Source organism: Cervus canadensis, chromosome 5 (genome assembly GCF_019320065.1).
Source record: "Cervus canadensis isolate Bull #8, Minnesota chromosome 5, ASM1932006v1, whole genome shotgun sequence".
NCBI lineage: Eukaryota > Metazoa > Chordata > Mammalia > Artiodactyla > Cervidae > Cervus > Cervus canadensis.
In genome coordinates, this window is record NC_057390.1 from 15959775 (window position 1) to 16031863 (window position 72089).

At 38.2% G+C, this 72089-nt stretch overlaps 2 protein-coding genes and 1 pseudogene across 2 annotated transcripts in view; all 3 read right to left on the minus strand.

The window, feature by feature from the left end:
* Window positions 1–8235: 8235 nt before the first annotated feature.
* On the minus strand, window positions 8236–9165 carry LOC122442579 (olfactory receptor 4C6-like). The gene has a single exon (XM_043470441.1). It carries the CDS (start codon window positions 9163–9165, stop codon window positions 8236–8238), a length of 930 nt encoding a protein of 309 aa, XP_043326376.1.
* Window positions 9166–42585: 33420 nt separating this feature from the next.
* On the minus strand, window positions 42586–43512 carry LOC122442580 (annotated as a pseudogene).
* Window positions 43513–71708: 28196 nt separating this feature from the next.
* LOC122441275 (olfactory receptor 140-like) overlaps window positions 71709–72089 on the minus strand; it is a 927-nt gene continuing 546 nt past the window's right edge. Inside the window, exon 1 of the mRNA XM_043467677.1 lies at window positions 71709–72089. This exon is cut by the window's right edge and continues 546 nt beyond it. Within this exon, the coding sequence (XP_043323612.1) occupies window positions 71709–72089 (381 nt within the window).

Sequence of the window (72089 nt, forward strand, 5' to 3'; positions counted from 1 at the left end):
TTTGGAAAACTCAACAGTGGTCGTAGGACTGGAAAAGGTCAGTTTTCATTCCAATCCCTAAGAAAGGCAATCCCAAAGAATGCTCAAACTATCGCACAACTGCACTCATCTCACACGCTAGTAAAGTAATGCTCAAAATTCTCCAAGCCAGGCTTCAGCAATACGTGAACCGAGAACTTCCAGATGTTCAAGCTGGTTTTAGACAAGGCAGAGGAACCAGAGATCAAATTGCCAACATCCGCTGGATCATCAAAAGAGCAAGAGAGCAGAAAAACACTATTCTTCTTATTGACTATCCAAAGCCTTTGACTGGTGGATCACACAAACGTGAAAATTCTGAAAGAGATGGACTACCAGACCACCTACCTGCCTCTTGAAAACTATGCAGATCAGGAAGCACAACAGTTTAGAACTGACATGGACAACAGACTGGTTCCAAATAGGAAAAGGAGTACGTCAAGGCTGTATATTGTCACCCTGCTTATTTAACTTATATGCAGAGTACATCATGAGAAACGCTGGCTGGAAGAAGCACAAGCTGGAATCAAGATTGCCAGGAGAAATATCAATAACCTCAGATATGCAGATGACACCACCCTTATGGCAGAAAGTGAAGAAGAACTAAAGAGTCTCTTGATGAAAGTGAAAGAGCAGAGTGAAAAAGCTGGCTTAAAACTCAACATTCAGAAAACTAAATCATGGCATCCGGTCCCATCACTTCATGGCAAATAGATGGGGAAACAGTGTAGACTTATTTGGCTCAAACACTGAGATGTGAACTGCAGCCTAAGAAATTAAAGATGCTACTCCTCGACGAAATATGCCAGCCTATACACCATAATAAAAACAGAGACATACTTCCAACAAAGCCATCTGTCAAGCTATGGTTTCCAGTGGCATGTATGATTGAGAGTTGGACTGTGAAGAAAGCTGAGTGCCGAAAAATTGATGCTTTTGAACTATGGTGTTGGAGAAGACTCTTGAGAGTCCCTTGGACAGCAAGGAGATCCAACCAGTCCATCCTCAAGGAGATCAGTCCTGGGTGTTCATTGGAAGGACTGATGCTGAAGCTGAAACTCCAATACTTTGACCACCTCATGCGAAGAGTTGATTCATTGGAAAAGACCCTGATGCTGGGAGGGATTGGGGGCAGGAGGAGAAGGGCATGCCAGAGGATGAGATGGCTGGATGGCGTCACCGACTCAATGCGCATGTGTTTGAGTAGACTCCGAGAGTTGGTGATGGACAGGCAGACCTGGGGTGCTGCGATTCATGGGGTCGCAAACTGTCCGGCACGACTGATCGACTGAACTGAACTGAATTGAGATTTCATTTGCACATGGTATTAAGGGACAAGTGCTATTATATTTCCGTGAAATTTTAGATGCTTTCCTGACATGGGATAGCCATCTGACATGCACCACTCTCCTAGAGGTGATATTTTAAAATTATGACTCAACAGCAGAATTCCAGCAATTAATCCTGGAACCCTGGTTCTTACTTCAAAACACATGTAGCATCTTCTACTTTATTCCAAGTCCTGATTTACTTAATCCTTTATTATTTGCTTCAGCTAGAGGAAGTGAGTGGGATAAGAAATAATATTCTGATGATGGGGTGGGGCAGATAATGTAACAGGTACGTTATGGAAACAGGGTAAATTCAGAAAGATCTTACAAGTCAGAAAAGGAAGAAGGACACAAGGAGCAAAAAGCACAAAGAGTGTGTGAAATGAGAGGATGCTGTGGAGGGGAGTTAAGTGACCACATGGCTCTTTCAGAATTTATCCAGTAGTCCATGCTTCCTGACAGATTAAAATTCCATCCTTATCAATAATTAATTGCATTATAGCATTTATATTAAATCTACAAATATGGGGGGCTCAAGGCTGGGCCATTTCCTCTGTTATTTAGGATTCTTTATTCATGGGAATATAGCAAAAAATTAAAAACTAAAGCTTTGTGATATCTTCTTACAATTAGTAAATCTAGTTTCCTATCTAGTTTCCTATTCTTCTCTTCTGTCAGCAAACTTATTTAAAGACAGGCACACATGCGTATAATTTTAGAATTGTTATATCAATTTCCATGAAAATATGCTTTGTCACTGGGACCCGTGTAAGAAATCTACTAGTCATTTAGGTGGAAATACCATGTCGGGATTTGGATTTCCAGGTCTCAACCTCAAAGAATCACTGCTTAAAGAAGGTGTGCCAAGAAAGATGGGATGAAACACTGCTGGTGGATTCTGTAAGATGAGAAGTGAGTGATGACAGTTATGTTGAATAACATAGAGGTCACTGGTGACCCAGAAAAGAGAAATTTAACTCAAGTGTGGCTGAAAGGGTTTAAACAGAGCAGAAGGAGAGAAATGGGAGAAAGTGTTAGAGAATCTCTTGGGTTCTGTAAGAAAGAGGAGAGAATGAAATGAAAGAGTAACTGATGAAGGAAAAGGAATCAATGGAAGATTTTACTTGAAAGATGAAGGGTATAACAGATTTGCTTCTTTGCTGATGTAAAATTGTCAAATAAAATGTGAAATGTAGATAAAAATAGATATAGAAGCTATTTTTAGACCAATGTTCTCATGCAAACAAGAGGAAATAAGGTCTAGTGTACAATAAAGAGGTTGTTGACTTTGCATAGGAACATAGATAATGAATGCATTTTTAAGAGTAGGTAAGAAGGTAGCAAATATCTGAATGGGTGCTGGAAATCGGTAGATGTAGTTGTAATAGTCTAAGGAAGTTCCCTTCAGATAGCTTACATTTTCAGAGTGAAATAGGAAGTAAGCTTATTTAATGTCTCTAAATAAGTTGCATGTTTGCCATAGATTTTTTTTTAGACCAAAACTCTCCTTCAAATTAAAATGCTATCTTATTCCTACTTTGTAATGTCTTTGTATCATAAATAGTATTGAATTCTGATACACAAATTAGATTATTTGCAATCAATTATCCACAGTGAATTTCTTTAAAAAGGCAGCAAGACCAAGATTTGTTTCAAAATAAAAGTATTAAAGAACCAAACAAAAAAGGTGAGCAGTGAGCTGAAAATTAATATGTTTAATGAATAAAGCTATTTCATGTGAAGAAATTAGGGAAACCTACAGAAGAGCAAAGAGATTTGTGGAATACAATTGCAAGTAATAACTTCAGCATGAATGGTCAGAATGGCCTTAACTTTGTAATACAAAATGTAAATTCTGGACCTATGCTGATGCTGGAGAATTACCAAAAATATTATTTACCTTTAGGGATCTCATTATGAACCTTCCAATTCTCATAATTAAAATAGTAAAAATGATCTTCAGAAAGTTCTCACAGAGATCAACATTTCAAACTGTCAGCAGCTTTTTCTTCTTCTCTCACATGAGGCAAGAAAAATAATTATTAGGTGAATCCAGATGTTCAATTTTAATATATTGTAGGCAGCCAGTAAACATTATGCTCTGTTATGATGTAGGAAAAATCAAATAGATGCTCTGTGCAAAGATGTGTGCATATGTACCAAGTTGCTTCAGTCATGTCCTACTATTTACAACCCTATGGAGCCCACCAGGCTCCACTATTCATGGGATTTTCCAGGCAAGAATACTGGAGTAGGTTGCCACGTCTTCCACCAGGGAATCTTCCCAACCCAGGGATTGAACTAGTGTCTCTTATGTCTTCTGCATTGTCAGGCATGTTCTTCACCACTCGCACCATCTGGGAAGCCCATTTGCAAAGATGTTTGATGTCAAATTGTTGAGTTATTCATAAACACATGAAGGATTTGATTTTTAATTATTCTTTTAATCAAAATTATTCTGATGCCGATAATTCATTTTGACCTTAAAAGTCAAAAAATAACAGTTTTCTTGATCAGAAGAAATCTGTTAAATTTTCACATCTCACCTTGCATCAGAAGAAACCTGTGCAATTTTCACATCTCACCTTCCATCACATTCCCTCCTGTCCACTGATTATCTTCAGTTCAGTTCAGTCACTAGGTTGTGTCCAACTCTTTGCAACCCCATGAACAGCAGCATGCCAGGCCTCCCTGTCCATCACCAACTCCTGGAGTTCACCCAATTTCTGTCCATTGAGTTGGTGATGCCATTCAACCATCTCATCCTCTGCCGTCCCCTTCTCCTCCTGCCCTCAATCTGTCCCAGCATCAGACTCTTTTGAAAAATGAGTCAGCTCTTCGTATCAGGTGGCCAAAGTGTTGGAGTTTCAGTTTCAACATCAGTTCTCCCAATGAACACCCAGGACTGATCTCCTTTAGGATGGACTGATTGGATCTCCTTGTAGTCCAAGAGACTCTCAAGAGTCTTCTGTCTAACACCACAGTTCAAAATCATCTATTCTTTGATGTTCAGCTTTCTTTATAGTCCAACTCTCACATCCATACATGACCACTGGAAAAGCCATAGCTTTGACTAGATAGACCATTGTTGGCAACGTAATATCACTACTTTTTAATATGCTGTCTAGGTTGGCCATAACTTTTCTTCCAAGGAGTAAGCATCTTTTAATTTCATGGATGCAGTCACCGTCTGCAGTGATTTTGGAGTACCACCCCGCCCAAAAAAAAAACAAAAAAAAACAAAAACAAAAAAAAAAACGTCAGCCACTGTTTCCACTCTTTCCCCATCTATTTGCCATGAAGTGATGGGACCAGATGCCATGATCTTAGTTTTCTGAATGTTAATCTTTAAGCCAACTTTTTCACTCTTCTCTTTCACTTTCATCCAGAGGCTCTTTAGTTTTTCTTCACTTTCTGCCATAAGGGTGGTGACATCTGCATAACTGAGATTATTGATATTTCTCCTGACAATCTTGATTCCAGCTTGTGCTTCTTCTAGCCCAGCATTTCTCATGATATACTCTGCACATAAGTTAAATAAGCAGGGTGACAATATACAGCCATGACGTACTCCTTTTCCTATTTGGAACCAGTCTGCTGTTCCATGTCCAGTTCTAACTGTTGCTTCCTGACCTGCATACAGGTTTCTCAAGAGGCAGATCAGGGGGTCTGGTATTCCCATCTCTTTCAGAATTTTCCACAGTTTATTGTGATCCACACAGTTGAAGGTTTTGGCGTAGTCAATAAGGCAGAAATAGATGTTTCTCTGGAACTCTCTTGCTCTTTTGATGATCCAGCGGATGTTGGCAATTTGATCTCTGGTTCCTCTGCCTTGTCTAAAACCAGCTTGAACATCTGGAAGTTCTCGGTTCACGTATTGCTGAAGCCTGGCTTGGAGAATTTTGAGCATTACTTTACTAGCGTGTGAGATGAGTGCAATTGTGCGGTAGTTTGAGCATTCTTTGGGATTGCCTTTCTTAGGGATTGGAATGAGAACTGACCTTTTCCAGTCCTATGACCACTGCTGAGTTTTCCAAGTTTGCTGACATATTGAGTGCAGCACTTTCACAGCATCATCTTTCAGGATTTGAAATAGTTCAACTGGAATTCTATCACCTCCACTAGCTTTGTTTGTAGTGATGCTTTCTAAGGCCCACTTGACTTCATATTCCAGGATGTCTGGCTCTAGGTGAGTGATCACACCGTGGTGATTATCTAGGTCATGTAGATATTTTTTTTACAGTTTTTCTGTGTATTCTTGTCAGCTCTTCTTAATATCTTCTGCTTCTGTTAGGTCCATACCATTTCTGTCCTTTATTGAGCCCATCTTTGCATGAAGTGTTCCCTTGGTATCTCTAATTTTCTTGAATATATCTCTATTCTTTCCCATTCTATTATTTTCCTATATTTCTTTGCATTGATCACTGAAGAAGGCTTTCTTATCTCTCCTTGGTATTCTTTGGAACTCTGCATTCAAATGGGTCTATCTTTCCTTTTCTCCTTTGCTTTTCACTTCTCTTCTTTTCACAGCTCTTTGTAAGGCCTCCTCAGAGAGCCATTTTGCATTTTTACATTTCTTCTTCTTCTTTTTTTAAGCCTTTGCAGCCATATTCTTGCACAGATCTGTGCTTCTTATAATATTTATTATACACAGCTTTTTTTTTCTTAAGTATGGAATTAATCCCCATCCACACTTTCAATCAATGATAACAGAACTAAAGGAGTCCAGAGTAAAGAGATTTTAGGCCAGCTTGTCATTAGGTGCAGGCTCTCCACCTTCATCAGTTTGCTGAGTTTTATACTTGGCTGTAGGAGTGGTGATTAACTGTGAGGTGGTGATCATTGAGGTCAGGCAGAGAAGCAGAGAAGTAACCCATCAGAGCAGATACTGGATTGCAGGGGACCTGAGTATGTGCTTGGAAATTCAAGGCAGAGAATGGCCAGTATGGTGGGAAAGGGTAGGCAAGGACTCAGCTAGGGACAGTTCACCTAAATAACAGAAGGTGAAGAGATGATTGATTGCTAGAAAATCAGAGACCAAATTTTGAAATTGTCAGGAGTAACTGCAGGAGGGGCAACATGCACTTCTTTTTCTTGGCCAGAAATGATTAAATAATCATTTCTGATTATCTTGACCTTCTTCTATTCAGGCTGGCTTCTAACTTAAAAGTTTTTCACAAGCTTTTCAGGAGTCCCTTGAAATGCTCTTCTCACTGATGTGTTTAAGGATCATTCTGTCTCATCATTTAGGTCTCAGTTTAGAAGTAACCTTTCAGAAAAGCTTCCTTTCCACCTAACTAAAGTTGTCTGGTCACATAGGCACCATTCCACTACAGTTTCTGACAATCAGTTAACATTTCATGAATTTATTTTCATTTCTATGTATTGTCTCCTGCACTAGAATGTGAACCCCAAGGTAAAAGAGAAGCATCACCTTATTCATGACTGCGTACCCTGATCTTAAAGAGTATCTGACACTTCATACAAAGTAAGCAAATATTCTTCAGTAAATAAATGAACCCCATAGTTTTCAAAAATAACTGACAATAATTAACATGAAATACCTATTGTATACACATATTTTTGTGTATACAAGTAAATACTGGCTTAAATATTGCCCTTGCTTGAAATACTATGACTGATATTGTAATTATTTCTATTATATATGCTAAGTATTTTTTAAAATTAAGAAAACTATAACAGAATGCTAATTTAGTCTAAGACATTAGATTTCCCATATGCTAGGTTAGGGAGGCAGTTTAAAAGGGATCAGCATCTCTCTAGTGACAGGCAAAGCAAAATCTGGAGGAAAAGAAATGTCATTTGGATCTTCAAATCCAACTCTATGATGTAATAGCAAGAAAATTTTTCCTACAGTTAAAGAAAAATTTAGGTCTTTATAGAGTTACTTTTTTCTCATAAAGGGCATAGCTACAGACACTAGATTCTGAAGTATGTTGACTCCCAGTGTGAGTGATTCTTATTCTGCCTCTTTAAAGGAGAAATAACAGCAGCAGAGAATTTTGGCAGTGCTGTGGCCCTTATTAAATAGTAAAGTACTAAGTAAAGTACTAATCTGAAGTTGCATTTGCTTCCAAATGTTTCCAGAAGAGACATTTGGAAACATGAAATCAGATAATTCTAATTCCTATATTTTATATATATATATATATATATATATATATATATATATATACACACATATATATATACACACACACACATATATATATATACACACACACACACACCCCTAGTTTTTTGGCATTAGTTTGTATTAAGAAAAAACAACTTACTTTTTGACTTATATTCATTCAACAATATTTATTAAGCACAGCATGAAATAATAAATGCAATCTATGACCTTGCAGGGATTACAAATTTGTTGGAGGGAAAAGAGAAAATAAAAGCCAAGAAATAATTGCTAAAGTTTAGTTTCTGACATTGATACTAAGACTATAATCAGATGAAGAGTTAAAGAGTTACCTAGAAGAAAGTCATCAGGGAAAATGTCTAAGGAGATGACAATTCACCTGAAAGAAGAAAAAAAATAAAAATAAAAATAGAGCCAGAGAAGAAGAACTCTGGGAAAGAGAATTTCAGGAGTGGGCAGGGTAAGGAACGCAAAAGCCATAAACTAGAAAAGGCTTGAAGTATTCAGAAGGCAGGAGAAAAATGTAGAGAGAGAGAGTGGGCAAAGCCTTGTGAGAAAAGGGATGGGGCACCGCATGCACTGGAGAGGTGGGGAGTAACAGGATTATAGAATCTTAGCCTGATTTGCATGATTAAATGACGCCAGTGACTACTGTATCCTCAATAGATGGGAATGAATGGGAGGGTAAAAGCACACTGTCCTTGTAAGGAAGAATTGCTCTTGGCATGTAAGCTAATGACCACACAAGGCCCCTTGTTGCATCCACAGTTTCCTCATGGCGTTTTTCACCTCCACATTCCTCAAGGTGTAGATCAGGGGATTTAACATGGGTGCAATGATGGTAAAGAACACAGCCATTGCCTTGTCTATGGGGTAAGTGACCACAGGCCTCACATACAAGAAAATACAAGGCACAAAGAACATGATGACCACAGTGAGGTGGGAGCCACAGGTGGAGAGGGCTTTACGCCGCCCTTTGAAGCTGCAGGACTTCAGGGAGCAGAGGATGACCACATAGGAAGCGATGAGGATGAAGAAGATGGTGACACACATCACCCCACTGTTGAGGATGACTAAGAGACCCAGGATGCAGGTGTCCATGCAGGCCAGTTTCAGCAATGGAAACAAATCACACATAAAATGGTCAATTATGTTAGGTCCACAGAAGGGAATTTGATACATGAAGAGAAGCTGTACTGTTGCATGGGTAAATGCCCCCACCCATGACCCTCCCAGTAGTAGGCAGCACACACGAGGCCTCATAATGGTCATGTAGTGAAGGGGCTTACAGATAGCCACATAGCGGTCATAGGCCATCACGATGAGAAGGATGATGCCCACTCCACCAAAGAAGTGGTCAATGAAGAGCTGGGCCATGCAGGCTTTGAGGGAGATGACAGTGCTCTCAGAGAGGGAGTCCACAATCATCTTGGGGGCAATGACGGAAGAGTAGGTAACATCCGTGAGGGAGAAGGACGTAAGGAAAAAATACATGGGTGATCTCAGACTCTGACTTGTGACCACAGTTATCACAATGAGGAGGTTTCCCAAAACGGTGGACACATACATGATTAGAAACACGGCAGAGAGTATTCTCCGCAGCTCTGGATTCTTTGCAATGCCCAGAAGAATGAATTCCGTCACATTGTTGGGATTCCCCATTTACTGCGGGCTGATGTAAGCTTCTCTCTCTGAGCTGGAAAATCTACAAAAGAATATTATTCTAAATTAGTAATTATTACTAATTTGGGACTTTTATTTTTTGGACTCTCTCTCACACCTTCTTGGTTTACCTTTTCCTTCAGCCATCAGTACAGCAATTTGCTGCAAACAATCATATCCTGATAACACCTGGATCCTTGTCATTCCTCATACAACACCTCTCACCAGTGTATCTCTTGCTTTTCTGACACTTGCTGCTTGAGACACTTAGAAGACCCTGCTTCATCACCCTGGGGCGTCAACCATGTGGCAATATGGAGAACTAACATATCTTTAGGAAATCCTAGATCACCAGTTGGATAGGAGCCAGTAGATAAATGGTAACCAGACTAGCACAATCTAAGATTCAGATTTGCTCCTCTGTTTCACTCTCCCCCATTCACTGCCTTCATTTTACTTTCCAAAACGAGCTACCTACACACAAGTCCTCTCAGCTGCTGCCTTTTAGGAACCTCAAGCTAGGAAGCTGACCTTAATGTATCACTGGACATACCTAGTAACCTGAGAACATTTTATTTCAGCTCATTTGCTTCATATTCTTATTGATTACTAGAATGTTCTAGTTGAAGAGCCTGTAAAGCAGGTAGGTCATATCCCAAGGCCTCTCCACTTATTAAGAAATATACTCTTTTCATCTGTATTTCTTCCTATCAGATTGGATTATTATTGCATACTGTGACTATTCAATAAATCTCTCTTGTGTATCAGGCACTAGACTATCCTATGAGGCATTTTCTTCATTTTAGAGATAACATACTGAGGCAAAAATGGGTGAAAAAAATGACAGTAAGTTCCCAAAGATAATAAACACTGAAGGCAAGTTCAAGTCCAGGTTTTCCTGCCTCAAAATCAGTACCAACAACAACCTATATTGCTCCTTTTAGTATAATGTTGAGTACTCAACATGAAAGATATACTGAAAATCCAATAATTTCTATATCGTAACAATATAGAGAGGCAAATTTATGCTTCCTGTGTTATCTTATTCAATGATTCTACAATAAAATTCAATGATTAATTCAATGATGAGACTACAATGAAGAATATGTTTTTATTATAAATATAATCCTGAAACCCTGATTTATAACCTTTAACTAACCTCCTGAGATTTTAATTATTTTCCAAAAATGCTGGTTAAAGAAAACAAAGGCTCGAATTTCTTTCTTTGCTCCAGGAAGACCCAGATTTAACTTGGCCAGCCTCATCCCAGCAGCCGAGCCTGAGTCAACATAAAACCTTTCTTCCATTTTTTTTCTTGTGAAGGGGTGCATGCAGATAAAGCCAAAGATTCTAAAGTATGATAAAAATATTAACAAAGCAACTAATCTACTTTTCACTCACTATGTGATAGCAAGGTGTTTTGTCTGCTATCTGCATTATTACATTTATTTTCATATCACTTGGGACAGGGTACTGTCACAGATCTCATCTTGAGGATGAGGAAATGAAGGTTTAGACACATTGAGCATCTCAGTTAAAAAGAGTGAAAATTACAAATCCATGTCATCACATTTTAAAATACAAATTATTAGTCTTTGCCTCATACCACTAAAGAAGTGAATAGTGGCCTCCATTGACTAAATGCAATTGTTACCACAGTTAGATGATGAGATGGTAAGACAAGTGCTTCATAGCCAAGGTCTCTTTGCGAGGGATACTTGAGCAGAGGTTGTCTTGGTGGACCTCTGTTAGAGATGATTGCTTTAAATGCAGATGCAAACTACACAGTCTCTGAAACTCCTGTAAACACCTAAGACCCATTCTTAGGATTATCCCTCTTACTAAACAAAATTATATAACTTTCAGGACACTCTTTGCAAATATACAATGTAGATTAGCTTCAATCACTCTCATCACCAGTCTAAGAACTTCAAAAAATTTTAATAGCACAAATGAAGTAGAAAGGACATGTTCTTGGAAATCAGGAAAACTGGGTTTTATTCCAGGTTGTCCCTCTCACTGTTAGGTTATGTTGTTCCATTGTTCACTATTCTGGGCCTCAGTTTTCTCATCTAGAGAATGAGGTAGCTATGGCGCATTATTAGAGAGCTGCGGTTTGAAGAAGCCAGCATAGAGATTCTGTTCCTTTCAAAACAGCAGCTCAGCTCTTATCTACATTAAATGTTTATACTTCCAAGTAATATTTCCTCTGAACTATCTCATGGCTTCAAATATTTTAAAACAAAATACACTATACTAAGATAACAATATCCCTCTATTTTAATATATATTGACTACTAGTTCACATCTCAGCTTCCTATTTTGAAATTCAAGACCCCCAACCAAAGTAGTCAACCTCAACTTTTTTCTACAATTCCCTCTCACTGCCATAAAGCCCATGTCTAACTGTCAGAACATGTTTGACTGCGTTTTGAACAGTGGGAAAATCCATGGGGTCAAGAATGAACAACATAATTCTCCTTTGCAGTCAGGTCACTTACTGACTACACAACCTATAAATCCTATAAAATAAAACAATGCAACAACAGTTCAAGTCATTAAGTGACAAGGAGTTATTATTTGAGAGTACTGTGCTAAAATCTTTATGGTTTTCTTTTTTAGTTCCCACAAAAACATATGAAATAGGATCTAGCATTATCCTGATTTTCTAATGCAGTGAATAAGGTTTCAGTTCAGTTCAGTTGCTCAGTCATGTCTGACTCTTTGTGACCCCATCGACTACAGCATCCCAGGCCTCCCTGTCCATCACCAACTCCCAGAGTTTACCCAAACTCATGGCCATTGAGTTGGTGATGCCATCCAACCATCTCATCCTCTGTTATCCCCATCTCCTCCCACCCCCAATCTTTCCCAGTATCAGGGTCTTTTCAAATGAGTCAGTTCTTCCCATCAGGTGGCCAAAGCATTGGAGTGTCAGCTTCAGCATCAGTCCTTCCAATGATATTCAGGACTGAGCTCCTTGAGGATGAACTGGTTGGCCCTCCTTGCTGTTCAAGTGACTCTCAACAGTCTTCTTCAACACCACAGTTCAAGAGCAACAGTTCTTCAGTGCTCAGATTTCTTCATAATCCAACTCTCACATTCATACATGACCACTGGAAAAACCATAGCTTTGACTAGATGGACCTTTGTTGGCAAAGTAATGTCTCTGCTTTTTAATAAGCTGTCTAAGTTGGTCATAGCTTTTCTTCCAAGGAGCAAGCATCTTTTAATTTCATGGCTGCAATCACTCTTTGCAGTGATTTTGGAGCTCCCCAAAATGAAGTCTGTCAGTTTCTACTGTTTCCCCATCTATTTGCCATGAAGTGATGGGACTGGATGCCATGATCTTAGTTTAAGAATGTTGAGCTTTAAGCCAACTTTTTCACTCTCCTCTTTGACTTTCATCAAGAGGCTCTTTAGTTCTTCATCTCTTTCTGCCATAAGGGTGGTGTCATCTGCATATCTGAGGTTATTGCTACTTCTCCCAGCAAACTTGATTCCAGCTTGTGCTTCATCTAGTCCAGCATTTCTCATTATGTACTTTGCATATAAGTTAAATTAGCAGGGTGACAGTATACAGCATTGACATACTCTTTTCCCTATTTGGAACCAGTCTGTTGTTCCATGTCCAGTTGTAACTGTTGTTTCCTGACCTGTATATAGACTTCTCAGGAGGCAGGTCAGGTGATCTGGTATTCCCATCTCTTTCAGAATTTTCCACAGTTTGTTGTGATCCACACTGTCAAAGTCTTTGGCATAGTCACAAGCATACATAGATGGTTTTTCTGGAGCTCTCTTGCTTTTTTGATGATCCAGCAGATGTTGGCAATTTGATTTTTGGTTCCTCTGCCTTTTCTAAAACCAGCTTGAACATCTGGAAGTTCACAGGTCATGTGTTATTGAAGCCTGGCTTGGAGAATTTTGAGCATTACTTTACTAATGTGTGAGATGAGAGCAATTGTGGAGTAATTTGAGCATTCTTTGGGACTGCCTTTCTTAGGGATTGGAATGAAAACTGACCTTTTCCAGTCTTGTGACCACTGCTGAAATTTCACAATTTCCTGGCATATTAAGTACAGCGCTTTCACAGCATCAACTTTTAGGATTTGAAGTAGCTCAACTAGAATTAGACAGTGTACATAACTTGCTCAAAGCCTCTTGATGCCTATGTGATTAATTTGATACTTCAGCTCACTGACCACAGCCCCTCCACAAATTTTACACCCTGTCTCACAAAACTGTCATGAAAATCAAAGGAAGTAAGAGACATGAGAATGTTTGGAGAGAGCTATCCAAATATTCATTATGATTATCTTCCATTCCTATAAGCTCCTAGCCTCCCTTTCCCATGTTCATGTTGTTTGTTAAACTAATCCATTACACTCATCTTTCTGCCTCACCTCATCTCCCAAATCTCTTTCACCTGTTACTCTGGATATTTGCTACATGTATCTGTTAGGTTGCATATCAGAAGTAATTCATTTATCTCCTTACTTAGCTAAATTTTTTTAAGAAAGATTAATGCTTATGAAATCAATTTAATAAATGATGCAGCAAAAAATTGGAGGTCTTTCTTAATAAACATTTAACCACTACACCAGATTTTTAAAAAGATAAATTTTTAAGAAATATCAAATTTTCCAAATCAATTTATTTATAATAAAGGAAAATATACTATATAATCCATGGAATTATATAGGCCAGGATACTGGCTTAGGTAGCCATTCCCTTCTCCAGGAGATCTTCCCAACCCAGGGATTGATGCTGCATCTCTTAGGTCTCCTTCACTGGCAGGATGATTCTTTACAACTAACATCACCTGTGTCTATTAAATACTAAATTGACTAAAAGGGTATCAGCTTAATTACTCCTGAACACTTAGTAAGATGTAAGTTTCTGAACTGACTTTAAAAGAAACCTTCAAGAGCAACTTGTTTCCTAAAACACTCTTCTAGCCAAAAGTAGAATATTTATAATTAAATAATTTATTTTCATAAATTGTAGAAGCAAGACATGCCCCATGAGGAATATCTTAGATAGATAGATAGAAAGGTTAAAGTCAAAAACCCTCTCCCAACCATAAGCACTCACTCATTTGATCCTCTATTAACAGTTTAGTAAATGTTCCTAAGATATGCATTTATATTTGGTAAATATATCATTATTGATGTGTTTTACTCTATATGAACATATACCAAACATAATAATTCACTTGAAATCCTAATTACAGCTTGTGTGAACATTATCTGTCAATACTGATGAATTTTCCTTGATTTTAATTGTTACATATTATTCCATTTCATTGTTAGAATATAATTTTTTTAGTCCGTTTTTGCTTGAAATTTATTTTAGTTTTAATATTTTGCCTTACACACAGATACACAATGAACGCCACTTACAGACATCTTCACTTATTTCTGTTGGAGAAATCTATGTCATCATCAAAAGAAAAAATACACATACGTTTACATTTGATACATCTGGCAGCATTGTTCTCAAAATCCTGGGGTATCTTTTATTCCCCAAAATAGTGTATTAAAAACTAATTTTCCCCACAGCTTTGTCATCACTAAATATTAGGAACCTTGAATATATTAAAAATAATGATGCAGAAAATCATCTTACTTTAAATTGAATTTGCTTAATCATTCATTCTTAGAATCTCATTGGTGATACAAACAACAAATGTTAGTCTGCAGAGTTAAAGCTGTGCTGCATGCCTGTGAACTCATTCATTCAGTCGTGTTCAACTCTTTTGCCACCCCAAGGACTGTAGCCCACCAGGATCCTCTATCCGTAGAATTTGCCAGGGAAGAAAACTGTAGTGGGTTGCCATTTCCTCCTACAAGGGATCTTCCCAACCCAGGGATCAAAACCATGTCTCCTGCATTGTCAAGCAAACTCTACCCTTGAGCCACCAGGGAAGCCCAAATTAAAGTGATATAATATCTGTATAGAGATATATGATTTATGCATGCTAAGTCATTTCAATCATGTCAACTCTTTGTGACCCCATGGTCACATGCCATGCCATGCCATGGGGTCACATGACCCCATACCAACTCCTCTGTCCATGGGATTCTCCAGGCAAGAATACTGGAGTGGGTTGCCATGCCCTCCTCCAGGGGATCTCCCCGACACAGCAATAGAAGCTGTGTCTCTTGCGGCTCCTGGTTTACAGGCAGATTCTTTACCACTGAGCCACCATCTATACTATATCCTAATCAAACTAATAATAAATTATTTAGCATATTCTGTGTATCAGATATTTTGTTATTACTTAATGTATGTTTTCTCACTTAGTCCTCACATCTAAGTATGAGACACGTTGTATGACTGAGATAAAGCCAAATGATTAATTTGCTTTGGAGAAGGAAATGGCAACCCACTCCAGTACTCTTGCCTGGAAAATCCCATGGACAGAGGAGCCTGGTAGACTACAGCCCATGGGGGTCACAAAGAGTCAGACATGACTGAGAGACTTCACATACAGTTAGTAATTAACAAAGTCTGGATATGAACCCAAGAAGCCAACTCTAAGTTGATATGTGTTTCTTGTGTCTGAATTTCTCATGGAGCTTAATTATTTATTCAATAAAATCTTGGATAACAGGAAGTGATAGAAAGGCATTTAGGGAGAGCCTCTGGGTCATCATTTTTAAGGAGCAACAGTGTCCTGTGTTTCTTAGAAGACTCATGCCCGAGCACAGGCTTCATCAACAGACTGTCTCTAATGAAGGACTTTAAAAGGATTATTTCTGTCCCTAAGTTTTCCTTCCTTCACTTGCTTTCCTTGCAAGAGGAATAGACATGCAATTATATGCAGCAGCATAACTTTGGATAGAAATTAGTATATCATTGTAGATGCAAAAACTAATGCTTTCTAGAAATGACTCCAGAGGCAAGGGGCTTCAACACTGAACAACCGTTTGCTTCACCCTCAGGACCAATGCAGACACCACCCTTATAGGCAGAGCTCCTCAGAAATAAATGTCTGTGTTTTAACATATATATATATATGCAAATTTAATATGTATTATTTACATATATAAATTTAATATATGTATTAAATAACTAGAATCAATAATTTATCAAAACAGAAAGAAAAAATACTAAATAAGGTCTTTGTCAAAAGGTGACTAATAGAAAAAGAAAGGCAGTTGGTACATACAGAAATATATCTATGTATATACACATATATATTGCTTATATAATACATATACACACAGAATGTTGCTTTAAAGAAGGGAAACACACTTTGTCTAAAACTATCCTATATGTACCAGCTACTCCCATTCCTTCATTTTCTAAGACAAACCACTGTCATGTAAACACACAATTTATTTGCTAATCTCATGAAGTGGATAGAGACCAAAAGGTAGATACTTAAGTTCTGGTGATTTGTCCAAAGAGTTTAAAGAAAATTAAGCTAAAAATTGTTGATAACTCAAGACTTTTCAAACTGAGGCTAAAATTGTTTTATACAGACAAAATAGGTTAGCAACTGACATCTTAAATAAAATTGTGTATGTATATGATTCAGTAATTTCAGTGACCTCAAAACAGTAATTCAAATTAATAAGACCATGTTTAATACTCAAAAAAGTTGTTAAAATCATCTCCAAAACTCAGTTTCATGTCATCTCTCTAATTACTTGATGATCTCTGTAACTAGAAGGCAGAGAGTTTGTGAGTAATTTTCTAAGATCATGTCAGAGTAATCAAATGTCTGGCTCCATCCAGGCTATACTTACATGAAGTTTTCTCTACAAAGGTCTAGAAATCATGATGCATTATAGTTGCAACTTAAAAAATTCAAATATGGAATGAAGTAAGTCAGGATCACACTGTTGGCAAATCATCCAGTCAGTCAATGGGAGGTAATTTTGATAGGATCAGAGTTTCTGATGATTTTGAAAAACACATTTAAAACATATCTAAATGTCCAAGAATTTATATAGGAGACAACCTCTGTGGATAGGAGCAGAATTTAGATATGAAAGTTTTCTAAAAAAGGCAGCCAGATATAAACAGTTTGCAAAATCATTCATGGAACTGCCTGCCATTTAGCTATATTTGAGTTTAATTTGTAAACAGTTTCCAATATATATCTTAGAAAAAAACATCATTACTGAGACATTTTCCTTTAGGTAATAGACTCAGGTTAAAGAGAATGAAGTGTTATTTTCAAATGACACAGGATTTCAAAAAGTGTAGACTTGCATCAATTCAACTGCACCCCTTTGAGGCTGTGTCTCCACGGACTGAGGGCACTAATCACCATGCCAATGAATTCCCATCCCCCCTTGCAATGATCCATATTTCCCAGGAGTGGAGCCTCACTGGAGCTAGGCCAAACTGATGCTCCACAAACACACAACCAGATCATGGTGGGTGATAACTACTGAATTATTTGTTGAACTAAGTTCTCTTCTTCAGTAGAATAACCACACAATGATTCATCTGCCTGATAATAGAGATGAAGAAAAGTCAGTAGGACTTATTCTTGATCACCTTGCTAGCCCCAGGGCTCAATTTTTCCGTCACCTGATCTGGAGTTCTCTGTATATTTCAAGACTGTTATTAAAATAGTATCACATCTAACTGCCATTATAAAGCATTTACAAATGTTCCTCAGTAAGAATAAAGAAAGGCTAAATTCTTTCACACTCCTTAAAAATTGGTATTCTCAAATAGCATGTTTAAAATTTAGAAATATTTGAGGTTAGGGCCATTATTCTTTTTCTACTATTAATAATAAAAAAAAATCAGTATCCTACATTTGCAACACACCTCACAGACTATAACTGGTCCAATAAACATAGTTGACCACACTCTCAGAAATCTTCAGAGAAGCAAGAGTCTCTCAGTTTTACTGAAGGTCAGGTGATGGGCCAACCTCTGCTTGGATTAACTTTCCTAACATTCTAAAGTTACTCCATGCTCTCATCTAACAATATAGACATAAGTTATGGCAACTTGGACTTCCCAGATGGCTCAGATGGTAATCTTCATGCAATGCAGGAGACCCATGTTCTATCCCTGGGTTGGGAAGATCTCCTGGAGGAGGGCATGGCAACCCACTCCAGTATTCCTGCCTGGAGAATCCCAAGGACAGAGGAGCCTGGCGGGCAACAGTCCCTGGGATTGCAAAGAGTTGGTCATGACTGAGCGATTAAGCACAGCATGCAGCACAGGGCATCTTTACACAATTTTTTTTTCACTATTACCCCCCCCCCAAAAAAAAGGTATTTTGTTGGATGTTTTGTTTCCTTAATCACTTTCTCTTCTGAAATAGGAATGCCACAAATTTGCTATCTTTTTATGTGATTTATGTAAGTCTGTGCATTATATACAAAAACTGTAAAAAAATGTTCATCGCCTAAGAAATGATTTTTACTTCCTTGGGAAATATATTACCCTCGTTTCAAATGCATATTTTAAAATAACTTGCTTATTTTTGAAAATGGAAGGAGGATAGTATGGTCATTTAAACTCTGAGTAAACTGAAATTTTAGCTGTGCTTCAAACAACTGCACAAATCTGTATGCATTTTATTCTCTGCTACATCACCCTTTCATAAAACATTCTTCATATTACCCATTACTAACAGAATTTTACTTTCCATTTCTTTACTTGCTTATTATTTACTTATTCACCACTGGAATTAGTTCCACACAAATATAACTCTATTTGTATTATTCAAAGCCATATACCCAAATCCTACAGTTTTTTTTTCCACTGTAGACACTGAACAGTATTTTTGAATGAATTTAATGTCTAATTTTCCTAAACTGAATTGACCATGAAACCATTTTTTCCAGTAATAAATGTTAACATTGTGGGACAACAATGGCAAAAGTCCTATAGAAATAACACCTGTTTAGCTCCTCAAGGTGCTACCCTCATGCCCAAACTCAGTATCAATTTCCTCAAAAGTTAAGCTATTTTTTTTCCTCCAAACAACTTTCACCCAAGTGCCACTTTCTTTGAAATTCAACCATTTGAATTTCATTTCTTGAGCCGATTCTATTTCACTTTTCATGATGCCCGTGAAGGGTAATGTATCTTCAAAGATGAAACCATCAGGTGGCTTCTCTCTAACAAAAGTGGAATCAAGAAAGTGCACGTCACCTGAGGAATGAAGGTCAAGGGAGAGCTGAGAGAGGACCGTGTCCCTGCCCCACCAAAAGGGAAAGACGTCTCAGTGGCAGTATCCACAATGTGCCAAATGATCATACCTGTGTTTTGATATTTTCACATCATGACAACAAGGACTACTGTTGTCAGGTGAGAAGAGAGGAAGCAAACAAAGTCTAAAAGACTTGATGTGTGGCTTACCTTCACTGAGTCATATATTTTTCTATTAAATGCAGTAAAATCCTCCTTAATTACACTTGTGGCTTAAATTATATAAAGAACCTATGAAAATGTATGCCTTAAAGTTGTGTTAGTTGTTCAGTCATGTCCAGCTCTTTGTGAGCCCACAGACTATAGCCCACCAGCCTCCTATGTCCATGGAATTTCCCAGACAAGAATATTGGAATGTGTTGACATTCCCTTCTCCAGGGGATATTCCTGACCTAGTGATCAAACCTGCATCTCTTGTGTAAGTGGTGCTAGTCTTCATGCATATAAATTTTATTAATATTAATTTAATTTATTAATTTTACTAAAAAATAGTCTTATTATGAAGATAAACCTTGAATTAGCTGTCAATTTATGTTTAAATATAAATTAAAATTGTTACTGCTAATTAATTCAAATTTTAAAAGCTCAGCCATGACTTCAGATTCAACAGAGCAAGTACTTCAGTGTTACCACATTGCAGAGGGAGAGTCTGTTTCAGTTACTGGTTATTAAATATATATATATATATATATTTGCTTAAATATTCACTTTTCTATTCTAGCATGTAGGTATGAAAGCTTCAAACTCTAACTCAAACCTTTTCACTAGACTGTATATAGATAGTTTCACTATATTTGATTGGTTTCATCAGGAAAACAAGAAGGGGAAGGGAGAGAAAAGCCTTATAGTTGGCCTTCAACAATAGAGAACTCACTTTCCTCACTTAATGCCTAATAATTTCACTAAAGTCCAGATTAAAATAATGTATCCTTATATAAAGATCCACACATTTATCTCATTAATTTTAAAGAAACATACTCGCATGCTTATATGTTTTATTTATTTATTTTTAAATTGGAAATAATTAGGTGACTGTTAGTCTTCAAGAGACATTCTTGATGATGAGTATGAAGGGATGCCTTAATATACCTTAAACTTACTCACAAGCCAGCAAGTCTCCAGATGAGAATGGCAGATTGACTTATATTTCCATCTTCAGCTCTGAAACCTTCTAAGTCTTCTGTTGACAATTTATAATATACACTTCATTAAACTTCTCACCCCCTCCCCCAGCAAGCCCTTCATATAGCCCCAAATGGCCTTAGTTTTCTTCTTCAGATCCTCCCTTTAGTCTTAGAGTATAAGCAACATTTATTCAAGAGTTTCCCCATTCTTATCCCTGGATTATGCTCACCTAATTTCTAACAGTCACAAGACAAAATGAACCACATATTATTTAAGTCTAGACTCTTGAAATGCTTAATTATCATTATCAATTGTAAACTCGATCATTTTAACAGCTTAAGGGGCTTCCCAGTGGACCAGTTAGATCCCTGTGTTGAGAAGATCCCCTGGAGTAAGGCAAGGCAACCCAGTCCAGTATTCTTCTCTGATGAATCCAAGGAACAGAGGAACTTGGTGAAGAATCTGCCTGCAATGCAGGAGACCTCCATTCAATGTCTGGATCAGGAAGATCCCCTGGAGAAGGGATAGGCTAACAACCCCAGTATTCTTGGGCTTCCCTTGTGGCTCAGCTGGTAAAGAATCTGCCTGCAATTCAGGAGACCTGGGTTTGATCCCTGAGTTGGGAAGATCCCCTGGAGATGGGAAAGGCTACCCACTCCAGTATTCTGGTCTGGAGAATTCCATGGACAGTCCATGGGGTCGCAAAAAGTCAGATATGAATGAGCAACAAAGCAAATCATTAAGACCGCAGATATTAGCCTCGTCTGTAGACCCAAACATACTACAGACAACAATGTTTTGTTTGAAAGAAAGTAAGACTGAGTTTGAAAGACCTGAATTGGAAATTCATCGCTGAAACTTTTGAAAGGAAGCTGGATTGCAGTGAAATAGTTCCTGACACACTAATGAGGGAAACACATGTGATGTGAGGCAAGTGAACCTCTCTTGGCTTCAATTTGTTCTCTGTAAAATGGGGATAATAATAATGAAACTACCAGCTTAGGACGTGGATGAATCAACTGATGTCTGATGGATAATAAAATGATCATGTGATGTAAATACATTTATCAGACCTACAGAGCAATAGCTTTAGAACCTAAACATATACCTCTTGTTGAAATTTAATAAAAGGTGTTTACCCACCTCCCCACAAAAAGAAAAAATCTTCAAAGACCCAGATAATCACGATGTTGAGAAAACTCACCTAGAGCCAGACATCCTGGAATGTGAAGTCAAGTGGGCCTTAGGAAGCATCACTATGAACAAAGCAATTGGAAGTGATGGAATTCCAGTTGAGCTATTTCAAATCCTAAAAGATGATGCCGTGAAAGTGCTGCACTCAATATGCCAGCAAATTTGGAAAACTCAGCAGTGGCCACAAGACTGGAAAAGGTCAGTTTTCATTCCAATCCTAAAGAAAGGCAATCCCAAAGAATGCTCAAACTACTTCACAGTTGCACTCATCTCACATACTAGTAAAGTAATGCTCAAAATTCTCCAAGCCAGGCTTCAGCGGTACGTGAACCGTGAACTTCCAGATGTTCAAGCCAGTTTTAGACAAGGCAGAGGAACCAGAGATCAAATTGCCAACATCTGTTGGATCATCAAAAGAGGAAGAGAGTTCCAGAGAAACATCTATTTCTGCTTTATTGCCTATGTCAAAGCCTTTGACTGTGTGAATCACAATAAACTGTGGAAAATTCTGAAAGAGATGGGAATACCAGACCACCTGGCCTGCCTCCTGAAAAATCAGTAAGCAGGTCAGGAAGCAACGGTTAGAACTGGACAAGGAACAACAGACTGGTTCCAAATGGGAAAAGGAGCACATCAAGGCTGTATATTGTCACCCTGCTTATTTAACTTATATACAGAGTATGTAATGAGAAGTGCTGGGCTTGATGAAGCACAAGCTGGAATCAAGATTGTTGGGAGAAATATCAATAACCTCAGATATGCAGATGACACCACCCTTATGGCAGAAAGTTATGAAGAACTAAAGAGCCTCTTGATGAAAGTGAAAGAGGAGAGTGAAAAAGTTGGCTTAAAGCTCAACATTCAGAAAACTAAGATCATGGCATCCAGTCCCATCATTTCATGACAAATAGATGGAAAAACAGTGGAAACAATGGCAGATTTTATTTTTTTGGGGGGAGGGGGGAGTCCAAAATCACTGCAGATAGTGACTGCAGCCATGAAATTAAAAGACACTAACTCCTTGGGAGAAAAGTTATGACCAACACAGACATCATATTAAAAAGCAGAGACGTTACTTTGCCAACAAAGGTCCACCTAGTCAAGACTATGGTTTTTCCAGTAGTCATATATAGATGTGAAAGTTGAACTATAAAGAAAGTTGAGTGCTGAAGAATTAATGCTTTTGAACTGTGGTATTGGAGAAGACTCTTGAGAGTCCCTTGGACTGCAAGGAGATCCAACCAGTCTATCCTAAAGGTAATCAGTCCTGAATATTCATTGGAAGGACTGATTCTGAAGCTGAAACTCCAATACTTTGGCCACCTGATGCGAAGAGCTGACTCATTTGAAAAGGTCCTGATGCTGAGAAAGATCGAAGGCGGGAGGAGAAGGGGATGACAGAGGATGAGATGGTTGGATGCCATCACTGATTCAATGAACATAGTTTGGGTACTCTGGGAGTTGGTGATGGACAGAGAGACCTGGTGTGCTGCAGTCCTTGGAGTCGCAAAGAGTTGGGCGGGACTGAGCGACTGTACTGAACTGAACTGAACCCCCAACTCCAGTTTCTAATAGCTCAAGAAAAAGAAAACTTTTCCTTCAGATTCAGAAAAACTGTGAGCCATAAAGATATTTAAAGATATTTAAGAGCAAATGAAGAGTAATTTCAAAATTCTGGCTTAGTTTTTGTGCTAATAAAATAATTAAATCGTGAATTATTATTTCGTCCTTTTGTGTGTGTTTCTCTTGTTGAATTTCATAAATTAACCAAAAAAAATAGCGTTGAGTTTTTCACTCACCATCTGTCCCTTTCCCGTGTATTTATCAAAAATTTTCTTTTATTGGATTTATGATACTGCTGCTAAGTCACATCAGTCATGTCCAACTCTGTGCGACCCCATAGACGGCAGCCCACCAGGCTCCCCCGTCCCTGGGATTCTCCAGGCAAGAATACTGGAGTGGGTTGCCATTTCCTTCTCCAAAGCATGAAAGTGAAAATTGAAAGTGAAGTCGCTCAGTCATGTCTGACTCTTAGCGACCCCATGGACTGTAGCCTACCAGGCTCCTCCGTCCATGGGATTCTCCAGGCAAGAGTACTGGAGTGGGTTGCCTTTGCCTTCTCCGTGGATTTATGATAGCCTAAGAAAAAACAAGTATTCTAACATGAACGTCCTATGGAAAAATCAATTTTATACATGTAACATATGTGAGAATTTGGAAAAGCAGCAATAAAACACTGGAGACTAATATACTCTACAATTATTGAACTAGGAGTTTATTGTTGTTCTTTTAATTAAGTATTCTGAAACTATGCATGTGAATATTGAAGCCTCGACAAAGCAATTTAAAAGTTATCAAAATGCTATATAAGTACCAATCTGTTAATAAATATTAAACAAATATTATTTTATAGGCCTTTCTTTTTCATCAATGAGCTGCAAAATTTATTAACTTTTTTCTCACAATCTAAAGCAGATATAATCCTTCCTATGTATATAAATAATCACTTTCTTGGCATCCTGAATATCCTAAGTGACCCTCTGCTTCAACAGATTCCTCATAGCTTTTTTCACTTCTGTGTTTCTCACTGTGTAAATGATAGGATTTAACATGGGACAGAGGATTGCAAAGAACATAGTCACCCACTTGTCCTCAAGGTAAATGGCCACAGGACATGTGTAGGTGAACATACAAGGACCAAAAAAGAGAGCCACTACTATAAAGTGGGACACATGTAGAGAGGGCTTTTTGCCATCCTTCAGAGCCATGGAATTTCAAGGAGCTCAGGATAGCTATGTAGGAGGTGACTAGGATGACAAAAAGAAGCAAACACATGCCCCCACTGTTGGCTGCCACCACTATTCCCAGCCTATAGCAGTCGCTGCAGGCAAGTTTCAACAGGGAGAAGAAATCACACAAAATGGTCAATGACATTGGGACCACAGAATGTAAAGTCCATTGAGAAAAGGATCTGGACTGTACCATGCAGGATCCCTCCAATCCAGGCCGCCACCACCAGGAACTAGCAGAACTCCTGTCTCGTGATGGTTGCATGATGGTCGTGTGGTGCAAAGGCTTACAGATGGCCGCATAGTGGTCATAGGCCATGCCAGTGAGGACAGAGATCTCTGATCCTCCTATGAAGTGCTCCAAAAAGAGCTGAGTTTGGCAGCCACCCCAGGAGATGGTTTTCCTCTGGTACAATAGATCAATCATCATTTTGGGCATGCTCACAGAGGTGAAGGAAGTATCTAATAAGGCCAAGTAAGTGAGAAAGAAGTACATGGGAACAGAAAGTGTGGGACTGAGGGAGATGGTGATGACAATGAGCAGATTGGCCAACACAGTAAACAGGAAGATGAACAAAAAGACAACAAAGAGTATTTTCTGCAGGTGTGGATTCTGCGGGAGTCCCAGGAAGATAAATTCAGTCACTTTGTTGGGAGGCCCGAGGACATCCATCCAGCAAGTAATACCTTCCTGAGCCTGTATTACCTACAAAGAATAAAGAATGATACTTGTTAATCTTGAAAGCATTATGATCTGACTGTCTCAGAATAAAAAGAGCACAGTCATGGTGACTGTGGAGCATATCCTTGGTAATTTGCCCCAGTTCTCCTTTCAAGTCTTTCTTATTTTTTCCCATGATGCTTTCCATTTCTTCAAACACTCAGATCTTGTCACCTGTAAAACACCTCTAGGACAATGTTTGAGGTTATAATTTACTGATAAAGCACTGGGCTGTCTCCATGAGATCTGAATTCTCCTAGTGGTTTCAACTCTACATGACTCTACAGTCATCTAAGTGCTCCAAACTTCCATAAATTCCTCTGTGTCTGTGAGGCTACTAATTGTAATTTTCAAATGTGTCTTATAAGCTGAGAAGTGCTACAGAGAAGTAAGAGTTATTTCCTCTTGCATGAAAATTTAGATTTGAAGTCTCACATCTGTGGAAAGAAAAAGCATGATCAACAAGTGTCTGTCATAAGCAGGGAGTTTAGGGAAGTGTACATAAGTCCTTGGTGACAAAAACTCACTGGTACCTACCAGAACACGTTAGCTATTCAGGTGTGTTTCATCACTGTCCCTACCATAGTGGCTGGCATAATATCTACAGTGGATGAGTGTTTGACACTGAATTGTCATCTTTCAAGGATCAGCATATGCCTCCTTCTCCAAACCATAATCTCAGATGAAATTCAAATGTTCTTGTCCTTCGGCTCTGTTCACCTATAATCTCTCTACTTTATGAGAAAATTAGACATTTGAAAGGAAGCTACATTCTAGTGTAATAGCTTCTGAGTGAAAAAGTTGGTTTAAAACTCAACATTCAGAAAGTTAAGATTAGGCATCTGGTCCCAACACTTCATGCCAAATAGTTGGGGAAACAGTGGAAACAGTGACAGACTTTATTTTGGGGGACTCCAAAATCACTGCGGATGGTGACTACAGCCATAAAATTAAAAGAGGCTTACTCCTTGGAAGGAAAGTTATGACCAAGCTAGACAGCATACTAAAAAGCAGAGACATTACTTTGACAACAAAGGTGTGTCTAGTCAAAGCTGTGGTTTTTCCAGTAGTCATGTATAGATGTGAGAGTTGGATTATAAACAAAGCTGAGCACTGATGAATTGATGCTTTTGAACTGTGGTGTTGGAGAAGAGTCTTGAGAATCCCTTGGACTGCAAGAGGATCCAATCAGTCCATCCTAAAGGAAATCAGTCCTGAATATTCATTGGAAGGACTGATGCTGAAGTTGAAGTTCCAATACTCTGGCCACCTGATGCGAAGAGCTGACTCATTTGAAAAGACACTGATGCTGGGAAAGACTGAAGATGGGAGAAAGGGACGGCAGAGGATGAGATGGTTGGATGACATCAGCAACTCAATGGACATGAGTTTGGGTAAACTCTGGGAGTTGGTGATGGACAGGGCAGCCTGACGTGCTGCAGTCCATGGGGTCACAAAGAGTCGGACACAACTGAGCAACTAAACTGAATTGAACTGACACACTCTCTAGAGTAAATATGGAAATATTTAATTGCCTCTTGGAAAGTTCATTTTATGAGTCATTTTACTTTCAAGATAATTAGTTTGCAAACTGATAATTTATATTCTTCAATATTATGTTCTGTGTCTGTGTGTGTGTGCTCATGCATGCTCAGTACTGTCCAACTCTATACAATGCTATGGACTGTAGCCCACCAGGCTCCTCCATCCATGGAATTTTCCAAGCAAGAATAATGGAATGGGCTACCATTTCCTGTTCTACATACAATTTAACATAGTCATATTCTGTGAATTTACAGTTTCAGTAGACTTGATAAAAAAATATTCTTGCATAGGTGTTCAATACACAAGGATCTATCAAGTAAAGAAAATTACTACTTTTCAAAGTTCTAAAAATAAGAAAAAAAATTAATGGGGAGAACAGAAATAGTTGGCTAGAAAATTTAGTCAATGCACTATACATATATATACCAATGACAACAAATAGTATTTAGTTAATTCAGTTGCTCAGTAATGTCTGACTCTTTGTGACCCCATGGACTGCAGGATGCCAGGCCTCCCTGTCCATCAGCAACTCCCAGAGTTTCCTCAAACTCATGTCCATCGCATAGGTGATGCCATCCAACCATCTCATCCTTTGTAGTCCCCTTCTTGTCCCGCCTTCAATCTTTCCAAACATCGGGGTCTTTTCAAATGAGTCAGCTCTTTGCAGCAGGTGGCCAAAGTATTGGAGTTTCATCTTCAACATCAGTCCTTCCAATGAATATTTAGGACTGATTTCCTTTAGGATGGACTGGTTGGATCTCCTTGCAGTCCAAGGGACTCTCAAGTGTCTTCTCCAACACCACAGTTCAAAAGATTCAATTCTTCAGTGGTCAGCTTTCTTTATAGTATAAAACCCATTACTTATTAGTTCCTACTACAAGTTCATTCATTTGACAAATATTTATTGGACACTTACTATATTTATTGGACTTACCTGGTGGCTCAGACAGTAAAACGTCTGTCTACAATTCGGGAGACCTAGGTTCAATCCCTGGGTCGGGAATATTCCCTGGTGAAGGAAATGGCAACCCACTCCAGTACTCTTGCCTAGAAAATCCCATGGACAGAGAAGCCTGGTGCAGGCTACTGTCCATGGTGTCACAAAGAGTTGGACATGACTGAGCGACTTCACTTTCACTTTCACTTTACTATATATATTAGGGTAGACTATTCACAAAATTTCATAAAATTTTCACTATCAATTGTTATTAATTCCTGAAATTTTATTACCAAACAGCAGCAGCACATCCATCTGTGATATGAATGACCTTCTCACTCCTCATGCTTTCTCCCATCTTTCTAGAGCATCCATTATCCGTCACTCCTAGTTACAGGATAAGTGTGTGCTAAGCTGCTTCAGTCATGTCTGACACTTTGAGACCCCATGGACTGTAGCCTGCTAGGCTCTTCTGTCTTTGGGATTCTCCAGGCAAGAATACTGGAGTGGATTGCCATGCCCTCCTCCAGGCCATCTTCCCAACCCAGGAATTTAACCAATGGTCTCTTGTGTCTTCTGCACTAACAGGCAAGTTCTCTACCACTAGCACCACCTGGGAAATCCAGTTACAGGATACTGCAATACTAATACAGTGAGAAATTTGGGGATATAAATTTGCCAAAGAGAAGAGAAATAAATACAATCAAATGTATTTGGTAAAACATGTCCTTCTCTTTTGAAGATAAATTAATAAAGAACCTTACTTTTAATTATCTAAGATGAAAATTTTATACAAATATGAAATCAAAGTGCAGCAGCTTCATTGTCAGTCCCCATTCTGAGGTAGGATTTCACAACAGATCAAAAAAGACTAGAGTGTAAATAAAGTAATATTTAAACATAACAACTATGAATAAATATAAATTACTTTCCTTGTTTTTCCTTGACTCCACAATACTTTTTCAAGGAATAAGCCCTAGTGTAAGATATTTTTAAAAGAGAAAGATCCCTATGTACAAATATGTTCAACACAATTATTAAGAGCTATGGAAAATTAGAAACAGTGTGGAGAAAATTAGAAACAGTGTTCTTCAAAAGTGAAGAACAAAATAATTAAAATAAAATCACTTTCTTTGAATAATATGTAGTTTTTAACAAAGTTGCATTTAAAATTGTGCGTTGTCATAGAAAATGATGTTGTAATATTAAGTGGGGAAATTTTGGATGCACATTTGAATTGTATAGTTACTCTAAATTATTTCAATGAAACTAATTATATTATTATTCCAATGAATTTAAATATATATTTAAAATATAAAAGACCCCAAAATATTTTTACTTCTAAATTGTTAGTACTGTAGTTGAGTTTACCTCTAGCTTGATGTTTTGTATGCTTAAGAAGAATTTATATCTCAGGTAAGTTTGGATGAGCAACGATCATATTATTTGCAACATACATTTAAATATGAGAATCTAAGATTATATAATTTCATAAAATGATCTCACCTATGAACATGTCTGACATAGGTCAATGGTCAAGCCCCAGGCAGCTGCTAGTTCACTAGGAAAGAAGTATTAAGTTATAAGATTAAAATGTCAACTACCTCAGCTGCAATAAGTGTCTTTGTTGATTTATAAATGGTACCTTTGGATAAACCTTAAAAACAATGCCACATATCCTCTTTGTGTGCAAAATCTGGGAAGTCCCTTATCTGTGACTAATTGACCTCAGGGGTATTTCTCCATCATTAGCAGATCTTGCCAACAACCCAATTATTTCAAATAATGAATCTGAACATCAGAGAAGAGCTTTTACAATATTCATCTTTAATTTTAAACTTCATCCTTAAGTCTACATGAAAACAAAACATCATCATAAAATACAAAAGAAAAACACCAAGTTCACCATTTACAAACTTGGATACTTGATAATAAAGGAGCTTAAAAATGGAGTCTGAATTTTTGATACCATATAAATAAAACAGGTGTGTAGCTATCTAATTTTTAGATTTTATTATAATATTTTATTTTTACTGATCTACCAATTACGGTAATCATAATTTCTAAATATTGTTTTCAGATGTACATTAAATGATTATTATGAATTCTATTATATTATTAACACTTCATGCTAGATAAGGTTTACAGTACTTCTTCAAAATAGACGTTTCTTGTTCCAGTTCTGGAATTAGATTAACATGATAATAATGAAAATTATTCCATTGTTCAAATATATCCAAATATGGTAGAATGCATTTGCCATTTAAATTTAATCCTACAGCATATCTACAATATATAAAAAAAAATTAGGAAATAACACTCACAATTTGTATAAGAAAATGTAAGAAAGGAAATAAAATACCATTTACCAAGGGAAAATAAGAAGCCATATAACTGAATCCTGGGGCAGGACCCTTACCTTTAAATTACATTTTTTATGACTAAAGTGTCATGAGACTCTTAAGCTTCCACCGATTGTGAAGTCCATTTTAATTACTTAGTCAAAGAAATAAAACTGATATTAAAATTATTTGGCAATAAATTCAATTCAGAAATATTTTTATGGAAAATCACAGTTCTTGCAAGATGTTCAAATATGCTTCTTTAATAAGAACTCTAGATAACTCTGTAGATAACTCTAGACTGACCCCAGTGATTGTGATCACTGTGAGCAGCATGTGTCATGAAGAAAAACAGTTTAAGAAAACTAAAAACACATGACTAAACCTAATCTGATTGGACACTGTAACATTATAGTTCTCCAATAATATCTGTTATAGCAGATGCCAAAACAGTTTCAGTAAGGATTGTAACCTGTCTAAAGACCTCTGGAGGATATGAATTTTTCATAAGTATCATCATGAAATTATCTTGAACTTGCGCTTTCAACACTGGACTGAAAAAAGTCAAATAAGAGAATTAACATGTACTAATATGCCAGCAAATTTGGAAAACTCAACAGTGGCCACAGGACTGGAAAAGGTCCATTTTCATTCCAATGTCTAAGAAAGGCAATCCCAAAGAATGCTCAAACTACCGCACAACTGCACTCATCTCACACGCTAGTAAAGTAATGCTCAAAATTCTCCAAGCCAGGCTTCAGCAATATGTGAACCAAGAACTTCCAGATGTTCCAACTGGTTTTAGAAAAGGCAGAGGAACCAGAGATCAAATTGCCAATATTCGCTGGATCATCAAAAAAGCAAGAGAGTTCCAGAGAAACATCTATTTCTGCCTTATTGACTACGCCAAAACCTTCAACTGTGTGGATCACAATAAACTGTGGAAAATTCTGAAAGAGACGGGAATACCAGACCCCCTGATCTGCCTCTTGAGAAACCTGTATGCAGGTCAGGAAGCAACAGTTAGAACTGGACATGGAACAACAGACTGGTTCCAAATAGGTAAAGGAGTACGTCAAGGCTGTATATTGTCACCCTGCTTATTTAAATTATATTCAGAGTAAGTCATGAGAAATGCTGGGCTGGAAGAAGCTCAAGCTGGAATCAAGATTGCCGGGAGAAATATCAATAACCTCAGATATGCAGATGACACCACCCTTATGGCAGAAAGTGAAGAGGAACTAAAAAGCCTCATGGTGAAAGTGAAAGTGGAGAGTGAAAAAGTTGGCTTGAAGCTTAACATTCAGAAAACTAAGATCATGGCATCTGGTCCTGTCACCTCATGGGAAATAGATGGGGAGAGAGTGGAAACAGTGTCAGACTTCATTTTTGGGGGCTCCAAAATCACTTCAGATGGTGCTTGCAGCCATGAAATTAAAAGACACTTACTCCTTGGAAGGAAAGTTATGACTAACCTAGACAGCATTTTCAAAAGCAGAGACATTACTCTGCCAACAAAGATCCATCTGGTCAAGGCTATGGCTTTTCCAGTGGTCATGTATGGATGTGAGAGTTGGACTGTGAAGAAAGCTGAGTGCCGAAAAATTGATGCTTTTGACTGTGGTGTTGGAGAAGACACTTGAGAGTCCCTTGGACTGCAAGGAGATCCTACCAGTCCATCCTAAAGATCAGTCCTGGGTGTTCATTGGAAGAACTGATGCTGAAGCTGAAACTCCAGTACTTTGGCCACATCATGGAAGAGTTGACTCATTGGAAAAGACCCTGATGCTGGGAGGGATTGGAGGTAGGAGGAGAATGGGAAGACAGAGGATGAGATGGTTGGGTGGCATCACCGACTTGATGGACATGGGTTTGAGTAGACTCCGGGAGTTAGTGATGGACAGGGAGGCCTGGGGTGCTGTGATTCATGGGGTCGCAAAGAGTCAGACACAACTGAGTGACTGAACTGAACTGAACTGAACTGACAAGTACATGCTTGTCACCATCCCCAACTTCATGGAAGACTGAAATCCATTCAACCATGGCCAATTCAATGTTCATTCAGCCTTGAATTTAATAGTTACAGTGCTGGGCAGAGAGATTACTTGAGAACCCCTAAATCTCTCTAGTCCAGTTCCCTAAAGCTTAGAGGGTTCTCTAAGGGAAAAGAGGCTTCTCTAAAAGGGAAAGAGAGCAGACTTAGATGTAAAACAGTGAGGGTTGTTCATGAAAATCATTTTCAAAGAAGAGTTCTGGAGCTATGAAGTCTGTTTCTAGAATGCAAATCTAAGGTGGTTAATAAACCTTGTAGAGATAGTAACATAGATTCTGCACTTGAAAGACAAACCAGAGAGAAAAGAGAAGAACAAAAATGTATGGATCATTTCACAGCTGATGAGAAAGTAGTTTCGGTCTGTTTTGATGTTTGAGAGTTTTAGGAACTAATTTCACAAAAAAACAGGTTCATATCAAAAAGTTTTTATGGGCAGATTCATGAACTTCAATAGGTAGAGAAACATGGTCTCAAGATAGCAAAGCAGTCAAGAGAGAGCTCATGTCATATTAGTCCATCCGAAGGAATGTTCATCCCAGAAGGATATCTCCTATGTTGTTTACGAGGAATGAAAAGTTCTAGGAGGTAAGCTGCGGTATCATGGTTCAGTTCAGTCGCTCAGTTGTGTCCGACTCTTTGCGACCCCATGAATCACAGCACCCCAGGCCTCCCTGTCCATCACAAACTCCCAGAGTTCACCCAAACTCATGCCCATCAAGTCGGTGGTGCCATCCAATCATCTCATCCTCTGTCGTCCCCTTCTCCTCCTGCCCCCAATCCCTCCCAGCATCAGGGTCTTTTCCAATGAGTCAGCTCTTCTCATGAGGTGGTCAAAGTATTGGAGTTTCAGCTTCAGCATCAGTTCTTCCAATGAACACCCAGAACCTATCTCCTTCAGGATGGACTGGTTGGATCTCCCTGCAGTCCAAGGGACTCTCAAGAGTCTTCTCCAACACCACACTTCAAAAGCATCAATTTTTCGGCACTCAGCTTTCTTCACAGTCCAACTCTCACATCCATACATGACCACTGGAAAAACAATAGCCTTGACCAGATGGATCTTTGTTGGCAGAGTAATGTCTCTGCTTTTGAAAATGCTCTCTAGGTTGGTCATAACTTTCCTTCCAAGGAGTAAGTGTCTTTTAATTTCATGGCTGCAAGCACCATCTGAAGTGATTTTGGAGCCCCCAAAAATGAAGTCTGACACTGTTTCCACTCTCTCCCCATCTATTTCCCATGAGGTGACAGGACCAGATGCCATGATCTTAGTTTTCTGAATGTTAAGCTTCAAGCCAACTTTTTCACTCTCCACTTTCACTTTCACCATGAGGCTTTTTAGTTCCTCTTCACTTTCTGCCATAAGGGTGGTGTCATCTGCATATCTGAGGTTATTGATATTTCTCCCGGCAATCTTGATTCCAGCTTGAGCTTCTTCCAGCCCAGCATTTCTCATGACTTACTCTGAATATAATTTAAATAAGCAGGGTGACAATATACAGCCTTGACGTACTCCTTTACCTATTTGGAACCAGTCTGTTGTTCCATGTCCAGTTCTAACTGTTGCTTCCTGACCTGCATACAGGTTTCTCAAGAGGCAGATCAGGGGGTCTGGTATTCCCGTCTCTTTCAGAATTTTCCACAGTTTATTGTGATCCACACAGTTGAAGGTTTTGGCGTAGTCAATAAGGCAGAAATAGATGTTTCTCTGGAACTCTCTTGCTTTTTTGATGATCCAGCGAATATTGGCAATTTGATCTCTGGTTCCTCTGCCTTTTCTAAAACCAGTTGGAACATCTGGAAGTTCTTGGTTCACATATTGCTGAAGCCTGGCTTGGAGAATTTTGAGCATTACTTTACTAGCGTGTGAGATGAGTGCAATTGTGCGGTAGTTTGAGCATTCTTTGGGATTGCCTTTCTTAGACATTGGAATGAAAATGGACCTTTTCCAGTCCTGTGGCCACTGTTGAGTTTTCCAAATTTGCTGGCATATTGAGTGCAGCGCTTTCACAGCATCATCTTTCAGGATTTGAAATAGCTCAACTGGAATTCCATCACATCCACTAAGTTTTTTCGTAGTGATGCTTTCTAAGGCCCACTTCACTTCACAACCCTCCAATTTTGCTTCTAATTGAAGTAGAAACAAAAATAGCAATATTTATGACAATAAACACATTGGCTTGGGTAGAAAGACAGAACTTGGAAGCAACTTGCATTTTGAGCTGTTTAAAGCTCTTGAGTATAATGTTGCATAATGTAGAATAAAACTCATATCTCCTGTTTCCAAAAGAGGTTCTCTTACTCTCTATCATATACTCTTAATAACATGCTTTCTGCATATTTTTCTATCATAGAGTCCACTAATTTCTTAAATAATATATTATTATGTGTAAAACCGATAGCCAGTGGGAAGCTGGGAAAGACTGAAGGGAAAAGGAGAAGGGGGTGACGGAGGATGCAATGGTTAGATAGCACCACTGACTCAGTGGGCACAGATTTCAGCAAACTCTTGGAGATAGTGGAGGACAAAAGAGCCTGGCATGCTATAGTCCATGGGGTTGCAAAGACTTGGCCAGAAAATAGCAACTGAGGAACAAGAAAACGGAAAGCTGTAGAACACAGGGAGATCAGTTCAGTGCTCTGTGATGATCTAGAGGGGTGAGAAGTGGAAGTGGGAGGGAGGCTCAAGAAGGAGTGCATATATATATATATACTATTTCAGAGCAGAAATTAACACAACACTGTAAAGCAATAACTACCCAAGTAAAAAATAATACATAAAAATAAACATAGCAAAAAATAAACATGTGGTACCCTTGAAATCAGAGGCTGGACCTTTCTATCAAAAAAGGGAACTATACACACTTCTGTGACATATATACACATTCATATTTGAGAAGCACATTTCATTTTTTAAAAGAGCCGGAATTAACTCATAACAAAGCCCTCTAAGTTATCTAAGTTAGTTGAGAAATGCTTTCCGGGTTAACTGTGGGGTATTGATTTTTATCTGGTTTTTATTATTCCTTATAAATAATCTTCTAAAGATGTTGGGAAAGATTAAAGGCAAGAGGAGAAGGGGATGACAGAGGATGAGGTGGTTGGATGGCATCACCAACTCAATGGACATGAGTTTGGGTAAACTCCAGGAGTTGGTGATGGACAGGGAGGCCTGGCGTGCAGTAGTCCATGGGGTCGCAAAGAGTCCGACATGACTGAGCGACTGAACTGAACTGAAAGTAGTTTTCAAAGAGGATTGAAAATTCAGGGAACTACGTGTAAGCCAAAATTCTAACACTTATATAGTAATATGCTTCTTTCTATATAATAGTCCACATCATCCTCGATACTAGTAAGTCATGTAGATGTCTTAGAAACAACTGCTTAGACTTTTAAGCATAAAAACAACTTTTATGAATATGTATTTAGAAAAGAAAAGTTTTAAATTTCTATGATATGAAAGAGGTTCTGATGAAATATCTTTTCTCTGGTATCTTTGAAATGGTTGAAAGAGTATCAAATTTGGATTTTGACGAATGCAGATCTGAATACTAGCTCTGTTTCTGATATTAGACAGATAATTGAATAAAGACTTTCTGCTCCTTTGGATTTTGTGTGAAGCCCAATTGGATGAAATAAGTTAAACCATTCCTTGGTTCTGAAGGAGCTGAAGTCACGTATTAGAAGAATCAATATTGTCAAAATGGCTATTCTACCCAAAGCAATCTATAGATTCAATGCAATCCCTATCAAGCTACCAACGGTATTTTTCACAGAACTAGACCAAAGAATTTCACAATTTGTATGGAAATACAAAAAACCTCGAATAGCCAAAGTACTCTTGAGAAAGAAGAATGGAACTGGAGGAATCAACCTGCCTGACTTCAGATTCTACTACAAAGCCACAGTCATCAAGACAGTGTGGTACTGGCACAAAGACAGAAATATAGATCAACGGAACAGAATAGAAAGCCCAGAGATAAATCCACGAACCTATGGACACCTTATCTTTGACAAAGTAGGCAAGGAAATACAATGGAAAAAAGACAACCTCTTTAACAAGTGGTGCTGGGAAAACTGGTGAACCACTTGTAAAAGAATGAAACTAGAACACTTTCTAACACCATACACAAAAATAAACTCAAAATGGATTAAAGATCTAAATGTAAGACCAGAAACTATAAAACTCCTAGAGGAGAACATAGGCAAAACACTCTCTGACATAAGTCACAGCAAGATCCTCTATGACCCACCTCCCAGAATATTGGAAATAAAAGCAAAACTAAACAAATGGGACCTAATGAAACTTAAAAGCTTTTGCACAACAAAGGAAACTATAAGTAAGGTGAAAAGACAGCCCTCAGATTGGGAGAAAATAATAGCAAATGAAGAAACAGACAAAGGATTAATCTCAAAAATATACAAGCAACTCCTGCAGCTCAATTCCAGAAAAATAAATGACCCAATCAAAAAATGGGCCAAAGAACTAAACAGACATTTCTCCAAAGAAGACATACAGATGGCTAACAAACACATGAAAAGATGCTCAACATCACTCATTATTAGAGAAATGCAAATCAAAACCACAATGAGGTACCATTACACACCCAGTCAGGATGGCTGCTATCCAAAAGTCTACAAGCAATAAATGCTGGAGAGGGTGTGGAGAAAAGGGAACCCTCTTACACTGTTGGTGGGAATGCAAACTAGTACAGCCGCTATGGAGAACAGTGTGGAGATTTCTTAAAAAACTGGAAATAGAACTGCCATATGACCCAGCAATCCCACTTCTGGGCATACACACTGAGGAAACCAGATCTGAAAGAGACATCGTGCACCCCAATGTTCATCGCAGCACTGTTTATAATAGCCAGGACATGGAAGCAACCTAGATGCCCATCAGCAGATGAATGGATAAGGAAGCTGTGGTACATATACACCATGGAATATTACTCAGCCGTTAAAAAGAATTCATTTGAATCAGTCCTAATGAGATGGATGAAACTGGAGCCCCTTATACAGAGTGAAGTAAGCCAGAAAGATAAAGAAGATTACAGCATACTAACACATATATATGGAATTTAGAAAGATGGTAACGATAACCCTATATGCAAAACAGAAAAAGAGACACAGAAATACAGAACAGACTTTTGAACTCTGTGGGAGAATGTGAGGGTGGGATATTTCAAAAGAACGGCATGTATACTATCTATGGTGAAACAGATCACCAGCCCAGGTGGGATGCATGAGACAAGTGCTCAGGCCTGGTGCACTGGGAAGACCCAGAGGAATCGGGTGGAGAGGGAGGTGGGAGGGAGGATCGGGATGGGGAATACGTGTAAATCTATGGCTGATTCATATCAATATATGACAAAACCCACTGAAATGTTGTGAAGTAATTAGCCTCCAGCTAATAAAAAAAAAAATAAAAAAATAAAAAATAAATTTAAAAAAAACTGACCAAAAAAAAAAAAAGAAACAGATAAGTTATGAAAGAAGAGAGGGGATTTTTTTAATGTATTGTAATTTAATCTTTTCCTTTATCCAATCAATCAAAACAATGTATGGGTGCTAAGTCATTCGAGTCATGTCCAGCTCTTTTTGACCGTATGGACTGTAGCCACCAGGCTCCTCTATCCATAGGATTCTCCAGGCAAGAATACTAGAGTGGGTTGCTATGTTCTCCTCCAGGGAATCTTTCTGACCCAAGGATCACACTTGCTTCTCTTGTTTCCTGCGTTGGTGGGTAGGCTCTTTACCTCTAGCCCCAACTAGGAAGCCCAAACCATGAGTATGGTGTACCGGTTTATGTCCAATGTGGCACGTACATTGTGAGGACCAAGTTTAAAAAGGCCTAGTCCCCTGTCCCCAGTGATATAACATATAAAGATGCATCGAAAATTTCCAGTCCAATGGAAAAACAGCTATTGTAAAAATATTGGCAAAATACTAACTGTTACACAGGGTAGGAATATACCCATCAAAATGAAAGCAGAGAATTTAGTTCAGATTTAAGGAAATAGTGATAGAACAAATAAAGATGGAAAGGGAATTCTATGGAAATATGCACCATTATGAAGTCACAAAGGGAAAATTATTGAAGCACAAAAGAATTTACACATCAAGTGTAAATAAATCAAACTGTGAATAGAAAATCATTGACTTGGATTGTATAAGAAATCACAGAGATGTCTTTCAGTGGCTCTTTACTAGGATGTTCCCATTTCCTGACCTATGAGTGCTGAGGCTATCAAATGCTGAATCTCTAGCTCTGATATCTACCCTTATTTTCAAATTTTTGTTTGGCATATCTCCAATTTGGGGCATCTGCATTTGAATATCAATGTAGTGTATATAATAATAATTTTAAAATTCCACAATTTAAAACTGTACACTATCTTATTAAGTGGTACTCACTTCAATGCCATTGCTCAGGCAATAATCTCACATTGTTCTTCACTCCCTTATTGATTTCCTATGACTCATTCATGCCTTTGGCAAATCCTGTTGTCTCTACTTTCAGAATGTATCCCTGATTTGATCATTCCTGCCCCAACTCCATCCTGGCCTCTGCAGCAGCCTCCTGAGAGTTTTGTCTACTTTTGTTCTGTCCTCTAACTATTTGCTATCCTGAAGCAGTCCAAACGATTGATTCTCTTTCAATCTTGCTCTGATTGTATCTCTCCAGTGTTATAGTTTAATATATCACTTTCAACATTTACTGTAATAAAACAGAAATCTTCTTTTTTTTATTCAAAGAAACAGAGGCTTACCCCATCTCATTAATTTCCCGAAAGTCAAACATGTTAAATGATAAAACCAGAATTTATTTATTTCAAAACACTTTAATTTCTTACATATAAAGTTACACAGCTGTGAAGCCCAATTCCCAATATAAGGTGTTTTTGTCACCATCTGGAGGCTTGATGTGATGTGATGTGGAGCCTTCACTGTGACTGAAGACTTTTTAAGTTACTCAGAATTTATCTTTCATCCAGGATGACAAGGAACTGTGACAGACTGCACTATTACTTGTAGAAATATTTTATTTCATTTAACTGTGTCTCCATTTTCTCCACGGAGTCTCTGATTATTCAGAAAACTGTTATTATTTACACTGTAGATTGTTTCAATGAAATTCAACAGTGCTCGCAAAGAATCAAACGTTCACCATGTTAGGATAATTTATGCAACAACAACAAAAAAAAAAACAGCAAACCCTATGTTTACCTAGGAAGATAGCAACTAGCCATTCCCTAGGGAAATTTATTTTATTAACTACTTTTCCAACTAACTCCAAAATGGAAAATACCATTCAGTTGCTTAGTTCTTCTCATTCTGTCATGTTGGTGTGGCCAGACTAGATGACTTGAAATTGGGGGAGACATTATTATGTTTTATTTTCTTTATTATATGCATTGTTTTAAGGCTAATGAAGGACCTACCCCAAATTTTATAGCATTTCTTAAAAGGGTGTCATCTTTTTGCCCCAAGAGAGTTGAAGATGACTGTACATGTTATCCATTTCTAACTACTTGTATCATTAAATCTTAGAACTGAAATCTGTCCCAAACTGATTCTTGATCAATTAAGTACACCAGGATTTTTCCACTAAATTTAAAAATTATGTTGTTGTTCAGTTGCTCAGTCGTGTCCGACTCTTTCTGACCTGTGCATGCAAAGTCTCCCTCAATAATCCCCAGTTTCAGTTCACTTCAGTTCAGTCTCTCAGTCATGTCCGACTCTTTGTGACCCCGTGGACTGCAGCAAGCCAGGCTTCCCTGTCCTTCACCATCTCCCAGAACTTGCTCAGACTCATGTCCATTGAGTCCATGATGGTATCCAACCATCTCATCCTCTGTGTAGAAACACTACTAAATCATATCACTGATTAAGGTCTGTAAGTTGTGATGAGATGATTGGATAGCATCACCGACTCAATGGACATGAGTTTGAGTAGGCTCTGGGAGTTGGTGTTGGACAGGGAAGACTGGCATGCTGCAGTCCATGGGTCACAAAGAATTGAACATGACTGAGAGACTGAACTGAACTGAAGATATAACAGTGATAGATGAAAAATATTTTATAACTATTTTCAGACTATTTAAAGTTAAGAACAAAGTACCAGACCAGTTATTTTGCTTCAGCAAAGATGAATTTATCATGTATTTTTCTACTTGTCATTGAAAGTTCTTTTTTCTTTTTAGTTAGTGTTCAATGTATTCTGCCTTGGTGTTTGGTCTATACATAAAAAATTATCACTAATTCAGATATAGTGATTAAATATTTATCCAATTATTAAATTGGATAATAATACCTATTTTAATGACTTCCCAGGTGGCTCAGATGGTAAAGCATCTGACTACAATGTGGGAGACCCAGGTTCGATCCCTGGATTGTGAAGATCCCCTGGAGAAGGAAATGACAACCCACTCCAGTACTTATGCCTGGAAAATCCCATGGACAAAGGATCATGGTAGGCTACAGTCCATGGGATCACAAAGAGTCAGACATGACTGAGCGACTTCACTTTTCACTTCACCTATTTTAATACACCAAAATATGCTATGGCTGAGGACATTGTAATTAATAAAACAGGGTAATATCATATGAAAGTCCTCTTGCATGAGTATTATATTCATATAATAGATTTCACAACAGAGACAGTGACAGTTTAATAAAGTAGTTATAGTCATATTCAGTCCCTTCATGGATCACAGCCTTGTCTTGACAAAGCAATTTGCACAACTCAATGAAGCTATAAGCCATGCCTTGCAGGGCCACCAAAGATGGATGGATCATAGTGAAGAGTTCTGACAAAATATGGTCCACTGGAGGAAGAAATGGCAGCCCACTCCATATTCCTACAAGGGGAACCCCATGAATGGTATGAAAAGACAAAAAGATATGACACTGGATGAGCCCCCCCAGTCAGAAGGTATCCAATATACTACCGGGGAAGCATGGAGGGCAATTACTAATAGCTTCAGGAAGAATGAAGCGACTGGGCCAAAGCAGAAATGATACTCAATTGTGGATGTGTCTGGTGGTAAAAGTAAAGTCCGATGCTGTAAGTGAAAATATTGCATAGAAAACTGGAATTTTAGGCATATGGATCAAGGTAAATTGGATATGGTCAAGCAGGAGATGCAAGATTGAACATAGACATCTTAGAAATCAGTGAACTAAAAGGGACTTGAATTTAATAGAGATGGCCATTATATCTACTACTGTGGACAAGAATCCCTTAGAAGAAGTGGAGTCACCCTCAGAGTTAGCAAAAGAATAAGAGATGCAGTACTTGGGCAATCTCTAAAACAACAGAATCATCTCAGTTTGCTTCCAAGGCTACCCATTCGACATCAGTGTAGTGCAAGTCTATGTCCCAACTACTGATGCTGAAGAAGCTGAAGTTGATTGGTTCTGTAAAGACCTACATGACCTTCTAGATCTAATACCAAAAAAAAAGTTGTCATTTTTATCATAGGGGTTTGGAATGCAAATGTAGAAAGTCAAGAGATATTCAGGATAACAGGCAAGTTTGGTCTTGGAGTAAAAAATGAAACAGGGCAAAGACTAACAGAATTTTGTCAAGAAAACACACTGGTCATAGCAAGCACCCTTTTAAATGACCCAAGAGATGACTCTACATATGGATATAACCATATGGTCAATATCACAATCAGATTGATTCACTGCAGAACTTGACTGCAGCCATGAAATTAAAAGGCAATTGCTCCCTGGAAGGAAAGCTATGACAGATCTACTGTATATTAAAAAGCAGAGATGACACTTTGCAAGCAGATGTCCATATAGTCACAGCTATGGTGTTTCCAGTACTCATATACAGATGTGAGCTTAGGACCATAAAGAAGGCTGTGTCCTGAAGAATAATGCTTTTGAACTGTGGTATTGGAGAAGACTCTTGAGACTACCTTGGGCTGCATGGAGATCAAACAAATCAATCGTACAGGAAATCAACACTAACTATTAATTGGAAGAATGGACACTGCAACTGAAGCTCCAATACTTTGGCAATCTCATAGAAAAGACCAACTCATTGGAAAAGACCCTGATGATGGGAAAGATTGAAGGCAAAAGGATGAAAGAGGCAGCAGAAGATAACATGGTTAGATAGCATCACTGATTCAATGGACATGAATCTGAGCAAAATCCAGGAGATAGTGGAGGACACAGGAGCCTGGCATTCATGAGGTGGCAAAGAGCAGACACAACTTAGTGATTGAACAACAAAAACAACATGGGTTTCCTGGTGGCTCAATGGTAAAGAATCTGCCTGCCAATGCAGGAGAAACCAGTTTGATCCCCGGGTTGCAAAGATCCTCTGGTAAAGAAAATGACAACCCTCTCCAGTATTCTTGCCTGGGAAATCCCATGGAGAGAGGAGTCTGACTGGTGACAGTCCATGGGGTTTCAGAGTCTGACATGACTTAACAACTGAGTACTCACACATAACTCTCCCTATGTACATAAATCATCACTTTACTGGCATTTGGAACAACCTAAACTACTCTCCTCTTCAACAGATTCCTCATGGCTTTTTTCACCTCTGTGTTTCTCACTGTGTAAATGATAGGATTTAACATGGGAGTGAGGATTGCAGAAAACATAGTCACCCACTTGTCCACAGGATGAGTGGCCACAGGACGTGTGTAGGTGAACACAGAAGGCAGAAAAAAGAGCACCACTACTGTAAAGTGGGTGCCACGTGTAGAGAGGGTTTTGTGTCATCCTTCAGAGGCATGGGATTTCAGGGAGCTCAGGATGACTATGTAGAAACTGAGTAACATGAAAAAAATGAGCAAGCACATGCCCCCACTCTTAGCTGCCACCACAATCCCAGGTGTGTAGGTGTCACTGCAGGCAAGTTCCAACAGTGAGAAGAAATCACACATGAAGTGGTCAATGACATTGGGACCACAGAAGGTCAAGACCATCAAGAAAAGAATCTGCACGGTGGCATGTAGGATCCCCCCGATCCAGGCCACCACCACCAGAAGCGGGCAGAGCCCCTGTCGCGTGATGGTCGTGTAGTACAGAGGCTTGCAGATGGCCAGGTAGCGGTCATAGGCCATGACAGTGAGGACGATCACTTCCGATGCTGCCAGGAAGTGTTCTAAAAAGACCTGAGTCATGCATCCTCGCCAGGAGATGATTCTCCTTTGGTGAAATAGGTCAACAATCAATTTGGAGATGGTAACAGATGTGAAGAAAGCATCTAATAAGGCCGAGTAAGTGAGAAGGAAGTACATGGGAGCAGAAAGTGTGGGGCTGAGGGAGATGGTGATGACAATGAGCAGGTTGGCAAGCACAGTGAAGAGGAAAATGAACAGAAAGACAATGAAGAGTATTTTCTGCACGTGTGGATTCTGTTTGAGTCCCAGGAGAACAAATTCAGTCACATTGCTGGGAGGCCTGAGGACATCCATTCAGTAAGCAACAGCTTCTTGGGATAAAGAATGATACTCATTAATCATGAAAGGCTTGTGATCTGACTTTCTTAGAACAAAATAGTCACTGAGCAACATGTCCTTGGAGCTTTTGCCCTGTACTCGTTTCAGTTCTTTTTTATTTTCACCATCATATTTTGCATCTCTTTAGACATCTTGTACCTGTCACTTGTAAAAACATCAGTAGGGCCGCATTTGGTGTGTAATTTGCCAAGAAAACACTGGGCTGTCTACATGAGATTTGGATTCTCCTACGGGTTCCAACTCCTTTGGACTAAGTCACTTCAGTGCCCCATGCTTCCCAAGCCCTACTCTGTCTGTGAGGTAACAAATTGCAATTTTCAGAGGTATCTTGTAAGCGGAGAAGTGCTATACACAGGCAAGAGTTATTCTCTCTTCCATGAGAATTTATATTCCAACCCTCAGGTCAAACTGTGGAAAGAAAAAAATAAGGTCAAGAAATATCTATCACATGAAGGGAATTTAGTGAGATGTTTGTAAGTCCTTGGAGACACATGCTCCCTAGTACCTACCAGGACACATAAGCTATTCATCACTTACCACAGTGTCTGGAATATCTGCACCGCCTGAAACCTAATGGGTGTTGAGTAAGGGCTTGGTATTAAATGGCCAGTCTCGAAGGGTAAGCATATGTCCGCTTCCCCAAATCATAAACTCAGCAAGAATTCAAGTGCTCTTGTCCTTCAGCTTTGTTTATCTGTAATCTCTCTACTTTATAAGAAACAGATAAACATTTGAAAGGAAGTTACACTCCAGTATAACAGTTTCTGACACACTCCCTAGAGTAACCATGAAAGTATTTAATTGCTTCTATAAAAGTGCACATATTGGGTCATTTTTCTTTCAAGATAGTGTGTTTGTTTATTGGTTTTTTTTTTTAATTCTTCAAAATTCTGTTTCACATACAATTTAGCATTGCCATATTCTATAAATTTATAGCTTTAGAAGACTTGGATTAAAACATAAACTCTTGCATAGATATTCAACACACAAGGATCTATCAGGCATAGGAAATCCTTATTTTCAAAGCTCTAACAATAAAAATTACTACAATACTGTAAAGTAATTAGCCATCAACTAATAAAAATAAAGGAAAAAACAATAAAAATTTAACAAGGAGAACAGAAAGAAATACTCTGCTAGATAAATCAGAGTGATACCTAATACACTATACATATAAACATATAAATCAATACACCAACTATCAAAACATGTATATGATCCATTGCTTACTATTAACTCCTATTACAGATTCCTTCATCAAACAAATATTTATTGAACCCTTGCATATTTATACATATTAATGTATGTTGCTCACATAAAATCATGAAAAGTGATGTTATTGAATTAATTTAATTCCTGAAATTGTATCATCAAGCAGCAGCAGCACATCTATCCATGTCATGCATGCCCTTCCCGCTCCTTTATGTTTCTGCTCCATGTATTTTCATGCCTTCTTCTCCTGTCTTCCCACAGCAGCAATCTCCCATCATTCCTGGTTACAGGATGTGTTACTAATACAATTTGGGGTTATAAATTTGTGAAAGAGAAGAAAAATAAATATAATTAAACATATTCCATACAGCATGTCTTTTCAAAGATAAACAGATAGAAACTTGCATACGTGGGAACACAATGCAGCAGCTTCACTGAACTCCCCCCTTCTTTAGTGGGGTCTCCCAGCAGATCAAAGAAGAGATGGTATAAATAAAGTAAGAATTAAACACAGTTCATAGAAATGCTTTATAAGCAGCCATGAAACAAAATAAATTACTTTAAATTTTTCTTTGGCTCCATAATCCTTTTTCTAGGAATAAAGGTTAATGTAAAATATTTTAAGAGAAACATCATTATGCACAAATATGTTCAACATAATCATTAACAGTTGTGGACAATTTAGAAAGGGTGTGAAATGTTCCACAGTGGAGAAAAGGATAATTAAAATATAGTAGATCCTTTTGAATAATTTGTAGTTTTTAACAAAGATGCTTTTAAAATTGTGCAATATCATTAAAAATGTATCAATTGTAATATTAAGTGAGGAAAATTTTGGGTGCATATTTTAATTGTATAGCTATCCTAATTTATATCATTGTAGCTAATTATATTATTAGCTCAACTAATTTAAATGCATATCAATAAGAAAATATTCTAAACTATTTTTACTTCTAAATTGCTTAGTACTGTAGTCAATTCTACCTTTCTTGATGTTGTGTATGCTTAAGGTTTTAAACCTCAGGTAAATTTGGATGAGGAGTGATTATATAATTTGAAACATACATTTATACCTGAGAATATATGATTATGTGATTTCAAAAAATAATCTCACCTATGAAAATGTCTGACCTAGTGCCATGGCCAGGCCCCAGGCAGCTGTTAGTTCCCCAGGAAAGAAGTAAAGTCATAAGATTAAAAATGTCAGCTATATTGGTGTCTCTTGATTGTACCTTTGGATAAGTCTTAAAAGCACTACCACATATCCTGTTTGTGGGCAAAGTCTATGAAGCTTCTTATGTGTGGCTAATTGGAACCCATGGGTATTTTTCCATCATTAGCAGGTCTTGCTAACAACCCAATTATTTCATAACAACATCAGAGAAGTACTTTTATAGTATTCTTTTTTAATTTTAAACTTCATCTTTAAGTCTATGTGAAAATAAAGTGGAAAGGGTTAGTTACTCAGTAATGTCCGACTCTTTGCGACCCCTTAAACTGTAGCCAATCAGATTCCCCTATCCATGGGATTCTCCAGGCAAGAGTACTAGAGCAGGTTGCCATTTCCTACTCCAGAGGATCTTCCTAACATAAGAACTGATCCCAGGTCTCCTGCATTTGGGCATATTCTTTAAAACATAGTCACAAAAGAAAAACATAGCAACAAGTTGAACACTTATGGACTTGGATATTTGATAGCAAATGAGCTTAAATACAGAGTCTGAGTATTTGATACTTATAAATTAAATGTTTCAATACATTGCTATCAGATTTTTAAATATGTATTATATTATTTTATTTTGGAAAGATGTGGTGTTAGATAGCATCACCTACTCAATGAACATAAATCTGAGCAATCTCCCAGAGACAGTGAAAGACAGGGAAGCCTGGCATGCTGTAGGCAATGGAGTCGCAACGGGTCAGACACAGCTTAGTGACTGAACAACAATTTTATTTTAGCTGATCTACCATTCATGGCAACCCACTCCAGTACTCTTGCTGGAAAATCCTATGGATGGAGAGTGTGGTAGGCTACAGTCCATGGGGTCGCAAGGAGTCAGACACAACTGAGCGACTTCACTTCACCATTCATGATAGGCTTCTCTGCTGGCTCAGCAGTAAGAAATCTGTCTGCCAGTGCAGGAGACGTGTTCAGTCCTTGGGTTAGGAAGATCCCCTGAAAAGGAAATGGCAACCCGTTCCAGTATCTTTGCCTAGGAAATCACATGGACAGAGGAACCTGGAGAGTCCATGAGACAGCAAAGAATAGGACACTACTAAACAACATTAACGACTGTTCATAGTAGCCATAATTTCTAAATATTGCATTTGGTTATATGTTAAGTGATAATTATGAACCTCATTATAAATTTAGTGCTTCATACCAGATAAATGTTATGGTACTTCTTCAAAGTAGTTGTTTCTTCTGTCAATTGCAGAAATAGATGAACACAATAATGATGAAAATAAATCTATCTTTCAATTATATTCAGAGATGGTAAAATGCATTTGTCATTTAAAAGTAATCTTATAATATCCATATAAGGTATTAAAAGTAGGAAACAATATTCAGAATTTATATAAAAAAACATAAGAAAGGGAATAGGAACACATCTACCATGGAGAAGTAAGAAACCAGCCCATTAAATCCTGGGACAGGACAATTATCTTTAAATTATGTTTTTATGACTAAAGTATCATGATACTCTTATATTTCCAGCAACTGTGAGGCCCATTATAATTATCTAGTAAAAGAGATAAAACTGACTGATAAACTGATAAAAATGTTTGGTAGCAAAATTCAATTCAATTCAGAAATACTTTTATTATTTTCTTTTTTTTTTTTTTTCATTTTTTTTATTAGTTGGAGGCTAATTACTTTACAAAGCCAGGCGAGTGTCTGAGAGGAGATACCCCATGTCCAAGGTCAGTAGCCGCAGCCGAGAGAGATACCCCACGTCCAGGGTATGGAACAGCGGCTGTGCTTTGCTGGAGCAGCTGTAAAGAGATACCCCACATCCAAGGTAAGAGAAACCCCCCATAAGACAGTCAGCCAAGAGAGGGCGTCAGAGGACAGACAGACTGAAATCACAATCACAGAAAACTAACCAATCTAATCACATGGACCACAGCCTTGTCTAACTCAATGAAACTAAGCCATGCTGTGTAGGGCCACCCAAGATAGATGGGTCATGGTGGAGAGTTCAGACAAAATGTGGTCCACTGGAGAAAGGAATGGCAAACCACTTCAGTATTCTTGCCTTGAGAACCCCATGAACAGTATGAAAAGGCAAAAAGATAAGACACTGAAACATGAACTCCCCAGGTCAGTAGGTGCCCAACATGCTACTGGAGATCAGTGGAGAAATAACTCCAGAAAGAATGAAGAGATGGAGCCAAAGCAAAAACAATACCCAGTTGGGGATGGGACTGGTGATGGAAGCAAGGTCCGATGCTGTACAGAGCAATATTGCATAGGAACCTAAAATGTTAAGTCCATGAATCAAGGCAAATTGGAAGTGATCAAATAGGAGATGGCAAGAGTAAATGTTGACATTTTAGGAATCAGCGAACTAAAATGGACTGGAATGGGTGAATTTGACTCAGATGACCATTATATCTACTACTGTGGGCAGGAACCCCTTAGAAGAAAGGGAACAGCCATCATACTCAACAAGAGTCTGAAAGGCAGTACTTGGATGCAATCTAAAAAACGACAGAATGACCTCTGTTCATTTCCAACATAAACCATTCAATATCATGGTAATCCAAGTATATACTCCAACCAGTAATGCTGAAGAATCTGAAGTTGAATGATTCTATGAAGACCTACAAGACCTTCTAGAACTAACACCCAAAAAAAGATGTCTTTTTCATTACAGGGTACTGGAAAGGAAAAGAAGGAAGTCAAGAAAACCTTGAATAACAGGCAAATTTGGCCTTGGAGTACAAAATGAAGCAGGGCAAAGGCTTATAGAATTTTGCCAAGAGAACACACTGGTCATAGCAAACACCCTCTTCCCACGTCATAAGAGAAGACTCTACACATGGACATCACCAGATGTCCAACACCGAAATCAGGTTGATTATATGCTTTCCAGCCAAAGATGGAGAAGCTCTATACAGTCAGCAAAAACAAGACCGGGAGCTGACTGTGGCTCAGACCATGAACTCTTTATTGGCAAATTCAGACTTAAATTGAAGAAGGTAGGAAAAACCACCATACCAATTAGGTATGATCTAAATCAAATCCCTTATGACGATACAGTGGAAGTGAGAAATACATTTAAAGGACTAGATCTGATAGACAGAGTGCGAGAAGAACTATGGATGGGGGTTCATGACATTGTACAGGAGACAGGGATCAAGACCATCCCCAAGGAAAAGAAATGCAAAAATGCAAAATGGCTCTCTGAGGAGGCCTTACACATAGCTGTGAAAAGAAGAAAAGTGAAAAGCAAAAGAGAAAAGGAAAGATATACCCATTTGAGTGCAAAGTTCCAGAGAATAGCAAGGAGAAATAAGAAAGCCTTCCTCAGTGATCAGTGCAAAGAAATAGTGGAAAACAATAGAATGGGAAAGACTAGAGATCTCTTCAAGAAAATTAGAGATACCAAGGGAATATTTCAGGCAAAGATGGGCTCAATAAAGGACAGAAATGGTATGCACCTAAGAGAAGCAAAAAATATTAAGAAGAGGTGGGAAGAATACACAGAAAAACTGTACAAAAAAGACCATTGTGACCCAAATAATCATGATGGTGTAATCACTCACATAGATCAAAACATCCTGGGATGTGAAGTCAAGTGGGTCTTAGGAAGCATCACTATGAACAAAGCTAGTGGAGGTGATAGGTTTCCAGTTGAGTTATTTCAAATCCTAAAATATAATGCTGTGAAAGTGCTGCACTCAATATGCCAGCAAATTTGGAAAACTCAGCAGTGGCCACAGGACTGGGAAAGGTCAATTTTTATCCCCATCCCTAAGAAAGGCAATGTGAAAGAATGTTCAAACTACCATACAATTGCACTCATCTTACACGCTAGCCAAGTAATGCTCAAAATTCTCCAAACCAGGCTTAAACAATATGTAATACATGAACTTACAGATGCCCAAGCTGACTTTAGAAAAGGGAGAGGAACCAGAGATCATATTGTCAATATCTGCTGGATCATTGAGAAAGCAAGAGAGTTTCAGAAAAACATCTATTTTTGCTTTATTGACTGCGAAAGCCTTTGACGGTGTGGATCACAATAAACTGTGGAAAATTCTGAAAAAGTTGGGAGTACCAGGCCACCTGGCCTGCCTCTTGAGAAATCTGTATGTAGGTCAGGAAGCAACAGTTAGAACTGAACATGGAACAACAGACTGGTTCCAAATAGGAAAAGGAGTACATCAAGGCTGTATACTGTCACACTGCTTATTTAACTTATATGCAGAGTTCATTATGAGAAACACTGGGCTGAATGAAGCACAAGCCAGAATCAAGACTTCCAGGAGAAATATCAATAACCTCAGATATGCAGATGATACTACCCTTATGAGAGAAAGTGAAGAGGAACTAAAGAGTCTCTTGATGAAAGTGAAAGAGTGAAATAGTTGGCTTAAAACTCCACATTCAGAAAACTAAGATCATGACATCTGGTCCCATCACTTCATGTCAAATACATAGGGAAACGGTGGAAACAGTGACAGACTTTATTTTATTGGGCTCCAAAATCACAGCAGGTGGTGACTGCAGCCACAAAATTAAAAGACGCTTGCTCTTTGGAAGAAAATTTATGACCAACTAGACAGCATATTAAAAAACAGAGACATTACTTTGCCAACAGAGGTCCATCTAGTCAAGGCTATGTTTTTTCCTGTAGTCACGTATGGGTGTGAGAGTTGGGCTATAAAGAAAGCTGAGAGCAAAAGAAGTGATGCTTTTGAACTGTGGTGTTGGAGAAGACCCTTGAGAGTTCCTTGGACTGCAAGAAGATCCATCCAGTTCATCCTAAAGGAAATCAGTCCTGAATATTCATTTGAAGGTCTCATGCTGAAGCTGAAACTCCAATACTATGGCCACCTGATGCGAAGAACTGACTTATTTGAAAAGACCCTGATGCTGGGAAAGATTGAACATGGGAGGAGAAGGGGACGACAGAGTATGAGATGGTTAGATGGTATCACCAGCACAATGGACATAATTTTGAGTGAACTCTGAGAGTTGTTGATGGACAGGTAGGCCTGGTGTGCAGTGGTCCATGGAGTTACAAAATGTTGGAGTGCCAGAACTGGACTGAACTGAGAAAACCCTTAGTAGAGAAAGAAACACAGGCATTGAAAGCAAAATAATTAAATTAATTTCTCACATTAACAAATATACAAGATTCTGAACATGATACTTATGTTCCTTCCTTTGGATGCTTTCTTTGGGGATTTTTTTTTTAACTTCTTAATAAGATTTTTGAGTCACATCCTGAAAAGTGCTCAATCTCAGACTAATTATGTCCCACTACTGATGTAAAATCTTTCTGAGTATTCAACCAACACCACTGTCTCTGTGAACTATGAAGTTTTCCAGCTGGTGAGAATAAACACTATTCCTGGTCCAGTGTTAGCTCCAATCCCTCTTCTTTTAATCCAACTGGTTAAATCTTCCTCCAGCCTCAGGGATTTTCCTCAAATGCCAGCACAGATCAGTACTCTGATGAAACTTGAGTGAATGAATAATCTGTCTCTCTCCCACAACCCTCTCTAGACTCCAGAACTATAGTTGTATCCTCTGCAGTATTTTGCTCTCAGAATTTTAGCTGCCTTGGTGTCCTCAGACCCTGAACTTAATCTCTTCAACTCAGAAAGTCTTTTGGGAGTTTTTTTATGTATCCCTCTCTGTACCAAAACATGAAATATTTTAAAATTAATAAACAGGGAAACACTTGGAACTCAACTAATTTTCCTTCTCTCAGGGATCACTGCCACTTAATTCTTACATGTAATACCTCAAAAATAATTGTTTTCTATTTTTTCTGACCTGTTTGCTTGTTTCTTAAAATGTTTACATGTATATTTACAGTAATTTTAATCATAAGTTAAAATAGCTGCAAATAGGCAAAATATCTCTTAATCAATGTTTAAGAACTGTGACACATCCACAAAGTGGAATGCTAATTAGCAATAAAATGAATAAACTACTGATAAATACAAGGATACATGTAAAGCTCAAATGCATAATATTATGAGAAAAATCCATATTTAAGTGTACAGAATAGGCATAATCCTTATACAGAAAATGCAGATAACTGAATCAAAATTTTTAGATCCAATAAATAAATCCAAAAAATTTTCATGGTAGAAAATCAATCCTGCAAAAATGAATTGCATTTACATATTTAACCATGAAATATATTTAAAAAAATTAAGAAACTAATTCCATTTAAAATAACATCAGTAAGAATAACATATATAGGAATAAAGTAAATAAATTAAACACAATTTAAAATTGGTAACTGTATAAAATTTTCATTGACTAATTCATGGCATATTATTTATTGGCTCCCCAGTTTAAACATATGCTGTCTTTCAACATTCAGTGTTAAACTAGAAATTATTCAGCTTATTTATCAGCAGAGAATTGTTATTAATAAATAGCCTGAACATATAGTTTATTCTGTAATTATAATTGTCACTAATCTGTTAAAGAAATGGAAGTGAAGTGAAGTGAAGTCTCTCAGTCATGTCCAATTCTTTGCAACCCCATGGACTGCAACCTGCCAGGCTCCTCCATCCATGGGATTTTCCAAACAAGAATACTGGAGTGGGTTGCTCATTTGCCCCCTTCAAAAGAAATGGAAACTATGTATCAAATTTATGAAGACTTACATTCTAAGGAGATTGGCCCTAATGCTAATTTACTAACTGTATAATGGATAATACAGTAATTTAAAACTTGGTCTGCTTTTTTTTCTTTCCAGAGCTTATTTATAGCATTAGTCATTTCAGAATGTCTTAGACTGTAGATTAATGGGTTCAGCATTAATGGGTTCTTAGACTGTAGATTAACTGAGTGTATATGATACACTCAATTATTTTTAATGGGGAAGCTCTTAGCAAGTCTTCCATACATAAAAATACAAGAACAAAGAAGCAGATGACCACAGAGACGTGGGAACCACAGATGTGAAGGACTTTCCGCCTCCCTTCCCGACTCAGGTTCTTCAGAGAGTGCAGGATGACTCCATAGGTGATGAGTAAGAGCAGAAACACAACAGTGAAGATCAGTCCCCCACTGGCCAGCACTAAGAGGCCAATAATACAGGTGTTAGTAAATATGGGTTTCAATAACAGGTGGATGTCACACATAAAGTGATCAATGACATTGGGACCACAGAATGGGAGCCCATAAGCAGTGCTAAGTTGCATTATTGAGTGCAGGGAACCTCCAACACAGGACACTAGCAGCAGTAAAACACATATCCTCTGTCTCGTGCACTTACATCTATGAGTTCAAGGTCTCACTGAGAGTTTTAGTCATGACAATGTGCAGGTGGACCACCACTGTCAAAATATAGAAGAGCAAGAGCTAGGCCCAAGAGGACAAGGGAAGATATGCTGTTCCTTGGTCTCATCTAGTCTGAATAGGACCTGAGTTCACATAGTAGCAGAAGCAACCCTACAAAACGAAGGGGAAAACTTTTAAATGCATTATAAGTTAACCTTTTTCTTTACCCATTCAACTAAAACAATGTGTTCAGTTCAGTTCACTTCAGTTCAGTCACTCAGTTGTGTCCAACTCTTTGTGATCCCATGAACTGCAGCACACCAGGCCTCCCTGTCTATCACCAACTCCTGGAGTTTATTCGAGCTCATGTCCATTGAGTCAGAGATGCCATCTAACCATCTCATCCTCTGTCATCCCCTTCTCCTCCCATGTTCGATCTTTCCCAGCATCAGGGTCTTTTCAAAAGAGTCAGTTCTTTGCATCAGGTTGCCAAAGTATTGGAGTTTCAGGTTCAGCATCAGTCCTTCCAATGAACACCCAGAACTGATTTCCCTTAGGATGGACTGGTTGGACCTCCAGTCCAAGGGACTCTCAAGAGTCTTCTCCAACACCACAGTTCAAAAGCATCACTTCTTCAGCACTCAGCTTTCTTTATAGTCTAACTCTCACACTCATACATGGCTACTGGAAAAACCATAGCCTTGACTAGATGGACCTTTGTTGGCAAAGTAATGTCTCTGCTTTTTAATATGCTGTCTAGGTTGGTCATAACCTTCCTTCCAAGGGTGTCTTTTAATTTCATGGTTGCAGTCACCATCTGCAGTGATTTTGGAGCTCAAAAAAATAAAGTCTGTCACTGTTTCCCCATCAATTTGCCATGAAGTGATGGGACCGGATGCCATGATCTTAGTTTTCTGAACATGGAGTTTTAAGCCAATTTTTTCACTCTCCTCTTTCACTTTCATCAAGAGGCTCTTTAGTTCTTCTTCACTTTCTGCCATAAGGGTGGTGTCATCTGCATATCTGAGGTAATTGATATTTCTCCCAGCAATCTTGATTCCAGTTTGTTCTTCATCCATGATGTATCAATTTGTGTCCAATTTGGTACAGATATTGTGATGGCCAAGTTAAAAAAGGCCTGCTTCCCTGCCTCCAGTGATACAATGCCTCAAAGAATTCTAGATCAAATTAAAAAGAGCTACTTCAATAATATTGAAAAAATCCTAAGGGTAACAGTGTAGTGAAAATGTTAGTTGCTTAGTTTTATCTGACTCTTTGCAAGCCTATTAACTGGCGCCTGCCATGGAATTCCTCTGTCCATGGAATTCTCCAGGTGAGAATACTGAAGTGGGTCCCCATTTCCTTCTCCAGGGGATCTTCCCAGGTCTTGACACAGGGTTCAAACCCTGGTCTCTGACACTGCAAGCAGATTCTTTACTGTCTGAGCCACCAGGGAAGCCTGGCATAGGAATATATCATCTGAACTGTGTAGAAGTATATTATTCAAATGGGAATCAGAGAAGTCTTCTTAAAAAAAGCATTGCTTAGTTTCGATTTAAAGGAGTCTCAACTAAAGCTCTTTGAAAGAATAAATAAAGAAGGCAGAAGAATTTCACAGAAATGTGCACCATTTATAAAGTCACAAAGGTGTAATTATTGAAATACACTTTAAAAAACGTATACACTTAGCATGAGTACATCAAGCTGTGACTAGAAGTTCACTGTCTTTGGTTTTCTTGGAACTCATTGAGTCTTCCTTAGGGTCTTTCCTGGATGTTCCCATTTCCTGACCTATAAATACTGATGTCATCCAATGTTATATCTCCAGACTCAACCTCTACCCTTATTTTCAAATTTTGGTATGTAATATCTTCAGTTTTGGACATCTATACTGGAATATCAATTTAGTATGTGTAACACATGGGAAATAGATGGGGAAACAGTGGAAACAGTGTCAGACTTTATTATTTTGGGCTCCAAAATCACTGCAGATGGTGATTGCAGCCATGAAATTAAGATGCTTACTCCTTGGAAGGGAAGTTATGACCAACTTAGATAGCATATTAAAAAGCAGAGACATTACTTTGCCAACAAAGGTCTGTCTAGTCAAGGCTATGGTTTTTCAAGTCTCATGTATGAATGTGAGAGTTGGACTGTGAAGAAAGCTGAGCGTGGAAAAATTGATGCTTTTGAACTATGGTGTTGGAGAAGACTCTTGAGAGTCCCTTGGACTGCAAGGAGATCCAACCAGTCCATCCTCAAGGAGACCAGTCGTGGGTGTTCTTTGGAAGGACTGATGTTGAAGCTGAAACTCCAATACTTTGGCCACCTCATGCGAAGAGTTGACTCATTGGAAAAGACCGTGATGCTGGGAGGGATTGGGGGCAGGAGGAGAAGGGGACGACAGAGGGTGAGATGGCTCGATGGCATCACTGACTCAATGGACAAGAGTTTGAGTAAACTCTGAGAGTTTGTGATGGACAGGGAGGCCTGGGGTGCTGCAATTCATGGGGTCGCCAAGAATCGGACACGACTGAGTGGCTGAACTGAACTGAACTGAATACAAAGTTTAAAATTTTTCACAATACAAAAGTTGTACCCTATCTAATTAAATGGTACCACCTTCAATGTTATTGCTCAGACAATAAATTTCACTGTCTTTTTCACTCCCCCATTGATCTCCTATGACTTATTCAAACCTTTAGCAAATCCATCTGTCTCTACTTTTTAAATATATCACAAACTTGATGATTCTCTACACCATCTTCTTCGTGGCCATGGCAGAAACCTCCTGCCAGTTATGCCTACTAGTATTCTGACTTCTAACAATCTGTTTTCTTGAAGCAGCCCAACAGTTCTCTTTGATGTTATTCTGATTATATTGTTCCACTGCTCCAAACTCCCACATGCTAAGTCACTTCTGTTGTGTCCCACTCTTTGCAACTCTATGGATGGTAGCCCGCCAGGTTCATCTGTCCATGGAATTCCCCAGGCAAGAATACTGGAGTGGGTCACCCCCCCTCTTTCAGGGGAGTTTTCCTATCCAGGGATCAAACCCATATTTCTTACATCTCTTGCATTGGTAGGGTTTTTGTTTGTGTTTTGTTTTATTTTTTTAACTACTAGTGTCACCTGGATTTCAATCATTACTCACAGTTTAATGTATCTCTTTTAACACTTATACTCTAAAGAACAGGTCCCCATGTTTAATTTGAAGAATCTAAGGCTTAGACGTGAAGTGTTAGTCGCTCAGTCATGCCCAACTCTTTGCAACCCCATGGACTGCAGTCAACCAGATTCCTTTGTCCATGGGATTTTCCAGGCAAGGATTCTGGAGTGGGTTGCCCTTTCCTTTTCCAGGGGATCTTTCTGATCCAGGGATCGAACCCAGGTCTCATGCTCTGCAGGCAGATTCTTTACCAACTGAACTACATAGGAAGTCCCCTAGGGCTTAGAATATCTCATTAATTTCCTGAATGTCAAACATTTTAAGTGATAAAACCAGAATTGGAATCGAAGTTTCATTTATTTCAAAATAATTTAATTTCTTGCATATTAAAGAAAGTTATGCAATTATGAAGCCTGATTCCCAGTAATCACTATTCTCATATTTTGGAGGCATGTTTATAATGTGATTGAAGAGTTTTAAGTTACTCACAAAGACTTAAAATTCTTCCAATTTCCTCCAAGTAATGTATACAAAGAATTTAGTAAAGTAGCAGTAAGAGTCTGGAGAAAAAAACATACTCTACAATCATCAAACTAAGGGTTATCATTGCTTTTATTACCTATTCTGTCTATGAACATGAACACTGAAGTCTTGGCAAAGTACTTTAACTGATCAAAAAGCCAAATAAGTACCTGGCAAGTATTTTTTTTTCCTGGCAAGTATTAAGTACTCAACAAATGTTACTTGCTGATATTTTGTCCCTCTATCATGGATAGACCAAATTTCTTAGTGTTTTTCTTTTTTTTCCCCCCACATGTTACAAAAAGTGTAATCTTCCATATGCATATAAATCATCATTTTCTTGGCATTGGTGGTGGTTTAGTTGCAAGGTCATGTCGACTTTTGCAATCCCATGGACTGTAGCCCATCAGGTTCCTCTGTTGATGGGATTCTCCAGGTAAGGATACTGGAGTGGGTTGCCATTTCCTTCTCCAGAGAATCTTCCCAACCCAGGTATTGAACCCTGGCCTCCTCCATTGAAGGAAGATTCTTTACCAACTAAACTATGAGGGAAGCCTCTTGGCATTGTATAAAAACTAATTTCATCTACTCTTGAACAAACTCCTCGTGGCATTTTTTACCTCTGTGTTTCTCACCATGTGTGATAGGCTTTAAAATGGGAGTGAGGATTGTAAAAAACATAGTCACCCACTTGTCCACAGGGTATATGGCCACAGGACATGTGTAGGTGAAAATCAGTTCAGTTCAGTCGCTCAGTCGTGTCCAACGCTTTGCGACCCCATGAATCGCAGCACGCCAGGCCTCCCTGTCCATCACAAACGCCTGGAGCTTACTCAAACTCATGTCCATAGAGTCGGTGATGCGATCCAGCCATCTCATCCTCTGTTGTCCCCTTTTCCTCCTGCCCTCAATCCCTCCCAGCATCAGGGTCTTTTCCAAAGAGTCAACTCTTTGCATGAGATGGCCAAAGTATTGGAGCTTCAGCTGAAGCATCAGTCCTTCCAATGAACACCAAGGACTTATGTCCTTCAGGATGGACTGGTTGGCTCTCCTAGAAGTCCAAGGGACTCTCAAGAGTCTTCTCCAACACCACAGTTCAAAACCATCATTTTTTTGGCACACAACTTTCTTCACAGTCCAACTCTCATATCCATATATGACCACTGGAAACACCATAGCCTTGACCAGACGGACCTTTGTTGGCAGAGTAATGTCTCTGCTTTTTTTTTTTTTTTTTTTTTTTTTTTTTTTTTTTTTTTTTTTTTTTTTTTTTTTTTTTAATTAGTTGGAGGCTAATTACTTCACAACATTGCAGTGGGTTTTGTCATACATTGACATGAATCAGTCATGGAGTTACATGTATTCCCCATCCCGATCCCCCCTCCCACCTCCCTCTCCACCCGATTCCTCTGGGTCTTCCCAGTGCACCAGGCCCGAGCACTTGTCTCATGCATCCACCTGGGCTGGTGATCTGTCTCACTGTAGATAATATACATGTTGTTCTTTCGAAACATCCCACCCTCACCTTCTCCACAGAGTTCCAAAAGTCGTTTCTGTACTTCTGTGTCTCTTTTTCTGTTTTGCAATAGGGTTATCATTACCATCTTTCTAAATTCATATATATTGTTAGTATGTCTGTAATGTTCTTTTATCTTTCTGGCTTACTTCACTCTGTAATAATGGGCTTCAGTTTTCATCATTTATTGAATGATTCAAATGAATTTTTTAATGGCTGAGTAATATCCATGGTGTATATGTCCACAGCTTCTTATCCATTCGTCTGCCTGATGGGCTTAGATTGTTCCGTGTCCTGGCTATTATACAACGTGCTGCGATGACATTGGGGTGCACTATGTCTCTTTCAGCTCTGGTTTCCTCAGTGTGTTATGCCCAGAAGTGGGATTGCTGGGTCAATGGCCAGTTCTATTTCCAGTTTTTTAAGAAATCTTCCCCACTGTTCTCCATAGTGCTGTACTAGTTTGCATTCCCTACCAACAGTGTAAGAGGGTTCCCTTTCTCTCCACACCCTCTCCAAGATTTATTGCTTGTGACGTTTTTGGATAGCAGCCACTCCTGATGGCGAGTATGGTACCTCATTATGGTTTTCATTTGCATTTCTCTGATAATGAGTGATGTTGAGCATCTTTTCATGTGTTTGTTAGCCATCTGTATGTCTTCTTTGGAGAAATGTCTGTTTAGTTCTTTGGCCCATTTTTTGATTGGGTCATTTATTTTTCTGGAATTGAACTGCAGGAGTTGCTTGTATATTTTTGAGATTAATCCTTTGTCTGTTTCTTCATTTGCTATTATTTTCTCCCAATCTGAGGGCTGTCTTTTCACCTTACCTATAGTTTCCTTTGTTGTGCAAAAGCTTTTAAGTTTCATTAGGTCCCATTTGTTTATTTTTGCTTTTATTTCCATTATTCTGGGAGGTGGGTCATAGAGGATCCTGCTGTGATTCATGTCGGAGAGTGTTTTGCCTATGTTCTCCTCTAGGAGTTTTATAATTTCTGGTCTTACATTAGATCTTTAATCCATTTTGAGTTTATTTTTGTGTATGGTGTTAGAAAGTGTTCTAGTTTCATTCTTTGACAAGTGGTTGACCAGTTTTCCCAGCACCACTTGTTAAAGAGGTTGTCTTTTTTTCCATTGTATATTCTTGCCTCCTTTGACGAAGATAAGGTGTCCATAGGTTCGTGGATTTATCTCTGGGCTTTCTATTCTGTTCCATTGATCTATATTTCTGTCTTTGTGCCAATACCATACCGTCTTGATGACTGTGGCTTTGTAGTAGAGTCTGAAGTCAGGCAGGTTGATTCCTCCAGTTCCATTCTTCTTTCTCAAGAGTACTTTGGCTATTCGAGGTTTTTTGTATTTCCATACAAATTGTGAAATTCTTTGGTCTAGTTCTGCGAAAAATACCGTTGGTAGCTTGATAGGGATTGCATTGAATCTATAGACTGCTTTGGGTAGAATAGCCATTTTGACAATATTGATTCTTCCAATCCATGAACACGGTATTTTTCTCCATCTGTTTGTGTCCTCTTTGATTTCTTTCATCAGTGTTTTATAGTTTTCTATGTATAGGTCTTTTGTTTCTTTAGGTAGATATACTCCTAAGTATTTTATTCTTTTTGTTGCAGTGGTGAATGGTATTGTTTCCTTAATTTCTCTTTCTGTTTTCTCATTGTTAGTGTATAGGAATACAAGGGATTTCTGTGTGTTAATTTTATATCCTGCAACTTTACTATATTTGTTGATTAGCTCTAGTAATTTTCTGGTAGAGTCTTTAGGGTTTTCTATGTAGAGGATCATGTCATCTGCAAGCAGCAAGAGTTTCACTTCTTCTTTTCCTATCTGGATTCCTTTTACTTCTTTTTCTGCTCTGATTGCTGTGGCCAAAACTTCCAACACTATGTTGAATAGTAGTGGTGAGAGTGGGCACCCTTGTCTTGTTCCTGATTTCAGGGGAAATGCTTTCAATTTTTCACCATTGAGGGTGATGCTTGCTGTGGGTTTTTCATATATAGCTTTTATTATGTTGAGATATGTTCCTTCTATTCCTGCTTTCTGGAGAGTTTTAATCATAAATGGGTGTTGAATTTTGTCAAAGGCTTTTTCTGCATCTATTGAGATAATCATATGGTTTTTATCTCTCAATTTGTTAATGTGGTGTATTACATTGATTGATTTGCGAACATTAAAGAATCCTTGCATTCCTGGGATGAAGCCCACTTGGTCATGGTGTATGATTTTTTTAATATGTTGTTGGATTCTGTTTGCTAGAATTTTGTTCAGGATTTTTGCATCTATGTTATTGCATCAGTGATATTGGCCTGTAGTTTTCTTTTTTTGTGTGGCATCTTTTTTGATTTTTTTTGAATGAAGAGATCATTCTTATAGAAAATAATCAAAACTTAGTATTAACTGCTTCATATATACTAGGCATGGTGCAAAGGATTTTATTAAAATAATTTCATTTAACATGTTTAAAACAAGTTACATGTTGTTGGAAGATAGGAAAATTGAGACAGAGAAGGCCAGCAATGTGCCTGTCCTAAGTGCATAGAGTGAGTGAGGAGCAGACCAAAAGATACAATTCAAGACTAACTGATCTCAAATCTTTAAAAATAAAACAATAATTATTTATTTATTTGTGTTTGCTCTGGGTCTTTTGTTGCTGTGCTTGGGCTTTCTCTAGATTCAGAGAACGGAGGCTACTCTCTAGCTGTGGGGCATGAGTTTCTCACTGTGGGGGCATCTTCTGTTGCAGAGCACGGGCTCTAGGCCCAAAGTCTTCAATGCTTGCAGCACGTTGGCTCAGCAGTTGCAGTGGGCAGGCTCTAGCACACGTGGGCTTCAGTAACTGCAGCACTCAGGATCAGTTATTGTGTTTTGGCAGGTCCCAGAGCTCTGGCTCAGTAGTTGTGGCACATGGACTCAGCTGTTTCATGGCATGATGGAACCCTTGTCCCCTGCATTATCAGGCAGATTCTTATCCACTGTGCCACCAGGAAAGTCCAAATCCCAAGTCTTGATCTTGGTTTGGACCCCACATTACCTTTCATGTAAAAACTTACCAAATAGTAAGCGGGAGGTTTCTTTAACATCCATCTATCAACAAAGACTTTCAGAAGACTGTTTCTCATGGAGACCATAAGTCATTTGGGAATTTGAAAAATGTCAGTTTCTTCCTCTGAGAATTTCCCATCTCCTCTCTCAAGCAGGATTAAGAATTATACAGGTATTTTCCTTACTCTGATAACTTAGTTAATAAGACATTACTAAACCTGTGCATTTCTAATCTGCCCTAAATTTGTTATTAAAAGGAAATATCATGCATTGAACACTTATTATTGACAATCACTTTTCATATTTAATTTAAAAATAACTACATGAGATGAAAATATTATTCTTATTTCATAAATAGAAAATCTGAGGCTAGAAAATTACTTTCACTTGTCTAGGATGGTGTACCAGTAAGCAATAGAATTAAAAGCTCATTACTGTTGTTTCATTTCTGAGTTATTAGCTGTCTTATTTAAGAGCTCTCAGAAATCCGCAATCTCTGGAAAATGTTGGACACATTTCAACAGAGCAAAATAACTATCCTGGATATCATATTATATTTTAAGTGAGCTTTTCGAGAATTCAAACACATGGGGGCCAAATTTTGGTCTACAAATAAGCAAACAGATAATAAATCTTAGGCACTGAGAAATAATAGTTTTTTGTTGTTGTTATTGTTCAATCTTGAAGTTTTGTTGGACTGTTTGTTACCTGTGGACTGTAGCCCACCAGGCTCCTGTCCTTCACTATCTCCCAGAGTTTGCTCAAATTCCTGTCCTTAGAATCTAATTATTCTTTATTGTGCACACAAAGAATCTGAGACTCAGTAAGGAAAGCAACAGTTCTAAAATTGCACATTCTGATACTGGCAGTTTAAAGATAAGAATTCAGGTTACCTAAATCCCAATCTGTTTTATCTTTGCCTTATATGGCATTGCTGATATCCTCACTTGTTAGAGAGTAAGGAGAACAATAGGAATTGTTTTTTGTTTGTCTAACTGATGTATGTAACTACTTCAATGAGCTTCACTGTTTTCCAGTGAGACCTGCCTAGGGAAACGAAGATGTTAAGAGACTATAGGCAAATAAATCCTTTGACTCAATCCCATAGGGCTTTATCATATAAATATAAATCACTTTATATGATGTGTTTCCTCTGTGGCTCAGTCTGTAAAGAATCAGCCTGGAATACAGGAGATGCAGGTTGGATCACTGGGTCAGGAAGAATCTTGAAGAAGGGAATGGCTACCCACTCTGGTATTCTTGTCTGGAAAATTCCATGGACAGAGGAGCCTGCTGGGCTACAGTCCATGAGGTCACAAAGAGTCAGACACAACTGAGTGATTAACACTTTTAAAGATTAACAATATGGTATTTTTTAAGTTTCCATTTTCCACACTGATTTAGCATGGCTCTCCATTTGTTGCTAAACCAAAAAATTAATTACACAGGAATGGGATAAGACTTATTCCCTACACTCTCAAATCTCTTTAGGAGCACAAGAATATGGTGCTTCTTTGTGCTAACTGTTTAGGAATGGGAGGTTTCTTTCCCAAAAGCATTCTATTCAGTCTTGTATTATAATGACTTTACTCAAGCATCGGGGACCCAATATGGAAATGTATGCCCTCTAGGACACTCATACGCTACTAGATATTCAGAATTGGTCCAGTGTAAGAGCATCAGGTCAATGTTTTGTCACTTTGGAAATGTTAAGAAACAGAAAATGAAATGGAGTTGGAAGACTAGAAAGGGGAACTCCTAAACCCTGCCACATAGCAGAGCTCAGCAAGAAGAAAGACTCTGCTTTCCTGTCAAGGCCTAATGCAATGAAAAATCATGGGGTCTTTATTTACTAGAGCCCCCTTTCCCTCTCAACTCCCCTTTCCCTTCCATAAAAGCACTGTTCTTCCTTTGTCTTGGGGGTGATTGCACATTTTCCTCCATGTTTGCAGGCCTCAAATTGCAATTTTCCAAAACCCATCTTTGGAGAAATGTTCATCAGTCTATTTGCTTCACATCAACAACTGTCAGTAGGTTTTCTGACCAGTGGAGGACAGTGCCATTCTGCCATCCAGGAGTGAGTTTTAGTTTATAACCTACTTCAAGTTATCTCCAAAAAGATTTGAGTACTTTTCTTTGCTCAGAGCATGATTAACTGGTAAATAGTATCAGATTCCACAGAGAAAGATTAGGTTGAAGGTCTATGGCACCTATATGAGGTGATATTACAGAGGTATTATTTTAAAAAATGCTTGATGTCTCCTTTCTTCAAAAATCTCTGGGTTTGGAGGTGACTTGATGTGGAGCCATGATTTTTCTGAATTGAATTCTGATCATTCAGTACAGATCTCCATTCACTAAACCTAGTGTAAGGTGTACAATAAAGATTGTTTGATATATCTACAAATATATCATATAAATATATGTACATGTATATATATATATATATATGTATATAGCAACAGGTTTACCATAGTAATATTAGCTATCACATTCACCATCTCACATAATTATTGTTTGTGTGTATGAGTTGAGAACATTTAAGATCTACTGCTAGCAACTTTCAGCATATAAACAGTATTGTTAATTGTTGTCACCATGCTGTGCATTGGGCTTTCCTCATAGCTCAGTTGGTAAAGAATCCACTGGCAGTGCAGGAGACCCTGCTTTGATTCCTGGGTTGAGAAGATCTGCTGGAGAAGGGATAGGCTACCCACTCCAGTATTCTTGGGCTTCCCTTCTGGCTCAGCTGGTAAAGAATCCACATGCAATGCTGGAGACCTGGGTTCAACCCCTGGGTTGGGAAGATCCCTTGGAGAAGAGAAAGGCTACCCATTTCAGTATTCTGGTCTGGAGAATCCCATGGACTGTATGGTCCATGTGGTTGCAAAGAGTCGGACATGGCTAAGTGGCTTTCACATACACACTATAACCCCAAACATCAGAGTGCCACCTTCATGACTTAGTCATTTCCCAAAGGTCCCCTATCACATACTACCACATTAGAAAGGATTTAAATTATGATTCTAGAGAGAGATGCAGACTTTCATTTTTATAGCAACATCCAAAAGTGGAGGAACAAATTACTTAAGATTTGATAAACCAAATGTTTGCTATTATTCAGTGAATAGTACTGTGTTTGAGAAGACTTTGACAAATACAAGAAATATAAGAAATTTGAATATAAGAACTACTCTGTAAAAGGTATAAAAATCATGATATGAGGTTTCTCCTTTAGTGTCATTTACTAGTGGAAAGCATCCATTGCCCCATATCCTTCAGTTCAATTCAGTCGCTCAGTCATGTCCGACTCTTTGTGACCCCATGAACCACAGCACGCCAGGCCTCCCTGTCCATCACCAACTCCCGGAGTTTACTCAAACCCATTTCCATCGGGTCGGTGATGCCATCCAGCCATCTCATCCTCTGTCACCCCCTTCTCCTCCTGCCCCCAATCCCTCCCAGCATCAGGGTCTTTTCCAATGAGTCAACTCTTCACATGAGGTGGCCAAAGTACTTTCAGCTTCAGCATCAGTCCTTCCAATGAACACCAAGGACTTATCTCCTTGAGGATGGACTGGTTGGATCTCCTTGCAGTCCAAGGGACTCTCAAGAGTCTTCTCCAACACCATAGTTCAAAAGCATCAATGTTTCAGCGCTCAGCTTTCTTCACAGTCCAACTCTCACATCCATACATGACCACTGGAAAAACCATAGCCTTGACCAGACAGACCTTTGTTGGCAAAATAATGTCTCTGCTTTTTAATATGCTATCTAGGTTGGTCATAACTTTCCATCCAAGGAGTAAGCATCTTTTAATTTCATATCCTTAGCCCCACACAAATCCAGAACAATAAGTTTCTTCAATCACATGCTTCTAACCATATTAGAGGCAGTTAATATTCTATTTCAAGACTGTTTTCTGAGAGAGAGGGAGGATTTCATGAACGATGTCTCTGTCAAAGAAAACAATATAGTCTGGTAATAAAACCTGGCAATCAGTGTTAGTGATGTCCTGATGGCTTAGAGGGTAAAGAATTATCCTGCAATGCAGGGGGCACAGGAACCACAGGTTCGATCCCTGGGTCAGGAAGATCCCCTGGAGAAAGAAATTGTATCCCACTCCAGTATTCTTGCCTGCAAAATTCCATGGACAGAAGAGCCGCTGAGCTACAGTCTATGAGGTCACAAAGAGTCAGATATGACTGACCAACTAAGCACATGCCTGTTGGTCTCATAAATGGTTTGGCTGTTTGTGTTAGTCGCTCAGTCGTGTCTGACCCTTTGTGACCCATGGACTGTAGCCTGCCATGCCCCAGATGTCTCTGTTCATGGGATTCTCCAGGCAAGAGTACTGGAAGTGAAGTGAAGTGAAGTTGCTCAGTCATGTCAGACTCTTTGCGACCCCGTGGATTGTAGCCTACCAGGCTCCTCCGTCCATGGGATTCTCCAGGCAAGAACACTGGAGGGGGTTGCCAAATCTGTGTTCCATTAATAAGAGCAATAAGAATGGCATATATTGTCAGAATCTTTCTCAACAATGATATCACTTGAAACATCTGCTGTCAAGTTCCGTAGTGCATATTTGAAGCTAATGTATGATGAATCATGCTAAAGTTATTCATAAAAACCAGAGCCTGCATCTCTATAGGGGTTATGAAACATTATAAACAAAGAGATGGGGATATTGAAAAATAGTGGAAGTTTTACCAGATATTCTAGAGTATCAGGGAAGGTGAAACAATCATCTTTATTAAAATTTAACTCCTAAAAAAGCTAGTAAACTTCAGGAGATAATGTGATTGCCCAATTGGAAAATAAGTAAGACTTGGTTATTTTTCTGCATGTATACCATGTTTATTCATATTATTTTTAGAGCCTCTTTATGATAAATACTGAAACTCTGAAACATTCTTTGACCTTAATATTTTAAGCAACATAAACAAAATAGAATATGAAGAGTATATTACAGATGCAAGAGTAACCTATGTGCCTAAATATTAATATGTGCTGTCTTTGTGTGTAGAACAGTGAACCAATATTTTATGTCATACTTCTTATATTATTTTTTGAAATCTGCACTGAACCCTATTAATCTTAAAGGGTCACTTTTTAAAGAAAGAAACATGATAAAATCTTTCACTAATTAAATAAATTTAAAATATTAACTATAGCCTAATTCATCATATAGAAAATAAATCTGTAGTCTCAATAGAGACATTTTACAACCATAAACTATTCATATTTTCTGAAGAAATTGTGGGAATCATTAAAAAATGTGTTTTGAGCATAATATATCCTTTAACTAAAAATAATGAAAATATTAAAAGTATATTTTGATCATTAAGACTCTTCCCAAATAAATCTGCTCATTATGCTCAACTTATTAAAGATGAGAAGATATTTATTCCAGTTAAATAATCACACATAGCTTTCCTTGGAGGAAAAAATCCTCCATAAAAAATAGATGATTAGTTTTTAAAAGAAGAATAAATTTAAGCAAGGCAGTGAAAGTATGATGCACTGAAAAATATATGACTTGATGAAAAAAATTAAAGACACAAGTAAAGAAACTTCATTTTCATGAACTGGAAGAATAAACATTGGTAAAAGTGGCTAATTTTACCAAACAGTGTGGAAGAGATCAGCTATCCAAGAAAAAATGTAAAATTCACTCATAAGCAGTTCACGGAAAAGGAATACAAATCATTTGAAATGTGCAACAAAAAAAAGCCTAAATTAATGGCATTCTGGCAATAACAGGGAATATCAACATTTTAAATGCATAAAACAGTTGACTCAACAATTCCATTTCCAGGAGCTCATATGAAGAAAACTTCAAAATTTCATTGCAGAATTATTTAAAGTTGAAAAAGACTGGGGAAAACATGAAGAAGGCCAGATGAATTAATTGCAGTGTATTTTTTTTTAAAGAAGTTAAGTAGTAGGAGGAAAGTAGAATGAGTTAGACCTATAGAAACTGGTATCTAAAAATATTCAGGAGGTTGAATAGTAAAAGGCACAATTTATACACTGAAACAGAAATGCATATATATGAAGATACCATGTGTTGTATTTGGAAGTGAAAGTCACTCAGTTGTGTCGAACTCTTTGTAACCCTATGAACTGTAGCCTGCCAGGCTCCCCTGTCCATGGAATTCTCCAGGCAAGAATGGTGGAGTGAGTTACCATTGCCTTCTCCAGAGGCTCTTCCCAACCCAGGGATCAAATTTGAGCCTCCTGCATTGCGGGCAGATTCTTCACCTCTGAGCCACAGGAAAACCCAAAATTTATACACTGAAACATAAGCACAAATAAATATATAAAAATGCACTGCATTTGCACAATTTTACTTGAAGAATCCTAGCAACAGAGTGTAATGACTGCACAGGAAGGACTGGGAGAATCTGGTGCGGGACGGGGAAAAGTTTAATTCTACGTTACTTCATTGTGTGTGTGTGTGTGTGTGTGTGTGTGTGTGTTTGCCAGCACTTATATTAAGCATCATGTTTCCAATTTTTATTTTAAAAAATTGAAATATATTAACTTTCTTATGGAAGATAAATGAAATTGAATAAAAAGGATATTTTCACAGAACTAAATATTTTAACCAGTACAATAAATAGAATGAAGGCAAAAGTAAGAATACAGTTAAAAATAAAAGAAAAAACAAGAAAGTAGTAAAAGTACAAGTAGACATTGATTTAAAATCAGTAACTTTATAAAATTTCATTGACAAATGCATTACTTGTCATTTATTGACTCCTTACTATAAATGCATCCTACTTTTCCAGGTACAGTGATAAATCAAACATACTGGTTCCAAATAGGGAAAGGAGTATGTCAAGTCTGTATATTGTCACTCTGCTTATTTAACTTATATGCAGAGTACATCATGAGAAATGCTGGGCTGGAGGAAGCCTAAGCTGCAATCAAGATTGCCAGGAAAAATAGCAATAACCTCAGATATGCATATGAAACCACCCTTATGGCAGAAAGTGAAGAAGAACTAAAGAGCTCCTTAATGAAAATCAAAGAGGAGAGTGAAAAAGTTGGCTTAAAACCCAACATTCAGAAAACTAAGATCATGGCATCTGGTCCCATCACTTCATAGCAAATAGATGGGGAAACAGTGGAAACATTGACAGACTTTCTTTTGTTGGGCTCCAAAATCACTGCAGATGGTGACTGCAGTCATGAAATTAAAATATGCTTGTTCCTTGGGAAAAAAGCTATGACCAACTAGACAGCATATTAAAAAGCAGAGACAATATTTTGTCAACAAAGGGCTGTCTAGTCAAAGCTATGGTTTTTCCAGTGGTCATGTATGGATGTGAGAGTTGGACTATAAAGAAAGCTGAGTGCCAAAGAATGATGCTTCTGAACTGTGGACTGGAGAAGACTCTTGAGGAGTCTTCAAGGCTGCAAGGAGATCCAACCAGTCCATCCTAAAGGAGATCAGTCCTAAATATTCATTGGAAGGACTGATGCTGAAGCTGAAACTCCAATACTTTTGCCACCTGATGTGCAGAACTGACTCATTGGAAAAGACCCTGTTGCTGGGAAAGATTGAAGGCGGGAGGAGAAGGGGATGACAGAGGATAAGATGGTTGGATGGCATCACTGACTCAGTGGACCTGAATTTGAGTAATCTCCGGGAGTTGGTGAGGGACAGGCAAGTCTGGTGTGCTGCAGTCCATGGGGTCGCAAAGAGTCAGACACGACTGAGTGACTGAACTGAACTGAATGTATGATGACCAGGTATTCTTTTTTTTGTTTTTTGTCTCTATGAAATGTTTATATAATTGAAATCACATTGAATATATAATTTCACATTATAGTTTCTCATCCTCATAAAATTAGTACCAATTTCTCACATCATTGAACCTCAATGTAAAACATCTTCTTTATCCATTCTTCTGTTGATGGACATTTAGGTTGCTACCATGTCTTCTTTAAATGGATAGAGGAGCATTGCAGATATCTCCCACTTTCTGAAATTTCACCTTAGCCACTTCATTTTTATGAAGATGTATATCAATGCTTAATTTAGCTAATAGAAATATAACTGAAGGGAATTTTTTTGTACCCCCAAAAAATCCATTATCATAATAATATTGGTGGATTTTTTAACTTTTTCAGTTTTTCTTTTTTTTTTAAGTACAGTTAATTTACAATGTTGCATTAGTTTCAAGTGAATAATAATGTGGTTCAGTTATATATATATATATATATATATATAGAGAGAGAGAGAGAGTCATAAATATATATGTATATGTGTGTATATTTTTTTTTCAGATTTTTTTCCATTATTGGTTACCATTGTTGCAGAAATTTGGCTTCTGGACACTGTTGCCAGATTAAATCTCTGGGACAAAATTTTTGGTAAAGTAGAAAGAAATAGTTTTATTGCTTTGACTGGCAAATGGGACCACAGTGCACTAGTGCCCTCAAGAATGTGTGTCCCCCTTGGAGATGGTAGTGAAGAGTCACAGTGTTTCAGAAGCAGGGCTTGTATAGCTCATGGACTTTTCCTCTGATTGGTTGGTGGTGAGGTAAGTGGGAGTCACATCATCAACCGTCTGGTTCTAAAGTCTGCATCTTCTGGACAGCATGCATTTAGTTTCTTGCACCTGGTAGGAGTTTCAGTGTCTGCAAAGAACATAGCTCAGAATCTTTTATATAGACCTATAACGAGAACTAAAAGTTATTGACTTTGTTTAATGGTGAAACTATTATCATTTTGTTTTTCTTGACTATTTTCCTTTCCTTCTGCATTTTCTTACTTCTCTGATTAAATTTATTCTTTGGCAGAAATTTTCTACAGACAAAAGGACAGTAGTTGACATGGCCAGGAGTCTATTCTCGGAGGCCTCCTAGGGTGCTTCTATGTTACACCAATACCATTTTGAAAGAAAGACCATAATAGTTGGTCTTCTGTAAAAGAGAAGTGGTATAAGTTGAACTTTCAAAATGAGGGGAAAAAATGCAATGCTAAAGTACATGCCTACATGTGAGATAAATCTAGAACATATTGACATCATAGTCTTGAAGGACAAACTAAACCTTTAAGACTGCTGATCGTATCTGTAGACTTACACAAACCATAGGCACTATTTCTCACTTGAAAGAAAATAAGACTGATTTTTAAAGACATAGATTGGAAGTTTACAGCTGAAACTTTTGAAAGGAAGTTGTGTTCATCACAATAGCTTCTCACACATTTTACGGTGGAAGAAAGTATTGTGAGTCAAGTAGATTAGTAAACCTCTCTTGGCTTCAATTTGTTTCTCTGTAAAGTGGGGATAATGATAATGGAACCACTAGTTTATTAAATGTATATATAAACTGAGGTGAATGTACCTGATAGTTAAAGTGTTCATTTAATGTAAATATTAATATTTGTAGGAGGCCTACAGAGCAACAGCTTTGGAACCTAACTATGCTTTTATATTGAGATTTGTAAAAGATGCTTAACTTTTTTCATATGCTTCTTCAAGTTTTAGTACAGAAAGACAAAATGTTCCCTTTATATTCAAGAAACACTGTGATCCATGAGGTTAAGAAAATAAGAGCATATTGAATAATTTCAAATTTCCTGATTTATTTTTCATTCCAAAGAAGAACTAGAGATAGATTATGAATTATCTGTTTTTCCTGTTGTGGGTGTCTCCCTTTTTGCTTTTGGTAAATTCAAAGTACATTAAGAAAAAACATAAGCTGTGATTCCCACACTCAAATGTCCCTTCCCCATGTATCTGCTAAAGAATTTCTGTCCCCTATTTGCTTTAACACAGACTAAGCAAAAAAGGGAAAAAAAACATTTTTTTGAGATCAAGATTCTATGAAAAAAGCCAATTTCATCCAAGTAACATATATGAAGAATTTACTAAAGCAGCAGTAAGACTCTGGAGAAAAAACTTATTCTACAGTCACCAAAGCAGGGGCTTATGCTTGTTCTTTCCATTGTCTAGTCTGAATCTATGAACACGAACATTGAAGCCTTGGTAAAGTGCAATAACATGTATGAATATGCCTAAAATATACCTAGTCATTAAATCATCAATAAGTACTAGATTCTAGACATTTATTTTCTGCCAGTGGTTGGCAAATTCTTAGTGTTATTTCACAATTTACAACGGGCACAATCCTCCCTAGGTACACAAATGATCACTTAATTGGCTCATGACTACTCTAAGTTATTCTCTTCCTCAACAAACTCCTCATGGCATTTTTAACCTCTGCATTTCTCACTGTATAAATAATAGGATTTAGCATGGGAGTAAAGATTGCAAAGAACACAGCCACCCACTTGTCTGTACGGTAAGTGGCTACAGGGCGCAAGTGAGTTAATATACAAGGGACAAAAAAGCATACCACTACTGTAAAGTGGGAGCCACACGTAGAGAGCGCTTTGCGCCTGCCTTCAGAGCCGTGGGATTTCAGGGAGCTCAGGATGACTATGTAAGAGACCAATAACATGGAGAAAATAAGCACGCACATGCCCCCACTGTTAGTTGCCACCACCATTCCGGGTTGGTAGGTGTCACTGCAGGCAAGTTCCATCAGGGAGAA

What these genes read in the sequence shown, in the direction of transcription:
- LOC122442579 (XM_043470441.1), bottom strand. Translation starts at nt 9,165, where the DNA reads ATGGGGAATCCCAACAATGTGACGGAATTCATTCTTCTGGGCATTGCA.